General features: G+C 54.1%; 1 long non-coding RNA gene across 1 annotated transcript; it reads right to left on the bottom strand.

The window, feature by feature from the left end:
- Positions 1 to 21,582: 21,582 nt before the first annotated feature.
- Positions 21,583 to 43,107, bottom strand: LOC307103743. The gene is made up of 3 exons (XR_013813833.1): positions 43,042 to 43,107; positions 29,859 to 29,980; positions 21,583 to 21,747 (listed from the first exon to the last, which is right to left on the bottom strand). It is a non-coding gene; the product is annotated as an uncharacterized lncRNA (long non-coding RNA).
- Positions 43,108 to 71,710: the final 28,603 nt, after the last annotated feature.

Below are 71,710 nucleotides of genomic sequence, written 5' to 3' on the forward strand. Positions count from 1 at the left end.
TGAGGTCACACAGTCAGCTGGCGAGAAAGCAGGAACAGGAGACCACAGCAGTCTCATTCCAGGGTCAGCACTGTCCAGGGTCAGTGAAGGCCGTGACGGCAGGGATGGCGGGCCAGGTTGGCATTGCATTCTGTTCCCAGCCCCCAGCACAGACATGGCACACAGTGGGTGCTCCTGGCTTGGAGGGAGCGGGCAGAAGCTGCCCTGGAGCCGGGCTGCAGCTGCGCTGCCCTCCTTGGGGCCTAGGTGGCGATGTGCACACTCCGTCTCCCTAGCCCCAGCAGGCCTCCACCTTCAGCTAAGGACCCAGGGCCTGGGAAGATGCTGCTCTGTCCCCCAGCTTCCTCTGCATGCAGCCTCTTGGACCAGTCCAGCTCCTACCCTGCTGTACCCCTCGCTGAGGCTGATCACCATGGCGGGACCTCAGGCTGGGCCAGCTCTCCTTCCCCACCCTGTTGTGAAAGGGAGGGAGGGACTCACTGTGTCCTCGGTCAGACCAGGAAGCCCACGGGCTCAGGTGCCCAGGGTCAGGGGAGAGGGGATGGTGCCAGAGACCCATCCCTCCCTGCTCTCCCTTTCCCTGTGGTTCTAGGGCACCCTCCCCACCCCCACCCCCCACCCAAAAAAAAGGCCAGGAGTGGCCATTTACAAGCTCCAGAGACCAAGACAGAGCATCTCAGCCACTCTGTGCAGCCCAGGTGGGGGGGAGGGGGGGAGATTAAGAGAAGGACAGGGACAGGACCCTGTCCAAAGCACCTCACAAGGCAGGTGGGAGCTGAGGTAGAACCCAGATTTCCTGATGTGTGTCCTCAACCATTTCCAGCACCGTCTGGAGCCGTTTCTACAGGGCCCCAGGGGCAACTGGAGAAAAATGCAGTCCAACCAGTTATCTGATGTAGTAATAATAAAAATAACAACAACTCCCATTTCTGCCTCGTTTTCAGCCTTTCACCTGCATTACCTCATTTGTCCTTGCACCTGCCAGGGGGAGGTGGGTGCCACTTGCCCCTCGTTTTACCACTGCCCAGAGAGGAAGGGGCTCAGCCAGCTCCCAGGGTGTGCAACCAGGTCCTAGCTTCCCGTCCTGAAGACTCGCCAAAGGGAGGGATGGGAGTTGGCGTGGGGTGGGGAGGCATGAATGGAGGTGAGAGCAGGGAAGGCTGAGCTTTAGGGCGGGGTGAGGCAGCCAAGGTATGAAGTGCAGGCGTATTCCTCCTCCTCCAGACTGTTCCCCTCACCTCCCCACCCACCCCTGCAAGGAACCTTTTTCAAAGCAGCATCCCGGCTCTGCCCTGGGCCAGGCTACCTCCCCTGCTCCCTCCACGCCCTACCCTCAGCTCCCCCACAGCCAGCTGGGCCTCCACGGACTATCCATTCAGGTGTTCTCTGCCTGCCCTTAGGCAAGTCTCTTCTCCCTTCTTGGACTCAATTTCCCCATTTGTGCAACAAGTGAGTTGGGCTTTGAGCTTTGCCTTTCTGCTCTCATGATCTGACCCCTCTGGGGGAAAGGGTGAAGGCAAGGTCACCAGAAGGGATGGTGGGGGAGGGAATGTGTGGGCATCTACCAAGTGCCAGGCACCAAGGCCCAGCTTCTTTGCTGGTGGCACAGAGCAGCCAAAGGCAGATGCTGCCCAGAAGGCTCAGGGTCAGTGGGCACCATTTCCCCGCCTGCCTGCGCCCCCATCTCCTTATCTGTGTAGTAGGAATGGTAAATCCTCACAGGGCTGGAGGGAGAGCCCAATGAAAGAACGCATGCAAACTGCCTCACACAGCACCCACTACAGAAGCGCCCCAAAATGTTGTCATCACTGCTGTCGCCGTCCTCATCTATCCCCTCTCCTGGTCTGTTCCAGCCCATTCAGGACCCAACCTTCAAAGCTCCTGACTTGGCATCAAAATAGCCTGGGCTCTGCTCCCAGTTCTGCCATTAACCTGCTGAGTCACCCACGCCTCAGTTTCTTCACCTGCCAAATGGGCCCAATGAGATGTGTGTGGACCAGTATGATGAGCAGGCAGTGCCAGGTCCAAGGCGTGGCCAATAAAGTGCCTGGTGAGCATTTGTCTCCTTCCTTCTTTGTTGGATCAAAATGAGCTTTTATGACAGAGCAGAGCAAATACACAAAAATGCCACAGCTGATACTTAATGAGCACTTTCCACATGCCTGGCACTGGCCTCGGGATCTTGCTTACTTATCTCAATCCTCAGAAACAACACGGGGAGGCAGCGGAGACTGTGTCCATTTTACGGGGAGGGAAACTGAGCCACAGAGAAGCAAAATGCCATCTTCTCGAAGCCTCTGACGCTGCCTAAAGCCCATCAGCAGTCAGCACTCGCATTTATTGAGTAGCTACTATGTGCCAGGCAGTGTCCTAACCCCTTCCCCAAGTCAGCGCCTTCAGTCCTCCCAACAATGCTATGAAGTAGTTATTATCACTGTCCCCATTCGGCACATGAGAAACCGAGGCACGGAGAGAGGAAGCCATTCACCCACTGGGCACATGGCTGAGCCAGAGCTCGAGCCTAGGTCTGGGTAACTCGTCCACCTGGTTCTCATCACCCCGAGAGTCTGGCACTCCCGCGTAGCCTCAGCAGCACCCAGGGGTGCAGGCCAGAGCTCCAAGGCTCTGGGAGGTTATGGGGAGGTGAGCCCTCAGGGAGCTGGGGTCTCCGGTGGGGCAAAGCCACACTCTCTCAGGAGGGCAAACACCCCCCCTCCCCCAGCTCCACGCGTCCCAGACAGAGCAGGGAACAGGTGCACAGATCCCGGCCCCGGGCTAGGTGAGGGGGAGCGTTTGGCAGCTGGAGGCCTGCTGTGAACAAGGAGAAACCCAGCCTGCAGCCCCTTGGCCCTGGCAGGAGATTAACAAAACAAATACCCGAGCAATCTTGATTTCAACACGTGGGGAGGGGGCCGAGTGTCAGGGCGCAGGGGGAGGGAGGGAGACGTTTTACCACCTAAATAACTTTCCCTCTGTTTAGTTTCACACGAACGTACACTCAAGTGCTCACTCTCTCTCTCTCTCTTTTTTTTTTTTTACATTTTTATTTTATTTTTACAAATGCTCAAACTTTCCTGCCCCAAATTATTCTTGGCCAGGTGACAAGTAGAAAGGCCTTGTGTATCCTTTACTTGACAAAAAGAGAGGGGGCGGGCGGGTTCTTATGAAATATTTGGGTTGTGGGTTTGAGGTGGGATTTCTCTCTTAATGTTCCTGACTGTGCCTTCGCCTGGGAGCCCAGGAGTTCTTGCCTCCTCGCGCGCAAGCAGTTTCCGCGGGGTCTGCGTCCTGCCACCGCTGTGCCGCCCTAACGGGACGTCGGGACTTCGGGGCTTGGTGGTTCTGGTTTCACAGAGCTGGTTTGCAATAGCACCTGGAAACGGCAGATTGGAGCTGCCACTGGAGCAGCTCAACTTGCTGCGAGTCCCACACCTGGACCAGCTGGAGGGTGCTGTCTGGCAGCCTGGGGGCCGGGGCAGAGGCTCCCAAATCCCCCGATGGGCCCGGCCTGCTCTACCCAGGACCAAGGAAGGGACTGGCGCTGGAACCTCCCCAGTTGAGCAGGAGGAGATGAGCTGTCCAGTTGACCTCAACCCTGCCCCATCCTCCAGGCTCCCACTCCTATGGTGTGGCCCAGGCCCCCTCCCCAGCCTCATCTCACCACTCTTCCTTCCCTCATTTCACTCCAGCCACGTCATTTCTCAAACATATCAAGCTTTTCCCACCTCAGGGCCTTGGCCAGTGCTCTTTCCTCTTCCCGGAATTCCTGCCCCTCCGTTCTTCCCACGGCACCCTCCTGTTGGTCGCTCGGGTCTCAGTGGGATTGTCACCTCCTGACCTCGTCCAAAGTAGGGACCCTATGATTTGACATCTCAGCCCCTTGTTGGTTTTCTTCCTAACACTTAGGCCATTTGTTCTAGTTTTATTTGCCTATGATTTTGTTTTTGCTGGTCCTACCCAACAAAAGTGAATGAATGAATGAGTAAAGAAATGAATGAATGAATGAATGAGTGAGTGAATAAAGAAATGAATGAGTTCCTTATATTGACATTAACCCTGAGCTGTCTATGGCTGCCCTTCGTGAGGGCCACTCCTCCCCAGGCTGGTTAGAAGGAACACAGAGGTGCTAATGGTGTCTAATGGTGTTCCCCAGGCCGGGGGGACGGGGGGGGGGGGGGGGGGTCTCTGTCACCAGCAGGAAAGTCTAGGTGCTCTTGGGACCTGGCTGCATCACCAAGAACATTTCATAGCCGTTTCTTATAAAAGAGAAATCACACAGCCACAGCCACGCCCTTGCCCTTGTTATGTCTTCATGGGTTGCATGGTGGTTATGGGAGGGGAATAGATGGGCCTCTCGCTTCCCCCATCTCTACACCCCAGCTCTGAGCACTGCAATCGCCCAATAGCCTTTGTTAATGGAATCCGTTAGCATTCTTTCCTCCATCCCTAGTCAGAAAGGAGAGAGAGTAGGGAAGAGCTAGGGGAGTGTGTGGGCGAGAGGAGAGGGGGAAGAAGGGGCTCCAGGCAGGAGGGGGCTGTGCACTTTGAGCAGAGGCCCCTGGACAGAAACACACGGTGAGGGGGGCGGCGGGGGGGATTCTGTGGGGACAGACATGGTGGACAGTTTCTTGGCTAAACACTCTTAGTCTTGGAGTCTGAATACACATCCTGGTGCTTCACTCCACACAGGTGTAGTGCATACCTCCCAGGCACCAGGCACCTGCTGGGGGCTGGGACACGGCGGGGGACAAAACAGACAAGAATCCCTGTCCTCACAGGGCTTCTGTTCTAGTGGGCAGCGGTGGACAACGAGGAAACATAAACACCACGCGGCACTGGGTCAGGAACAGGCAAGAAGGTCAACGGCACAGAATGAAGAGAAGCCAGAGCCGGGACAGAAGCCTGTACGTACCAAGAGGAAATATTTTCGTGATCTTGGGTAGGGAAGCCTTCCCCCGCAAGTTACAAACCCCAAGCCAGAAAGAAGAAAACGGATGGATTTAAAAATGCAAACATTAAGCCTTGAGGAGCAAGGAGGCCTAGAGCAGGAGAAGGAGCGAAGGGCATGGGGCCGGGGGGAGCGATGGCCATCAGGACCACGGGTGCGCCTGGCCTGCACGCAGCCACACCCGTCAACCCCCTGCTCACTCCGTTCCTGCCCCTGCCACTGCTGCCCCCTTCCTAACCTGTCCTTTCCCACCACTGCCCAGGCCTGAGAGTGTCCCAGGGCAGCAGCTGAGGCCTTCTGGCCCGCCTTTCTCAGCCCACTGTGCCAGGCAGGGGACTCTGGGTTCTGTCCATCCTGACCTGGCCCGACCGAGGCAGCTGCTCAGCTCCCCTATTCAGTCCCCCACTAAGGGACCAGGTGAGCTTGTCACCTGGCATCTGAAGGAGGCACCTGTCCCTGCCCTGACCCAGATCTGCCCGGGGCACCTGAGCGGTGCTGAGGACTCCACCTCTGCCTCTCCCTGGCCCCACCTGGACGCCCTGCGGGCTGCCCCTCCCCTGCCCCAGAGCAGCCTGCCTCCTCACAGGCACGCCCAGGCGTCACGGCTTGGGCGTTCTTCCGGGACCGGACCGCCCAGAGGCCTTGCACAGCCTCCGCGCTGGCCCACCTGCAGCCACACAGCCGGGAGAAGCAGAGCCAGGCTTTGAACCCGGCTCTGGCTGGCTCTGCCCTCTCTTTGCCCTGCACCGGCCCACTGGTGACCAGACGGCAAGCCATGCCCAGACCCTGCCTAAAAGCTGGGCTTCTTCGGCCCTTGGGACCAGAGGAAAAAGTTGAAATCGTTGGGCCCCAGATCCTTGCAACACCTGGAGTGGGGTCTAGGCATGTCAGGCAGGGAGGAAGGAGGAGGAAGAAGCCCGTGAGTTGGGGCGGAAAGAGAAGGACAGGGAAACAGAGCTGACCCGGAGGACAGAGAGGCGAGTGTGCTCTGGACCCTGACCAGCAGGACAGGAAGCCCCGCAGCACCCACGGCACAGCGAGCCCGGGCACTCGGCGACACTGGCAGGGCACCAGGAGCCAGCGAGGCCATGAGGAGAAGGAGGCTTCCTGTGTCCCAGGCCAGCGGGCAGCCCCTGCCAGGCCTCCCGCCGCAGCCCCAGGTGTGGAGGAGGCAGTCTCTCCAGGGAAGCAGGGAGATCAAAAGGAGGAGAAGCCGATAAATCAGCAGCCTGTGCCTCCCTCCCTGTTATTCACGCACCAGGGAGCCTTCCCATAGCAGCTCCAATGTGGTTCAAGGACCCGGGAGATCCCAACCCACGTGGCTCCCTCCCAACCCAGCCCCCTCTGCCAGACACAGACCCCAACAACCACCCCCAACACACACACACACACACACACACACACACACACACACACGTGCACATAGACAGGTGGTGCACACGCACCACACAAGGGCCTGCCCACACCCTGTGGGCTGGGAGTCTGGGTTGGACCACCTCCAGCATCCCTGCCGAGCTAAGGCCATCTCCGAAGATGAGTGCCAGGCCTGTGCTTCTCAGGATGGTCCCCCCACCCCTGTTCCCGGAAGCCAGCCTTTGTTCTAGAGAAATCGGATTGAAATGAACACCCAGGGCCCTGTTGCAGGGGGAATGGCATGAGGCTGCCCCAGCTGGGCAGAGCTTCCTGGGCACATGGGTCAGACTTCAGATCTCGATCCCTTCCTTACGCTGACGCTGCCTGCTCGGTGGCAGTCTGAAGCCACAGACCGGGGCGGAGGGGTGGCAGAGGACACAGCGTGGAGTCTGTGGCGATGCCAGCTTCACCATTTCCATGTGGCCTTGGCAAGTCGACCTCTCTGAGCCTCAGAGGCCTCATTTATCAACTGTAGAGGAGCCAGGCATGTAGGAAATACCACTTTCCTAAACCCCACCCAGAGGAAGAAAGCGAATTGTCCAAAAGGACTCCCACCACAGCTTGGGGCTGATCAGAATAACAAGGGGCCAGGGACTGGTCTACGTTCTCTCCGTGCACCCGCTCATTCAGTCCTCGCAGCTCCCCTGTTATTATCTCCACTTTGCACATGGGATGACGCAGCTCACAGTGGTTGAGGTTGACCTTGGTTGCCCAAGGTCACACCAAGATGCACACCCGGGTCTGTCTAACACTAATACCCATGTGCCCTTAAGTAACCCCAGAACTGCCCACTTAGCTCATCTCTGCCTGCTTTCGCCTCCCCCTTCATGCTTCCCTGGGGGAAGCTGATGCTCTATCCACCGGGGGCCTCAGGCCTCAGTTCTTCAGCCACATCAGGGTGTGGGCACACGTGGACAGACCTAGCAAATGCTCGGCATGGTTCTCAGTGCTCTCTGAATGCGAATGGCTCCCTCATGCGTGTCTCCAGCCCCAGGCTTAGGTCATCACATCCCCAGAGAGGCCCAATAATGACACCAAACTCAACATCTCTGCAGTGAGGCTCCCCCACCTCCCCTGCTCTCCCCTCGCCAAGCCACTGTCGCCTCTCAATGGGCTCTTGCAACAGCCTCCTCACCGGTCTCCCTGCCTCCCCCTTACTGCCAAGTCCTGTTTGGAGTCTGCAATGACTCCCCTGTTGCTCCGAGCAAAAGCCGAAGCCCCGCATGTGGTCCTGTGGCCCCCCCCCCAGCTTTGCTGACTCCTGTCCTCCCACTCTCCCCCCGTTCACCCTACTCCAACCACACTGGCCTCTGCTGTCCTTGGAACAGCCCAAGCATGCTCCCACCTCAGGGCCTTTGCACTTGCTGTGCCCTTAGCCTGGGACATCCTTCCCCCAGAGAGCCGTATCATTTCCCTGCTTGTGTCCCTCAGGTCTCTGTTCAAACACCCTATCAGCAAGGCCCTCCCTGACCAGCCATGTAAAACAGCCCTCCCAGCCTTAGCTGGGTAGCTCAGTTGGTTAGAACATCGTCCTGATACACCAAGGTTGCGGGTTTGATCCCCAGTCAGGGCACATACAAAAATCAACCAATGAATGCATAAATAAGTGGAACAACAACTCGATGTTTCTCTCTCTCTCTCTCTAAAATCAATCGATAAAAATACATAGCCCTCCCAGCCTCACAGTCTCTCTTTAACTTTTTCCCTAACACTAGTCACCATCTGGCATGTTGTTAATTTGCTTGACTATGGCGGCTTGTCTAATGTCTCTCTCATCCCAGGGGGGATATGCACTCCGATGAGATCAGGAATCTCGTCTGTCTCATTTATCTCCCATTCATTCTCAAAGCCTAGAACAGTGCCTGGCACATAGGAGACCCTCAATAATAAACATTTTTGAATGAATGAGTGAATGAATGAATGCTAACAGAGAGGTGAAGTTGAGGATTAGAAAATGAGGGTGAGGAGAGGAAGGGAAAAGAGGAGAAAAGGGATATGAATAAGAATAGACATGAATTAGATACACAGATGTGTTTGTGCACACACAGAGATGGATGCATTAGATCTCCCCCACACACTCACACACGCATCTGCTCACAAACACATTCCCAAATCTACATGTACATGCACACACATATTTGCACACATGCACATGCACACAGCACTCCTTACCAGCACTCTGATCTAGCCCTGTGCCCCCCACTCTATACCCCTCCCCAGGCAGGAGAGGAGCTGTTCCAGGCCACCCCCACCCCCACCCTGAGTGGGCAGTAGAACTCTGACAGCTCTGTCTCCCTTTTATTTTATTTTTTAATATATACTTTTTTTTATTGATTTCAGAGAGGAATGGAGAGGGAGAGATAGATAGAAACATCAGTGATGAGAGAGAATCATTGATTGGCTGCCTCCTACACACCCCCTACTGGGGATCGAGCTCGCAACCGGGCATGTGCCCTTGACCAGAATCGAACCTGGGACCCTTCAGTCCCCAGGCTGATGCTCTATCCACTGAGCCAAACCAGCTAGGGTTCTGTCTCCCTTTTAATCTGCTCTCAGATCAGTGCTCACAGGGGCGCTGGCTCTGGCCGGAGGTCAGGACCTCTCACCTTCTCCCAGGAAGTTCCACTGAGTGCCCGCCCCCTCCCCCCCCCCCCCACCAGTCCCATACTCATCTGTGGCCCCTTCCCCTGACCAGTATAACCTGCTGAGCTGAATTCTTGCTAGGCACTTTCAAACAATTCCAGTTATTTGAGGGGAGGAGTGATACTGTGACTCTCAGGAGGGGCTTGATGGCGGGGGGGGCGGGGGGGGGCAGGGGGAGGGACAATGGGGGGCGTGGCGGGGGGAACCACCAGAGGAAACGCCCTTTGGGATAAGACTGTCTATAAGATGCTTTTACTACAACGGAGAGCCCACCCTGCCCCACCCCCAGCCCCAGTTCTCAGCTAACACTGCACTTCCTCAACCCTCCATCTACAGGCTTCCTGCCCCCACGGCCCCCCCTTCACTTCCCCAACTAGCGAACTCCTCCACCCCCTTCAAGGTGTCAGTCAGGTGACCCTGACACCTCCGGGCAGGGGCTCCCACCACCCACTCCCCGTCCTCTTCCCTCTGTCACCCTTGTCTCTTTAGGTTTCTGCCTCCCCAACTGGACGCAGGTCTTTGAGGTCAGGAAGCACGGTGACGCCTCGGGACCCACTTCAGACCCCAGCACAGGGCCTGGCACAGAGCACAGGCCCGGGACCTGCTTGGGGAGCGCGGGAGATGGGCGGGGAGGGCATGCAGAGGCAAGTCACCCACCCTCTCTGGTCTGCCATCCCTGAGAGCCTGGGCTCACTGCGGCCTGTGAGGGGCTGGGAGGTGACCCTGACCCTGAAGGGAGAGGGTGGTGCCCTGAGGGAGCCGCCATAGTCAAGTGTAAGCCAGGCGCCCTGAGTGGAGGGCGTATCGGGCAGAAGCAGAAGGGAGAGAGGAAGGGCTGGTGCTGCCGTGCACACGTCTCACTCTGTCGCCAGCACCATCCTCACTAGCACCATCACTGGGACCACCGTCACTACCTCCAAACCAGCTCCCTCACAAACACCACGTCTCCCCATTCCTGCTCCAGCACTATCAGCACCATCATGGTCATCAATACCATCGTGGTCATCAATACCATCTTCCCCACCATCCACACGTCCTGCTGCACGCACACACATGCATGCACACACGTGCATGCACAGATGATTTTGTTCTCCTCAAAGCAGAACTCTATCTTATTCCTCTCTGGACCTCACCACCCAGCAAAAAACCTGCCACTTTCCAGAAGCTCCATGCTGTGGACTGAAGGGAGTGCTCAGCAGATGAGGGTTTGTGGCCCCGTAGTTTGGCCCCACTCACCCAACCTGGCTAGCCAATAGAGAAAGCTGGAACAGGGCAGGACCCAAGGTCTAAGATGACCCAATGACCCTCCTGTGTCACTGCCCCTGCCCTGGCTGCCAGGACTGACAGGGCCCCCAAGTGAGCCCCCAAGTTGGTTTTGGGGAGCCTCTAGCCTGAATTCCCAGGACTCACAGAGTGTCTCAGGAAGCCTGAGACCCAATGCGAACTTAGAGAGGAAAGCCCCAGCCTCAGTTTCCCTGTCCATAAAATGGGAATCATGCTCCTGCCTTTCAGGGCTGTTAGAAGGATGAAGTGAGTGACAGCAGGGAAGGTGGCCAGCTCAGGGCCTGGCATCTGGCAGGGGGCACCCCCTCAGCACTGCATGGCTGCGGGATGTGGGGGTGTTAGGTTTCCCTAGGGTTGGGGCTCTGGAAGTAGAGGGAACTAAATCTTAAATGGCATTACCTTCGACCTAGACACATTCCCTAGATTATCTCATTGGCCCCACACACCATCCCAATGACATGCAAATGGTGACTCGCTCAAGGGTACCCAGCCAAGGGCAAAAACCCCAAGACCGTTAGCTCCTAGGCCCCCTCAGCTGGGCAGGGGGCACGAAGAGGTGGTGTGAAGCCCTGAGCACCAGGTCACACCTGAAACTGACTCCACCCCCTCCAAGAAGCAGGGGGCCGGAGCCTGGGAGCGTCCAGGTTGGAGGCTCCTAACAAGGGGTCTGCACAGCTCCTTGGACTGGTGGGCCTAGGCTGCCTGGGGAAGCTCCTCCTACCATCCGCCCTTAGTCAGAACGCAGGCCACTGTGTGGTTTGGGAGTCATCCCTGCTGTGCCCCACCCCCACACTCACTGAGGAGACAGGAGGATGGTGGCCCAAGCTAGGCCCTGCCCCCAGGACTACTTCCTCTAGAAGATTAAAGGGTCTGGGTCTCCCTCCCGCCTGCCTATCCCACCATCCGTGCAGGAGCAGCTTCCTGTTTGCAGGGCTGGGCACCCGTTGCTATGGAGACAGCAGGAGGTGCCCCCTCCAGGTGGCTGATACCAGGCCTGGCCCCCTCCCTGGGCTTGCTGCTATCACGGCAGCTGCTTCTCCAACAGCTGGGCTGGCAGAACCATCTGGTCTGTGATCAAAGGGGCCGTGGGCAGGCACTGCCCAGGGACCTGGGTAAGGCACCCCTTATCTCTCCCAGGCCCGGGAACTTTCCAGACTCAGCACACCCGGAGCCCAGTGGGGCAGGAGGGGCAGGCCCGAGGGCGTGGGAACAGACACTTCCTGGGAGTGGCGGAAGGGATTGAAACTAGCCAGGAACGAGGCCTGGGACCAGACGGACAGGAGGGGTAGTCCTTATGGCTCTCCATCCCGCCTTGTGCCTCAGCCTGCCGGGGCCTCGCCAGCGGTGGGCCCAGCACTCCACTCCTCTGAGCCTGGTCTCCTCCCTGCCCGGCGGGAATCAAATCAGTGGCTGTGAAGACCCAAACGCGCGAGGACCACTGGTGGGGGCTCGGTCGTCATAAGGAAGATGTGGCTACCACTTACTGAGGACGAGCCGTGCAAGTGCATAATTCTCATTGAACCCACTGGCAACCTGAGGTGTGGGCCTCCTAGCAGCCACATTTCACAGAAGACACCAAAATTCAAAGGGGTGAGGAAATGGCCCCAACGAGCACAGTTTGTAAGTGACTAGGAAGCATCAGCTGCTGTTACTGCTGTTTTCCTCCTGACATCTTTTGGCTGAGCTCCAAACAGCCCTGACAGGCCCCTGACTCCATCCTCTCCTCACACTCTGTCCAGCCAGGCCACCAGCATGAGCCTCGCCCACGGGTTCATTTTGTTCCACCTAATAATACTTACTATGAATAACAATTATTAGTGACTTGGATAAAAATTAGCAAGTACTGAGCGCAAGCTCTGAGCCAAGTGCTCCGTAACCTGTGGGGCAGCCCCAGAGGTCAGACCCGTCGTAGAAATGAGGAAACAGGCCCAGAGAGGGGCGCGCACACGCACTAGGCTCCGGTCGGACTGAACCTCTCCCTCCAGAACAGACTTGGCTCGCTGTCAAGTCTTGGTCGCGGCCACACCATCCTCCCCGCCTGGAACCGCTCACCCCGTACAGTCGGTGTCTAGGCTGGGGTGTGGGCTCCCGCAGGACCAGGGCAATGTCTTCACTGTTGAATTCCTCACCTAGAACCTTGGTAGAGGAGGCTTCGAGTCCAGAAACAATGCAGGACTTCATTAGTAAAGGAATAACTGCTCACACCTTATTCATAGAAGCTTACAAAGCCTCAGAGACTACCATTAAGCCCTCTGTTTCTCTCGATTCTCTCCAGATAAAAGCATCTCGGTTAATTTAGCATTTCCCTGAGCTTGTAGTAGAGGAATGAGTGAATGAGTGAATGAATAAGTGACTGGATGAATTCATTTTTGTTTTGTTGTTGTTTTTAAATATTGATTTCAGAGAGAAAGGGAGAGGGGGAGAGAGATAGAAACATCAATGATGAGAGGGAATCATTAATCAGTTGCCTCCTGCACACCCCACCCTGGAGATCGAGCCCGCAACCTCAGCATGTGCCCTGACTGGGAATCGAACCGTGACCTCCTGGTTCATAGGTTGATGCTCAAGCACTGAGCCATGCCGGCTGGGCACTAGATGAATTCTTAAGTGAGTGTGTAAGTGAGCAAACAAATTAATGAGCTGGAACATGAATTAGAGATTTGTTGAAACCATGAAGCAAATGGGCAAACAGATGGATGAGTAAATCAAGGGAAGGGAAGAAAGCTAGAAAGAAGAAATGAAAGAACCCATCCAGGTGGAGGGGCACCTTCCGCAGGGTCAAGGGCATGAGAGACCCTCCAACCCCCACCACAGGCCCCAGAGCCACAGGCTCCACAGGGGCCACATCTGATCCATCGCCTTGTAAAATAAAGTTTTATTGGAACACAGCCACACACATTCATTTATGTGTTGTCTACAGTAGCCGAGGAGTAGTTGCAACTGAACAATCGGACCTGCAAAGCCAAACCTCTTTTCTATCCGACCCTTTTCAGGCAGAGGTTGCCCTCTCTCCGGTAGAGCTCTTGCTGGGGGGACCTGAGCTGGCTCCTGCCTGGGACCCTCCCGATGCCGCCTGGAACCCTTCCTGCCTTCAGGGGGTCCCTGGGACCCCACTTGCACACCTCAGGACTGGGCCCTCACCACCTCTCCGGGCCGCCCCTCCTGCCTGCCCTGGGGCAGCATGGGCCTTCGAGAGCACTTCCTTCTGCTGAGCGGAAATGGTCTGTCCTCCGTCTTGTCCCCACCCTGATCCCGACCTCCTGCCTTGACCGCTGGTGTTTACCCTGACCTCTGCCCCGCATCTCGTTCCTCACCAGCCAGGACGGCTCAGGCCCGGCTGGATCCCTTTCTCAACCAGGGAGGCAAGTGAGTCACCGAGCCTGGAGAGGGGACATCTGCTGGGCTCGGCCCTCAGCTAATCTCTCTAATTCTGCGAGAGAGGCCCGAGCCACCCCTGCGGTCTCTTGTTTGTGCTCTGGCCTGGCGTGGAAGCCGGCGGGAGAGGAGATTCACTCACCCGGAACTGTGGGGTATGAGGATCCTGAGTGTTTAGATCAAGTTTGGTTTTGTCTTCAGCTGGGATGAGTTCCCAAAAGAGCTGGGAAATCTGGCCTCGACTAGGCCTGTGCACCGGAAGGCAGTGCTGTTCTCATTGACCCTCACGCAGATTCCTGTACCCACCTCACAAAACAACCCACATTGTCTGGTTACGGGTCCAGGGCACCTACTTTTCTGCCTCCTCTCTCTTCCTGGAATCTTCTACAATCATGTGAGAACCACATAAGCTTCCATGGATGCTTTGGACCCATTTCCACTGGGCTCCCTTGATGCCCTAGCCCTGTGGGTCGGCAAACCACGGCTCGTGAGCCACATGCGGCTCTTTAGCCCCTTGAGTGTGGCTCTTCCACAAAATACCACGGCCTGGGCGAGTCTATGTTGAAGAAGTGGCGTTAGAAGAAGTTTAAGTTTAAAAAATTTGGCTCTCAAAAGAAATGTCAATCGTTGTACTGCTGATATTTGGCTCTGTTGACTAACGAGTTTGCCGACCACTGGGCTAGCCCATTTCACAGATGGGAAGACTGACACACCTCCGAAGCGCTGGGACTCGGGACTCACATTCCAGTGAGCAAATCACTGAGAAGTGGGTGCCCGACAGAGCGGCAGGGTGTGGAGAGGCAAGCTGAGGGGTTTGAAGCTGGAGGCCCGAGTTCCTCAGCCCAGCGGAAGAAAGGAAAAGCATGCCAGGAAGGAGCAGCACGGGCAAAGCTGTGGAGTCTAGACGGCTTCTTCCCCACAGACTCTAAGCGCAATGTGCCCATTGCCTCTGTAACTGCAACTGCCAAGGGCCCACAGGTTTGGGGGCGAAGAGCAGAGAGAGAGAGAAGTGAGGAAAGCATAGCGGCTGTGAACACAGGCTCTGGAATCAGGCTGACGGGGTGAGGGCCTGGCACTGCCAGTCTGTAGCAGAGCCCGCTTCCCTCGTCTGTCCAATGGGGCTCATCGTGCGGAGCTCACCGTCATTTGGGGATGAAAGGAGGTAACCTGTGTCAAATGCCGGGCCCAGGGGCTGGCCAAGCAGGTGCTTGGCCAGGGGATGCCGGTCTCTCCGCGTGGGGGGAGCGTGCTTCTCATCACTCCCTATTTGAATGTAGAGCTTGAGCCCCAGAGTGAGGTGATGTCTGATCACCGTGGTGTGAACCCTCCGCCATCACCAGTCCAGCCCCGTGAGGTCGGGGAGGGGCCGCGCCACCGTGGGAGCGTACCTGGCCTGCGTCTGCCCCCGTGGCGTCACCTGCGCGCTTTAATGAAAAATTCACGGCCGGAGCAGAGCCAGGCCAGACCAGGAAATTGCAAAGTCGCGGGCGCCTTACCTCAGCACCACTGCACACTCTCTGCTTTTACAGCTCCACGTGTAATAACATAAAAGCATAATTTATTAAAGTATCACTTTAAGTGAGGATGGCAGGAGGGGGTCCATGCCCGGGGGGGTGAGGTGGGGGGGAGCTGTGAGTGCCATGTTGACCGGAGATGCCAAGAGAAGGGAGCGCACAGCCTCAGGGCTCACCCACCCGCCGGTCATGGCTCATGGCACAGTGGCTGGAGGGCCAGGGACATGCCCAGGATGCAGGAGACCAGGGCAGCGTCGCCTGGAGACGAGAGCCAGGCTGCGTGGGTTTGAATCTGGCTGTGTGGCTCTGGGTGGGCCGTCGCCCTCTCTGAGCTGCAGCTTCATCTGAAAGTGGGAAGAACTGCCGCGAGGCCTGGTTTCCCCACACTGAAAGAGACTTCCAGGCACTGAGCAGTGCCAGGAAATGGCCTGAAATCACCTCATTAAACACAGAGGGGTATTTACACTGGGAGAAACAAATATTTATCTCTGGACCAAGAAGGAGGAGGGTCTTTGGAACCCCAGGCTCCTATCTGGCTCAGCCTTGCCTGGAGAGAAGGGACGAGGCAGGGAAGGGAAGGAGGAAGGGGGTGGGAGGAAGGACGCAGGGACAGAGGCAGGGCCGGGAGTCAGGCAAACCCGGGTTCAAACCCCAGCTCTGCCACCACCCGCCGTTGTGGCCCTGAGCATGGGTCCTCGTGCCTCTGTGCCTCTGTCCCCACAGGAAACATGGCACTAAAAACACCACAACCTCTCGGGATGCAAGGAAGTGTTGGTGAGGTGGTGTGTGCCTGACACAGGTAGGTGTTCGGTAAGTACCGGCTCTATGCCAGGCATGGTACAAGTTCTCAAAATCCCACAGGCAAGCAGTAGGTAGTGCTATTAGGAAAAATGAGGGGGGGGGGTCTCACATGGTGACCCACTATGCGCTAAGGAGCTGGCAGCACCGGGGGAAGGGCCATGTGGCTCACGGCCTGCGCAGAGTTCAAGAAAATCCATAAATATCCCCAAATGACGCGGCACCCGCAGGCCTCCCCTGGCTTACTCCCAGGGGAATGATGGATGGGCCATCCCACAGGATGCAAGTTTTCAGACGCCAAACGCAAGGCCTTCGTCCGACCAAACAATTGTATTTCTCATGTTCCTGCATGGGCTCTGGTTGCTGAAACCGGAGAGTTCTTGGGATCCAGCTAGTTCTCTCCACCCGCACAGCTACCTGGTTCAGGCCATCATCCTCTCCTGCCTGGTGCATTTCCATAGCACCCTGGCTGGTTCCCCGGGCTCCGCCCTTGTCCCCAAGGCCTTGTCACAGCAGCGACGGTGTTCTCATGTCTGGGACGTGGTTGGGGGTGACTGGGGTTGGCTAAGGGGAAGCCCAGGAAAGGACGGAACTAAGAGAAATGAACACAAAGCAGTAGAGGAAGTGGTCAGATGCGGGAAGAACTTCCCGACCGCAGGGAAGAAGCCTCTTCAATGTGCCCTCAGGAGAAGCTGCAGAGGGTCCGAGCTTTAGTCCTGCTGAGGAGGTGATGTAGTTGCTTGATGGGGCCGAGGCCGGATCGGGCCCAGGAGACCCCAGAGAGCTGTGGACCCCGGAACACGGGCAGGCCGACCAGACCCAGGCCAGACGGGGCCCAGGAGCAAAGGCCTTCCCCAAAGCACAGGGATGAGCAGCTGCCCTCCTGCCCGACCTTATGTATTTAATGTTGTGGGGGTTGCATTTGGTGTTTGTTGAAATGACTCTAGGGCTCTCCATCCCACGAGCTTGAGCTCCAGGCCCCACGGAGAACTTGAAAGTGACATTCCCCAGCTAAGGGGAGGGCAGGAGCCCAGGCCAGAGGAGAGGGGAGACGGGGTCCCAGCAGGAAACAGACTCCCACAAAAGGGGTAACAGAAGAGGGATTTTCAGGGGGAGTGAAGAACAACCAATGAGGGGTGATGCTGCCCCCAGACTGGCATCAGTGGGGAGCTGTTAGCATCCCCTTCCCCAAGGGCCAGGAGGGAGCAGTTACTGGGCCCTAGATAGCTGGGGAGGAATGAGGCCCGCCAGGGCACTGAGAAGAGAGGAAGCAGGCTCTGGCACCTACCCTCCACTGGACAGAGCCAGGGGATGCAGAGAGAGATGGGTCCCAGAGCCCAGAGCAGATGGGGAGGGGGCCAAAGTGGGGGGCGGACAGTTCCTAGAAGCCCTGGGGCATCTCCTTCCCAAAGGCCCCTCGCCACATGTAGCTCTGCTTTGGGGAGATAAATTAAAGGGCCCCAAGCACCTCTCTTGCAGTCGATAAAAAGCACGGGTGCCTGGGGAAGAAGACCCTTCCCCAACTCCTTGCTTCTGCTCAACCCATGTCCTCGCTGGGTTTCCATCGCCCCTCTGCTCCCCCTGGAAATCCTGTTCCTCTTGTAAGACCCAGCTCTGGTGCCACTCGCTGTGCTTTGCTTTCCTAGCTGCTTACTCACAACCAGTATGTGCCAGGACCAAGCTTAATGGTGAAAACCACCCGAACCCAGTCCTGGCTCCGTCCTTCCAACCTGTGTGAGTTCAGGCCAATGGTCTACCCTCCGGAGCCTCCGTTTCTTTATCTAAAATAATCTCATGGCCCTGCGGGGTTGAGATGAAGATTAAATGAGGCCCTGTGCACTGGCCTCCTGTTGGCTCTTGTCATTGTACCTACCTTCTTCACGGGGAAGAAACTGGGCATACAAGACAAGGGACCACGCTGGGACCCCAACCTGGCCTCACCCCAAAGCTAGTCATCTCATCATTGCATCTGGCTGCCTCCTTCTGCAGGAAGCCTTCCTAGGTTGCTCAAGCTAGAAGAAATATCTCCATCTTGGATATGAGCCCTAGCATTCAAATAATAGCTATGAACCACATAGCCATACCATGCTAGGCAATCATGCTTGGATTCATTTAGTCCTCATAACAATTCTCCAAGACCGTTCCTGCTGCCACCCCCATTGATGAGGAATCTGGAGCCCAGAGAGGTTGAGTAGCATAGCCACTTGGGTCAGCATTTGAACCCAGCTCTGCCTCCTTTTCAGGCTTGCTCTGATGTACCCACCTTCCCTCTAGACCGGAAGGAGGTCAGGGCCGGCTGAGCATCAGCTCTCTTCCTCCAGACTCAAGTGCAGGGCCTCTCTTGGATACGGTTGGGCGAGGACCAGTTTGTCAGGGGAAAGTCGATGGGGAAAGTGGGGTGAGTGGTGAGAAAGGCCAGAGTTGGGGCCACCCCCACCTAGCAAACCTGTCTCACACCCCAGTAGACCCACTCTTCTTTCCCAGATGAGACACCAGTCTCCTTGGTGGTCAACTCCATGCCCACACAACAGAAGCCAGGTTCTCCTTCTGAAACACAAATCGTCACCTACCCCGCCAGCCCCAACCCTTCTAACCCCTCCCATGGCCTGAGGGGCAACCTGCTCCCTCGCCTGGCAGTCTGGACTCCCATGACGTGGCCCCGGCTGCTTCTCATTGCTGCCCCCAGGCGTAAACATCTCCCCTCTCTCAGGACACCCTCACTTACCCCTGCTTTTCTAGAAGCACCTCCAGGCCAGGGATAGTTTTTTTCGATGCAACCACCCTCCACCCCTGGGACACACGGCGTCTCACACTCTTCACCTGGTCCAATGCCTGGCCCTCAGCATGTGCTCAGCATCGTTATTGAATCGGAACTACTGGCCTGGGAGGTCGGAATTCTGGTCCCACTTTTGTAATTTGCTGAGACACATGCCTTCCCTACCTCTGAGCCTCAGTTTCTCCATCTGTACAAGGAAGGATGTGAACAGCTCTTTGGGGACTTGGACACTGTGGATCTCTCTCTCTCTCTCTCTCTCTCTCTCTCTCTCTCTCTCTCTCACACACACACACACACACATGCATGCACGCACACGCACGCACAGAGTGCCCATGCCAGCCTCTCCCCAGGACACTGCGCTTCTCGTGGATTGGATTACCAACATTTCATCAGTGGGAGGAAGAGAGGCGGGGCAGGGAAAGGAGCTATAAATTCCGCACACCAAGCCTGTCCCCGCAAGGCCTGGACCAAATGCCCACTTCCCGGGGTGGGGTTTGGGTGGGGGTGGATACAGGCAGGGAGGGGGTTCCCTAAAACTGAAATGTCAAAGAAAAGATACCCAAGAGAACTCACACAGACTCACACAAACGCTCTTTCCTCACAGACACGACGACATGCTCCTGTGTTCATAGATGACACATGCTGAAACATACATACATGTGTCCTACACACACATTTACACACATATATGATAGATACTCTCTTGTATTCAGTCAACAAACCTTCATTGAGCCAGTTTGCTAAGAAAGACTAGCTCTTCATTTCTCACTTTTTTGTGAAACACAGCCCCACATTTGGTCACATTCTTACACACACACACACACACACACACACACACACACACTCACACACACACACACACACACACACACACACCAGGCTTGAGCTGCAGGCTCCTTCCAAGGTCCTGTGAGGGGCCTGCAACACGTGCACGTGATGGCCAAAGCCAAGGGAGGCGGGGAAATCAGCAGTGGGAAAGTGTGCCAGGAAGTTAATTAATAAAAATATTATGATACTTTTATGAATTTAGTAACGTTTGTGGCATTTCTCAGTTTTAAAATTGGGCGATTGGTTTTGGTTTCTTTTCTCATTTTAAAGACTCTCCAGTATTTGTACGTTTGTATTCTTTTTCATAAAGAAGGACCCTAAAATTGGGTACATTTTCAGCCTCATCTGCCCTGCAAACACTCCGATGATCAAGCAAACAATCACACTCAGCCTCCCTCATAGTCACACTGCTGCACACATGTTCACATCCCCATATATTTTTAAAATATATTTTTATTGATTTCAGAGAGTAAGGGAGAGGGAGAGAGAGATAGAAACATCAATGATGAGAGAGAATCATCCATCAATTGGCCGCTTCCTGCACGCCCCACACTGGGGATCAAACCCGCAACCCAGGCATATGTCCTGACCGGGAATTGAACCGTGACCTCCTGTTCATAGGTCGACGCTCAACCACTGAGCTACGCTGGCCAGGCCTCCCCACATATTCTTATGAGTCAAAGACAGTGTCACACATGCCCGGGACACACAGTGTCCTACACCTGCCTTCCACTCTCACTTATGACAGGTGGGCAACCCATAGCAGATCCAGCTCACCGGGCCTCAGAGCAGAGCCCAGCACTCACACACCACACACGCCCCACGATGCCAGCCTCTCCCCGTCCCACTCCGTCCGCAGAACTGGACCCTCCATGCCGCACCCTGCCTTTGCCCACAGCATGACACCCACCGCCACCTCAGCAGGAAACGGCCCAAACCCACAGAACACCCTGGAATTTTTTCGGAGACCTCCTCATTGCCCAAAGGCAGCTGGCATTCATAAGAAGATATGAGAACTGGAATGATACAGTCATTCCCAGATTCTAATCCCGCCTTGATGTACCAGTCTGTGAAACGGGGGAATAATCCCACCTCATGGGCATGTTGTGAGGAATAACTGAGCAAACACAGCAGAGCACAGAGAGAAAACCCCGTACGTGGTAGTGGCCATTCTGCTTTCTCTCCGTGACTTCAGGAAGGAGGGCAGGAGCCCTACTCCCGCCTGGCCCCACCTCCAGCCCTCGCTGGTCCAGCCCCTCCCCGTTGCCTCAGCCACATCACCCTCTCAGGCCACCCGAGTGCTGGGATCACCAGCGCACCTGCTTCCAAGGGCTCTAATTTCCTGTAAGTGTAAGAATTCAGGTCAGACACCGCCCGAGGCCGAGCCCCCCTCCCGGCGGAAACCCATAAATAACCTGGCTCAGGCTGCCTGGCCCGGGCACGAGACTTTCTCTCTCACTCACCATGAGGCTGCGCCTCAGCACAGCTCTGCCAGGCAGGTACAGCGACTCCCACTGACACGGGGAAGATCCTGGCCTACGCACCAGAAGGAACTCCCTTTACGCTATGCCCTTCCCATCCCTCCCCTCCCCCAAACAAGTGCCCCTCCATCGGTCCCCAGGTGGCCAATGGCTGGCACCTGAAATCCATTCATTAGTGTGAACTTTCCCTGCAAAGGGCCAGATAGAAAATATTTTTGGAACTGAGGGCCAGGCCGTGTCGCAACTGCTCAACTCTGGATGCAGCCACAGACAGCATGTAAATGAATGGACATGAGTGTGTGCCAGTGACACCTTTTTACAAAATAGGCCCCGGGCCAGACTGGCCACGATCTGCCCATCCCTGCCTTGGTGTGCCAGACCCCTCCACCATGCTGTGCCGGAATCAAGTTGAAAATCCTAGCTGATGAGAGCTCAAAGGGCCCTGGGAGTCAGCGATTTCAGCCAGCACTGGCCAGAGGATGAACTGGGGTCCATGGAGGGGGTGCGGCCTGTCCAGGTCCCCCGGCGGCTCAGAGCTGGGGCTCACGAGGCTTGTCCAGCGCTCTGTCTGCAGCATCATGGATCCGTCCTCCAAGGTCAACGTTCATGGCCCTCTGGGTTCCCTTGCTCTGAGGTTGGGATGGGGCTGGGTCTTTGTCTGTCTCCCACACTGGACCAGGGGGTTCCCTAAGCACCAGGATTGAACATGGACCATCTCAGGGCCACCCAGTGTCCACCCAGTCCAGGGTCTACCCCAGCGAGACACTCAAGGAGAAAAATACAGAAGGGAGCACCACGCCCCTATTCCAGCCCAAGCCCTGGGTTTCTCAGCTGTGGGATCACTGACATTAGGGGCCAGGCAGTTCTCTGCTGTAGGGGGCTATCCTGTGCGTCATAGAAGGTTTAGCAACTTCCCTGGCCTCTACCCTTAGATGCCAATACAACAGCCTGCATGTGCGTGTGCATGCACACATACACACACACACACACACACACACACACACACACACACACACACTGCCAGTTGTGAAAACCAAAAATGTCTCCAGACATTGACAAATGTCCCCTGGGAGGCAAAATCAGCTCCCCCCGCCTCCTCCCCATAAGGAGTCTCTGCGGACGAGAGCACACGCTATGTAAGAAGAGCCCCCCCCCCCCCCCGCCCCATCCTCCCTAACTCTGCAGTGGCACAGCTGGGCAACCTGACCCAGCCCTCGGTAGCCTCAGTTTCCGCAGCCCGGGATGGGTCCGGTCCATTCGCGGCAGCTCGGGCCAGCGGGGGAGGGGAGGAGGAATGCGACCACAGCTGCAGGGTCCAAAAGTGCTGAGGAGACACGAAGACGTTCCCCTGTGAGTCAGGAGCCAGGAATGTGTCGCCCGGAGTGGCCATGAGCCAGAGCCCCCCACACGCCACCCCCGGCCACCCCCCAGAGCATCCGCCTTTTATTAGAACAGAAACGGCGGCAGGTGCCAGGTCTCCGAGAGCCTGTTAAGCCAATAAACTCCTCGAGTGCCAGGAGGGGGCCGCTGGGCAGGAAGCCACCCTGGGAAGGATCCCCGGGGCCGGGCCGGCCTGGGAGAAGGATCCGGGCGGAGATGGAAGCCCTGCGGCTGCAGCCCTGTCCACCCAGGTCCAGGCTTCGGGCGCCTGGCCTGCATTTCCTTCTCTATAAAATGTTTGCTTTTTGTCATCATTTGACTGGCTTTTATTTCAATGTTTCTTATAATGAAGCCAACACACCATAAGCTAAAGCTGCGTAAGGAAAGCGGCCCCCTCTACCCTCTCCCTCACCGTAACCGCAGTGCCTCAGAGCCCCGTGTGGGCCTGAGCTTTCACATCTGTAAAAATGGGGCTCACCCATGTGTCTCCCCACAGGGTTGGGGGGGATTTGAGAGAATGTGGGTGCTCTAAGACTGTGCATTCCCTTCCTCTCCCCTCCATCCTGCTTGTGGTTTTGGACAGACCCAGCAAGCCCATCCTCCTGGCCCCCCACATCACCTCCCTTCCTCCCAGCCCCAGGGCTCTGACAGCAACTCCTCAGAGGCCCCCCCTTTGGACCCCCCCTGCCCCATCTCCTTCTCCTGGTCCTGTTCCCAACCTAGATTTTAACTTAGAACAGCTTCAAAAGCCACACCTCCTCCGGGAAGCCTGCCTGGATGGTTCATTTCCGACACAAATTAAGCAGGAACTGCAAGAAGCATCTCCATAGACCCTGCCCTCCACTGGGGCATCGTCCCGCTGCCAGGTGCCAGGCCAGGCCCTTTGCAAACACTGTGTCCTTTAACCCCCATGTCACAGCTACAGCAGGAACTACTCTCCCCAACTTCCAGGTGTGGAAACTGAGGCTCAGAAAGGTGGGGCGACTTGCTCTCCGTCCATGCATTCCCCAAATTGCCAAGGAGGTCCAACCCAGATGTTTCCAGAAGTTCACAGGCACCATCGAAACTCCCGATTCCTCTTTATATTAATCCCTTAAATTACAACTACTTCTTCCAGCTGCATCAAGCCCTTTCCGGCCCAAAGTAGATTAAATATAAACGATTGATAGATGATGGATAGGAGTGACATAGAGTCAGTAAAAATACTAACACACACCTGAAATAATGTGGCCCCAGGATACGCCCGGGGCCCACCTCCATCGCCCCCACTCCTGGGTCCTCAGCATCACCGGAGAAAAGGCAGGTTCTCCCGACGCTGTCTCCCCCATACCTCGGGCCTAGAATTACATCCCAGTCCCCTTCTGACACCTGGGCCCAGGGCCAGCTTTTCACTGACTGGTAAGCGGGGATCTTTCATTTTCAAAAACTCAGGCCGAGGCAAAGTAGCGATGGGGGCTCTGGACCACGTCTGGGGCCAAAAGGCAGGAGCCCTGAGCCCTGGCCTGCGGCTGTGGGGGCACCGGGGTCTCCGTGCTAAGGCACCTCCCCTTCCTCCCACTGAGCACGCGTCCTGCTCCCTCCAGCTGCCTCCACCTCTAAATTTGCAGACGCTCACAAACACTGAGGCACTGCCCACTGCCGATGGCACTGAATGCAGGAGCGTCCCTGTCCCCGCTTCCTAGACGAAGAAGCAGGGGCTGCAGAAGGGCTATGCCATGTGTCAGGGGCGTCTCCCACCTGCCCTGCCCAGATCTTGCCCAGGCTGGAGCTAGTCTTGCCTTCTTCCCAGAAGCACTGGCTCAACAGGTCTCCGTGAGGGCATGTGCCCAAGGCAGCTTTTCCCCAGGGCCCAGGCCGTGCCAGGAAGATACTAGCCCGGGCCCCAGAGGCTCCAGGGAGGGGCCAGAGCCCAGTCGTCCTCAGGGGCTCCCATGTTCACGCTCACCCTTTCTGTGCCTCTGGCAGGCACTACCCCAAAACAGCATCCCAGCAGCCGGGTGGGTCCTGGCAGAAGAGCTAGGTCAGGCAGGGGTATCAGCTGCTCCCCTGGCCTCAGCTCAAGACCAGCACAGGCCAGCCCTGAGGGCCCACCTGTGCCCGTCGTGACTTCCAGGCACCAACCGGCCCCTGCTGACCCTCCTATCCCCGCTTCCCCCCCAGGCCCTCCCGCTCCACTCCCGTGGGCTGTGCCTGGGAGCAAACACGCTTGCTGGACCACCCTACCAACCAGTCATAACCTCAACACACGACAGCCGGGGCCTCAGGGAGCCTCCTTGTCGAATCTTAGCCACCTAACCATCCCTCCCTAAAAGCCAGAATGTTTAAATCCTTCTTCGAGTCCCAGAAAGTTAGAATTCTCCCTTTAGTCTTAGAATATATGAACCATCCCCTTTCTCCCCAGACGCACGAGGGTCTTTCCCCTTCGCTGTCCAGATGACGGACGCCTGTTGCTGAGTAGGGCCTGAGGTCTCCAAATGATACAAATGGAGAAACTGAACCCCAAAGGAGGAGAGCGACTGGCCCAAGGTCACACAGGGAGGTGGCTCAGGTGGGTAAGGATGCAGGTGTATGGCTCCTCAGTCTATGCCTGTGGCCTCCAGCCCCTTGAGCAAGGAAAACTTGCTCTGGGACCCTGAGCCTTCTGGCCAAGGCCTCCCACCAGTCCCAGGAGGAGGTTCCTCGCCCCACCCCTGACCCCTGCCCAGCCCCCTGGAATGGCTCACAGATCAGGGCCTGTGTCCCAAGCCTGCAGCAGGGGCGGGAGACACCCCTTCCCCCAGTCAGGGTGCCTGGGCCTCCGGTGCCACCCCCAAAATAGCCCAGCTCTCCGGCCCACAGATCAGGTTGCAGCCTCCCTGTCCAGATGGGGCGCCTGGCAGGGCGGGAAGCCCTTCTCCCTCGCACTGCCTCCACCTGCTCCCCCCTCACACGTCAGCGCTTGAGCCGGGACTTAAATCACAGCCTCCCTCTTGAGGACACAGCCTTTTCTGGAGGCTGTTGGATGGGAGCAATGGCAAGGGGGTGCTTGACTATCAGAAATCGGGAAGAAATGTGGAGGTGGTTCCAAGAGAGAGGAATGATTTGAGAGTTCTTTTCCCACCATGGAGCTGCTATGTGGTTTGGAAGAGTCGATTGCCCTCTCTGAACCTCAGTTCCGCGCCCCCCCCACCCCCCGCCCCGGCCCCGCCCCGTAAAATGCAGAAAGGGCTCGGTCCTGTCCGGGGTCTGTGATGTAGCAGTAAACAGACAGAAGTCCCTGCCTTCAAGGAGTCCACAGCCCAGGTCAGCAAACCCTAGCCGGGCCGTCGGGTTCCCGAGCCTGTGTTTGTCCCCCCACACACTGTCTGCCAGTGGCACGGAGCAGCCAGGAGTGCAAGGAGTTGAGCTATTTTATTTAGGGTGGTCTAGGAAGGACTCTCTGAGGATTTGGGCTGAGACCCCCTACCCTGGACCAGAGAGCAGGGGGTTATGGGTAAGACCAGAGGAACCTCCTCCCCTCCCCCAAACCAAGCCTATAGGAGTGAAAATGAGGTTTCTGTTGCAAACCCCCGCAGGACCCGGCCCAGTGGCCCTCATCCCCTGAGCCTCAGTGGTGCCCGGCCCTGCAATCCAGAGGAACCCATCGAGATGGGGGCTGGAGAGGCCGAGGTCCAAGGGCCTAGACCAGTGGTTGGCAAACTGCGGCTTGCGAGCCACATGCGGCTCTTTGACCCCTTGAGTGTGGCTCTTCCACAAAATACCACGGCCTGGGCGAGTCTATTTTGAAGAAGTGGCGTTAGAAGAAGTTTAAGTTTAAAAAATTTGGCTCTCAAAAGAAATTTCAATCGTTGTACTGTTGATATTTGGCTCTGTTGACTAATGAGTTTGCCATATTTATTTTCCCCTAAGACCATTGTCTTAGGGGAAAATAAATATGATTTCAATTTTTAAAATCTTATGCTTGGGGATTGCTGTTGTTGTTAAAGTAGCTGCTCACTTAACCTCTTTTTTATTTAAAGGTTTTCTTATTTGCTCTTTCAAATGCATTTAGAACCAGTGACCCAGTGTCCTACATGATGCATGAAGGCAGGTGAGTCTCCTCTTCCCCACCTGCTGTTAGCACCCACCTTGCACACCTTTCTCCAGGCCAAACACCCTCCTAACCCTCAGACTCCACCTGCCTTCCAGATGGTTCTTTCCGTCTTCAACAGGAAACCTTTCCTAAGGGCCTACCATGTGCCAAGTTTTGTCGTGAGCACTGGGCAGGCTCACGGCACCCCGCCCCCTTCCTAGAGGCCAGGATAAACGCATGAATAGGTAATCACTAGCCAGTCAGCCCGACAAGGCAGGAACTGGGGGTCTCTCTCTTTGCCGATGTACCCAAGCACTTGAAGCGAGATTTGCCACAGGTAGGTGCTCAATAAGTATTTGTCGAATGAATGAATTCGCTGAGATGGAAAACCCAGAGTATGAAGCCAGTTTAGGGGAAGTTGATATTGAACTTGAGGTACCCAAGGGCCACCTGAGGGAGGAGAGTGGTCAGGTATCCACAGTGTTGCATGTCAGAATGTGGAGCTTGGCAAAGAATTGGAGCAGAGAGCAGTGTCTGTTTGGCTCAAACTCAGCTGCCCCCCGCCCCCTCCAAGCTGTTCTCTCCCTCTTGCCCCCAAACTCCCTTCCCAGGGAACCAGGAGGGGGTCTGAGAGCTGCCCCTCCAGCCCCAGACTGGCCGGCCCTGCACCCTCCCTCTTCTAAGCTGCCCAACAAAAGCTGCCCTTGTAGGAGCCAGGACCATCGTAATTAAAAAGGAAACATAATAAAGCCTCACTCTCAAGCCAAATCCCCATCCCTACAGCGGACGCCCGGCCCGCCCCGCACTGCCCATGGAGGACACACGGCCCCTTTGTGAGCCCTGGGCGAGGGCCACGCCTGCCCTGCCCCGCCCAGCCGCTGGCCTCCCGCCCCTCCCTTCCCACACACCCGACCCCTGATGGCCTTCAAATCCGAGTGGAGAGAGCCCAGCCTCCTCTTTTCACAGGTAGGAAACTGAGGCCCAAAGAGGCAGGGCCTGCACCCAGGCCCCCTGCTCCTTCAGCCCAGCTTCTGTCCAGTGAGTGTCCTCTCTCCGGACTCCATGCCCCAGAGCCAAGGACCCAGATGGACAGTAAAAAGCTCTGTCATGGAGCTCTTCTCGCCCCGTCAAGCTGAGGGAGACCCCAACAACTAGGCGTCACCTACTCAGTGAGGCCCAGAGAGGTGTGATTTGCCTGAAGTCACAGAGTAGGGAGGAGGAAGACCAGGGATCAAATCCCAGTCCTCCTGGCCCAGCACACAGCTCTCAGCGTGGAGCGACCGGCTTGTCCTGGCACAGGTCAGAGTGACCTGGGTTCCAGGCCTCGGCATCAGGTCTCTGCGCTGTAGAAGGGGTGAGGGAGGGGCACCCCAGCCCTCCTCCCATGGCTGGAGTCAAGCCCCCTGCAGGGGAGGCAGGGTATGAGAACTCCAGGATGTTCCAGACCTTCAGGACAGGCCTCCCTCATCACAGCAAGGTTGACCTGGCCGTGAGCCTTCAGTGAGGACAATACCATTGTCATCCCTCTGAATTTCCAGACATTAGAGAGTTCCCCCTGAGGTCCAATTCAACATCTCCCAAATCTGCCCACCCCAGCCACCCTGGCCATCTGCGTGGCCTCGGCATCAGGTCTCTGCGCTTTCGCCTTTTGGCCTTATCCCAGGGACCTCTCCCATCACCCAGGGCTCCAGCTGGAACAGCCGAAGGTAAAATTGTGGTGCTGGCTGAGGTGGTTGGGGTCCTGCCCACCTGTCCTCTCTGGGGTCCTGTTCCTGACCCCCATCAGCCTTACCCTCCTACTACCACCCCCAACACCCATACTCACATTCTCCCCAGGCTGTCAGGGACCACACACACACACACACACACACACACACACACACACACACAGAGGTGGTCACAGCTGGCAAAGGCTTGGAGGGGGCCAGGGAGACATGACGAGCCTTCAAATGACCCGGCAATGGGACCCCTCCCAGTGGTGCAATGTTAGGGGCTCTAATGTTCGGCGCACCGCCACCGTGCCCGTATGCAGACATTCCGATGGGTGCCTGCTTAAGTCGTGGGTGTCCGTGGGCGTGCGGAGAGGCAGGCCTGTGTTTGGGATCCTTGCTTAAGTAACAAAAACAAACCCCACCACTTACTGAGCTTTCATGCCAGGAGCTCTATCTGTTTTGCATGTAAGCCTCCCTTCTTACAGAGCTCTGGGCGGGCGGGGGGGGGGGGGGTTGGCGGGCGGGGGGGAACTCTCTCATTCTTTTTATACCTCAGAAAAGGAAACTGCCCAAGGTCACTCCGCCAGCGGGTGGTAGAGCTTGAATTTAAAGTCGGGTCTGTCTGACCCCCACACCTGCAAGGGGGGTACAGAATGCTTGACAGCCCGCCCATCCATCCCCTGCTGGGGTCATCGATCCTGCGCTTCGTATGCTGACCCCTTCAGAACGAAGGCTGGGCAGAGACAGGGCTGCCAGTCACCACCCTTTCTTGTCACGTCAGCAAACTCCTAAAACTCCAAAAAGTGTGCACGTGTAAGAGTGAGTGTGAGTGCATGTACATGTGTGTACATGTGTGTGTGTTCAGGGAGGTGCTGACCAGGCCTGGCACATGGGGCCCAGCCACGGTCTGCCATGTCCACCTGCCCCCATGATGCAGCCCCCTGGGCCAGGACTGAGGAGGGGACACCCCTGGGCACCCAGGGCAGGGAGCAGCGGCCCCCCAGGAGCCAGCCGGAGCAGGCGGGGATTAGATAATGCCTCTTGTAAGAACAAGGGATTGTTGCAAAGGGGAAATGAGAGTGGGGGGCCAGGCGGCCAGTTCAGATTTCTCCCGGGGTGAAAACTGAGCCCCCCGGGGAGAGGAGCCCCACCTGCCAGGCCCTAATCCCCCTCGTTCTCACCAAAACCCCAAAGAAGAGGCTGTTCAGAGGCAGCAGATTCCTGGGATTCATTAATTCTGGATTTGCAGGAGGCACTGCCCGGGGCTCCTCCTGCAGGTGGCAGCCTGAGAGGGCAGGCGGGTGCTGGTGGGAGGCATGTGGGGCATGAGGGAAGGTGGTCCCGCCTCCAACGGGCCAAGCTGAGGCCTCCTGGGCTACAGGGGCCGAGGGATAGACCCTGGGCCTCCCCAGGGAGAAGCGTCCCCCCCAGTCCCGCCTCCCCCCACAGCGGTCTCTCTTTGGCCAGTTCTCAGCTGCTACATTTTATTTTCTTCTCTTTATGAGCTGTAATTTACACACAGTAAAATGCCCAGGTCTTACAGGATGAGTTTTAACAAGTAACCCAGGTAACCACTTGGAAGATAGGGCCATTTTCCTTCCCCGGAGGTTCCCTCACACCCCGTCTGCCGATCCCGGACCCAGGCACCCACTCACCTGCCGTCCGTCTCCACAGATGGGCTTTGTCTCTTCAAATCCCACTGTCTGTGCTCTGCTAGATGTCCGTAGATTCACCCACGTGGTCCTGTGAGATAGTGGGCTTCCGTGGAAGATTTCACCTGAACAGAGGGTTTCCTGGTTAAAATCAGTTGGCAAACCCCAGGATCTTCCCAGGCCCCAGGACTCTGAGCTACGATGTGTCCAATCCTGTGGCTTCGCCTCCAGGATGTTTTCAAATCTTCAACACCCTTCCTGTCCCCACCCAGTCTCCTGCCAACCCCTCCTTCCGCCACAGCCTCCTCTGACCTTCCTCCCCTCCCCCCCGCCCAGAATCCCCCTCACTGCTCACTCAGCCCCTGCCTCAACCCTCCCCCCTCTACTCCACAGCAGCTCTCCACATGCAAGTCACTCTCCCTGTAGACTGCTCACCGCCTCTGCATCACCCATAGGAGAAAGAGAGGGTTTCTTTGCCTGGTACCCTGGGCCTTCAGGGTCCAGCCCCTCTCCATCTCTCCATCTCCTCCATCAGCACCTGTCACACTGTGGGCTCCCACCCGCAAAACCAGTCCCGGTGGCAAGGTTGCTGTGTTCTGTCTCCCTCTTTCTCTTCTCTATGCTTCTGCTCCTGTTGTTCCCTCTGCTAGAAACACCCCACGCAGGTGCTGTCCAGATCCAGCCGACGTGTTGCCGAACCAGGAAGCCTGCCTTGCACTCCTTTGCCCGAACTGGGCCAGTTTCCCCTCCATCCCTGCCCTGCCACCGGGCCTGCCATGCCTCCCCTGCCTTGGTCTGCACCCTTCCCACACCTTGACTTCCAACTTCCAGGGACAGTGTCTTGTTCCGATCTGGACCCTGGGGCCTAAGCCAGGGCTGGCACATAATAAATCTCAGCCAGGTCCTGCCTCTGCATCTTCCCCTACCCTCCTCAGCTCTGACCTGGCAGGCATCTGAGCACAGAGAAGCTGGATTGAATTGCATTGAGTCAGCCATGTGGCTCTGGGACAGAACTGAGACCCAAGGGGGTGGGGAAAGCAGGAAGGAAGGGGTCACGTCCGGTCTTCCATGGACCAGGCAGATCTGGGTTCGAATCCTGCCCCAGCAGTTGCATGGCTTGACAAAGTCACTTCACCTCCCCGAGCCTCCATTTCCTCGCCTGTAAACTGGGCACACACACAATGTCCACTTCACTGTTTGGTGTGTGTGTGTGTGTGTTTGTTTGTGGATCCACTGACATTCTGTGTGCAACCGTCTTGGCATGATGTTGCCTCTGACGGCCACTATCAGGTGGGTGGAGGGAGAGAGAAGAGAGGGAAGGCAGGTACGTACCCAAATGATAACAGGCAGGGAAGGCAGTGGTCCCCACCGCCCCTAGGACCTGCGACCTCTTCCCACCAGCCTCCAGCATCCCATCAGATATCGAGTCCTTGCTTGTCTCCCTGGCCTCCCTGCCTCCCAACTTGGTGGAGAGGATAAGAGGCTAAAGTGGTCAAGTCGGGCGGAACCAAGTGGAGAGAAGGTGAGGCAGGAATGTTCACAGCGGCCCTGCTCATGACAGACAAAACACGGAAACACCCCAAATGCCCACCAGCAGATGGACAGACAGCCAAAATGTGGTGTATCCAGGTAATGGCCACAAAAAGGAACGAAGCACGGATACAGGCTACAACATGGATGAACCTAGAACACGCGATGCTGAGTGAAAGGAGCCAGGCACAGAAGACCACATAGTACAATTTTCGTTTGTACAGAACGTCCAGACTAGGCACATCTATAGAGACAAAAAGTAAACTGGCAGCTGCTCAGGGCTGCGGGGAGGGAGAGGCTCGGGGATGGGTAGCTAAAGGATATGGGGTTTCTCTTTGTGGTGACAGAAATGTCCCCAAATTGACTGTGGTGATGGGGGCACGATCTGTGAGTATACTAAAAGCCACTTTTCACAGGTGCATCATATGGTAAGTAAATTATAGCTCCATGAAGCTGTATTGAAAGAGACCAGGAGAGGGCAAGAGGGCAGGTGAGGGAAGAGGTGTCTAGCTCAGGGAGAAAAGGACGCGTATGAGAGGGGAGGAGGCACTGGGAGAGGGGGAAGTCGGTCTCAGCAGGAAAGCCAAGCCCGGGATTTCACAAGACCTTACTCTGTTCTCCCACCAACCATGCGGGGAAGGCTGTTTACAAAGGGGAAAGCCGAGGGTCAGGACATGCTGCCCGAGATCACACTGCCTGGGAACTGGGGTTTGCAATGAAAGAGACGGGCCTGGCCCGGGCCTGCCCGCCGTGCCCCTCCTTGGGCTTCCCCGACACTCCAGGAATGTGAGACTGGCATCCCCAGCCTGGCATGGGCTGCCCTCAATAAGCTGGAGGGTAGAGGGCGAGGCCATCGTGCTGGCACCAGCTCTACCCAGGCAGATCCACACAGGTGTGGGCATCCCGGCTCAGCCTACACAGCTGCTGCCCAGCCTTGCACCCCGGGCCAGGCCCTGTCCCCACCCCGGGCCAGTGCAGGCAGCTGGAAACACCTGCACCCACTGACAGGCGCCAGCCTGAGTGCCCAGGAGCCAGGGTCCTTTGGGCAGCATCTGAGGCTGCAGTGATGGCTGTCAGCAAGAGGGGTTCCGGGGGTGTGGCCCAAGAGGGGGCACAGGCCACGTGTGAGCATCAGGAGCGCACTTGTGGGAGCTCCCCATGTCACTCAGGGTGTGGGATGAGGGTGTGTGAGTGTGTGGGAGAGAGCACAGGCCTGGGTGAGGACAGGTGTGCCAGACGGAGAGGGGGGTGTATCTGGGTGTGTCCTGGGCCTTGAGAAAAGGAGAGGAGGGGATGGAAGTGAGCGCCCATGGGCGTGTAAGATGTGACGCGGGGACACCGAGTGTGAGACCGTGTCAGGGGTGTGAGACAGCCGTGTGCCTGGGAGACCTCAGAGTGCCCAGAGCACCAGGAGCGACAGAGGCCCAGGACTGAGCAAGTGTGTGAGTGGGTGTGAGTGTGACAACATGAGGCAAGGATGTGCGAGTGGGGTGTGCCCTCACCGATGCCTTGGGGCCTACCCGCTCCTGAGTGTCCCCTCCTCCCCAAGTGGCTCTCACCCTCCAGGGACTGCCAGGCCCTTCTCTATTTCTTTTCCTCTCCCTCTTGACTCCCCCTCAAGCAGTGAGCATTCAGAGGGCAGACAAGCCCCTCCGGGCACAACTGCCACCTCTTACAAGCTGGGAGAGCATGTGGCCTTTGAGCCTCAGTTTATACATCTGTACAATGGAGATAAAATAGCTCCTACCCTGGGAGGCTGGTGGGAGACATCCAGGAGAGCAAATAACAAAATTCAGGCAAAGAATTCAGCAGCCAAATGAATGAATGAATGAACAAATGAACAGAGGGCCTGGTCAGGAGCCCTCTTCCTGCCCTGCCTTTGCGCTGGCCACGCCCCCTCTAGCCAAAGCCCCAGAAAGCTCAGGGCTCCAACCCTCGCCTGGCCTGGGCGGCTCAGGGAGGAAGAAGGCATCTGGGGTAAAGACTCACCTTTCTGGATGGGCAAGGGCAGGCCTCGCAGAGCCGAGGTTCCTGGGGAGACAACGCCCAGAACCCCAGGTCTCTGCCCTGCCTGGGACAGGCGGAGACCAGAGGATAGGGGGTGGCTCATTACCGACGTGTATTCACTCAGCAAACCCCTTCCAGGCACCAACTCTGCCAGGGCCTGTGCCAGGCACTGAGATGTCAAAACCTCTCAGGCCTCCACCCTTGCCCTCCAGGGGTCTGGCAAGGGAGGGTGCATGTAACAGAGGTTTTAATCCAGCGCCCTGTGCGATAGCATCTCGGGAGCCCGGAGGAGGGCCCAGCCCCAGGCCGGGGTGGTCTAGGGGAGGGGTTTTGGAGGAGGCACGATTCCTGAGTAGCACTGAGCCAGATGTTTCGGGCTAAGGCAGTGGTCGGCAAACTCATTAGTCAACAGAGCCAAATATCAACAGTACAACGATTGAAATTTCTTTTGAGAGCCAAATTTTTTAAACTTAAACTTCTAACGCCACTTCTTCAAAATAGACTCGCCCAGGCCGTGGTATTTTGTGGAAGAGCCACACTCAAGGGGCCAAAGAGCCGCATATGGCTCGCGAGCCGCAGTTTGCCGACCACAGGGCTAAGGCAACAGCCTGAACAAATGCCCGGTGCCACCTGAGCATCTGTCACGGGGTGAGGAAATGACGGGAGACAAGGCTGGAGAGGCCTTCAGGTTTGCATATGGAGTGAAGGCCTGAGGTTGGGTCCCAGCTGTGAACTCAGACATGTCCACAGACACTGTTAATAATTGTCACTCTCACCCCGTCCTAACAGAGGTCTCATGATTTACAAAATACTTCCATATCCAAGATCTGGCTTGGTCCTTGTAGGAATCCTACGATGGAAGTGGGATAAAAGCCCATTCACCCCTTTTTACTTTGGCCACTCGGAAACTCAAAGGCGAACCTGAGCACTCCTTTGCAATACAGAGACAGCCTCTTCCCTTCCTACACCCTCTCGGGAAATCATCTGGGGAGGCAGGGAGTGAAGAAGGTGGCAAATCAATGGTTGCCTGGTGCTATATTGTGCTGGGGTCAGGGAAGAGTATGTGTGAGCCCAGGTACCTGTATGATCTTTCATATGGGCATGCGTGTGCAGGGGTCCATGCGGTGGTGTATATGCATGTGTGTGCACTCAAGCATGCCACGTGCAGGAGGGTGACTGTACACGGGTGCGAGTGTCTGTGGGTCCCCTGACCCCACCAGGCCCCAACCCCTCATGCTCTCTCCCACCATCCCCTCCAGCAGACCCTCTTTCAAATCCTTCCCTGGCACCTTGCTACCTCCAAAGGAAACTGGGGCCCAAGACAGGATGTCCCCTGCCCCAAATTCCTCAGCCAGGATCTGGGTCTTTGGACCCTTCACCTACAGGGCTAGCCTTTCCCTACTGTGTGATCAGGGGCATGTCTCTTAACCTCTCTGAGCTCCGGCTCTCAGCTGGCTTCCACGTGAGTTGGAAGCCATTTAAAGAGCGTAGAGGCGCTTGTTAAATGCTGGTTGATTTTAAACCAGGAAGACACCCTCCCTCCATCTTCAGCCCCACAGCGGTGAGTAAGGTGCCTGCAATCTAGCCTGGAATCAGCCCTGGCTAAAGGCTGCACCATCTTGGGCAGCGGCTTCCCCTCTCTGAGGCTCAGTTTCCTCGTCTGCAGAATGGGAAGGAGAGTGTGTTCCATGTGCATGCACTCTCCTTCCGGAACGTTGCACAGACCACCTGCGGTCCATCCTCCCGCAACGACAGAGAGCTGCTGCTGTGCCCGCTTTTCACAGATGAGGAAGCTGGCGCTCAGAGAGATGCAAGGACTAGGCCAGGCCACACAGCTCCCGGTCTGAGTGAACTCTCAGCCCACCACCCTACACCACCTCTCCGAGTGAAGTCTCCTGCGCACAGCAGGGGTGCCCTAAGGGTCTGAGACCACTGGGTCCCCACCCCCCAGGACCCCAGGGAGGGGGCACTGGCCTCAAAGGGGCTCAGGCGCCACCCTGGGAGCTGCTGGGTGGGGTGCCACGTCGGCAGGGCCCCATTAGGCCATGTCAGCCGCGTGTGGTTCAAAGCAATTACACAGCCTAATGGGGCGAAAGTGCCAAAAACACATGTATTTACAAACCAGCTACCACCCAGCCAAGCGGCAGCCCAGAACGGTTGCGAAATGCAGCCTGGCAGGCGGGCGCGGCGGTGGCTCCCAGGCCGGTGCTGGAGCCTGGACTGGCACCATCTGAGCCACGGAGGCCAAGAGCCAAGCAGGGTCACCAAAGCCAGGCAAGTGACCCTCCGAGGGCTGTCCCACAGGAGGGCTGGCAGAGCCAGGCCCACACTCTCGGGGTCCTTTGCCCCTTAGTTGCCCAGCCGGGAGGCCAGGGGGAGACCTTTGGACCACCTTTGAGGCTCCTTCTGCCTCCACCTCCTCAATATCAAGTCCGGCCTCCTTTGTGGGAAGAGGAGGACAGGGAAAGGTCACGACTTAGCATGCCCCCAGACACCCCTTGCACCAGGAGCGCTTCTGGTTCTGCCGCTTGCTCTATGACTTTGAGAAAATGACTTTGCCGCCCCCCACCTCAGTTTCCACAGCCATAAAATGGGGTCATAAGAGTACCAACCTCACAGAGTTGTTGTGAGGATGAGGTGACACGATGTGTGTGTGGCCTGACGACAGTATGACCCGGCACACAGTGAGCTGGGGAATGTCTGACAACGGGCTCTGGGCAGGAGGCGGCCCCGGGGTGTAGCACTGGCCGATTCCCACGGTGTCAATACTCTCCCCTCGACCCATTCCGAGCTACCAACATGACGGCCCGGACACAAAGCCGGGATGAGATGCAAAGTAGCACGCCGTTCCACAGCACTTCCACCATACAGGTAGAATAAAGTAAATAATAGCGCGATGGGTAATTCAGAGAATAGATCATAGTAAAATAGGACCAGATGAGCTTTGGGTATTTCTTTTCTTTGTAATAGAATTTGTTCAATTGTAAGCTTATGTAACTTAGTTTTTAGCGATGGCTTTCCTTAACAACCAGTTTGCAAATTCCTGCGAATTTCACCATCAGTTCTCGTGACCTGGTCCAAGCCACCGCCGGCTCAGCACCAGTTCTATTATTCGCATTGGGTCACACCTCCTTGCCTTTGTACAAGCCATTCCCCCTTGGCACGCCCCTACTGTTTCCTCGATAATCGAGAAAACGTCATTTTGTATATCCCTTCTCTGTAAAGACACCAGCTAAGGTTCGTTAGGATCTCACTGAATCCTCGGGACTCTGAGGTAGATGCTTGCAGTCCCATTCTTCAGATGAGAAAACTGAGGCTTGGCAAGGTCTGGCAGTTGAATGGGAACCTTCCTCGGTGGAGACAGACCATGCCCAGGAACTGCCTTCCACAGAGACCAGGTCGATGGATGCCTTCCTGCCACGGTTTGAATAACGTCCCACCTGCCCACTTGCATCTTCCCCTCTGTGCTCTTTATTCCGGCATTGGGCTTGCATTCTTCGGGGCTCAGCCCTTCGTGGGCAGCTTAGGTACAGAGGTACAGGCAGCTGTGGGGCGGCCCTGGCACGGGCCAGGAGCGTGGGACAGAAGCCGGCTAGGACTGAAGTTGCCTGTGGAGCCCTGGGACCCACTGGGAGCAGAGCAGGAGGGGAGGGCTGGGCTCAGGGAGGTACATTACCAGCCTGGGGAGAAGTTCCGGAGGAATGTGAGCTATGAGAGAGAAGGGCAGACAGGCCCAGGCAGTCTCCGCCTGGCCCCCTGGGGAGAGTGGGGGGGCGGGGAGGGAGGACAAAAGCCAGAGAAGACCCTGGAAGGGCCCTTGGCCTTCGTGGTCGCCCTGGAAGAAAACATTCCAGACCCATCCATCACGGGGGCTGGGAACCCTGGCGGTCCTAAGGGGAGAGGGGCAGCCAGTGGGCCCAGGGGTACCCAGCAAGGGTAGGTCTGCCTCCCAGGCTCTACTGAGGTGGGAGGCGGCCCCGGGAAGGCAATGGGGTGCGGCAAACGGAACTGGGTTCAAATGTAGCCTAGTCACTCCTGGATGGATGGATGATCTTGAGCATGGAGTCTGGCAGACAGCAGGGGCTCAGTGACTATGGGATGGACAGAAATGCCCTTAAATGTGATCCCTGGGGCCCCACATGATTAGGCCCCTGCCCCAGTGATCTTTAAGACGTGGGGCTGAGTTAGCTTGGGACTCCCACCCAGCAACCAGGCCTCCCTTTTCCAACACGGACCCAGCCTTTTGTCCTCAAACTCAGCCCCAGCACTGAGGTGCTGTGCAACCTCAAGCAGACTTTAGCCCTCTCTGGGCCTTGCCAGTGGGTGATGGGGTGGAGACACCAGACAGGTAGGAGCTCCAGGGAATGCAGCTGGAGAAGGAGCCAGAGGTGGAGAAAGGGACCTCCTGCCTGGCAGAGGCTCAGGCCTGAGCCGTGCATCAGTCCCACCACGACCTGGCAGTTTCTAAATCACAGCTACAAAACCCAGAGATGACCCATGGCTACCCCCACACACCCACCAGCCCTTGGGGGACAGGGGGACGCTGGCTGAGTAAAGACAGTCCATGGGAGGGGGAGGAAAAGACTGCAGGGAGCAGGAATGGCAGGGAGTGACAAGGCTGCCCCTTTGCCACCAGCCCAGCCCTATGTGCACAACACACACACTCACACACACTCACACACACTCACACACACACACACTCACACACACATACACACACACTCACACACACACACTCACTCACACACACTCACACACTCACACATACTCACACACTCTCACACACTCACACACACATACACTCACACACAACACACACACTCACACACACACTCACACACACTCACTCACACACCCACACACACACACACTCACACACACTCACACACTCACACACACTCACACACTCACACACACTCACACTCTCACACACACTCACACACACTCACACTCACACACACACTCACACACACTCACTCACACACACACACACACACACTCTCACACACACTCACACACACACTCACACACACACACACACACACACGCACACAGTCCAGCCTGGGGAGGCCATTCTAATGTCCACCAAGCCAATCCCTCCTTTCCACACTCCCTTCCAAGGGCTGGGCCCCAGGAGCCCTCACACTGTGCTTCTGGGGGCCTTGGGTGTCCTCACAAACGCCTAAGGGCTGCCAAGGGTGGGGCTCTGAGAGACAGGGCAGCCTCCCAGCTGTCCTGGGACCAAATCCACAGTTACCTGCTTTCGATGTTGAAATCCGAGGTGCGATTTCATTTGGAGAGAAAAATCTGTGCCCCAAACTCTGTGAAAGGCACCAGGCTCATAAGAGTCTCTCCGGGTATGTGGGGGAGGGGGGACATTGGGAGACCACTTTAGTGATGAAATAATACTGGCTTCTCATTAGCACCTCAGAATGTGGATTTTTATTCCTCCCACTTATTCATGGAGCATCAGTAAGCAGGGCACAAGGAGGAGAGCACATTGTCCATGTTGTCCCATTTCCCACTCTGCCCCATCCTCCCTGCAGGACAGGTGTGTATGTCCCCCCACCTGATGAGGAAACTAAGCAGCCCAGAAAGACGAGGTAACTTACCAGAGTCATACAGCATGGTAGGAACAAAGCTAAGACAGAACCCAGCTCTGCCCTGCTCCACACTTGGGCTCCATCTACCAGGGGACAGTCTGTGGCCTCTGGCAGTTACATATGCCCCCTGCACCCTCTGTCATATAGATACTAGAGGCCCAGGGCACGAACTCTGTGCATGGGTAGGGTCCCTAGCAGCTGCTGGCTGCCGGCCGGGGCCTCCCTTCCCCCAGTCACCAGCCACCTGCCACGGGCTGGCCCCGCCCCCTGGTCAAACTCCCAGTCGAACTCCCGGTTGAGGGGACAATTTACATATTAGGCTTTTATGATATAGGAAGGCAAAGGCTCTACAACCATGGCCCCTTGGAGGGAACGAGCGGTTCAGCCCATCTAGGTTTGTGTGATGGTGACGGTGGTGATGACAGGGGAGGGGAAATTCTTAGTGAAGCCAGGCCCGGAACAGCTGTGCCAGGGTGCTGTAACTGGGAAAGAAACTGCGACTCAAGTCAAGGGGACCTGGGCTCATGCCTGCACTAACATCCCCTGGCTGTGTGGCCTTAGGCAGGACACTTGCCCTCTCTGAGCCCCAGTTTCCTCAAATGTACAGGGCGTGGGATGAGAATGCCCACTTCTAGTGTCAACGTGAAGGTTCAGGGGGAACCACTATGCAGAGGGATTGGCACCTAGTAGATGCTCAATGATGACTTTCTGTCCTCACTTTCTCCCCAGGATGTGAGCTCAGCATCACCTTTACCTAAGCAAGAGACCTCTCTGGGCACCAAGATGACAGAGCAGGAACCTGGTGCCAGCAGCATCTGTGGCACTGTTCAGCCTCTGGCTGCCCAGCAAAGACCCAATAGACGTCCTCAGCCTGGACCATGCCCACATCCCCACCAGCTGGCCTGACAGGGGAGCCAGGCCGGAGCCCCCTCCGGCACTGGGACAGGGCAGCAGGGTTTCTAAGGTTACAAGCAGCCTGTCTGTTAATGGGGCTATGTTTACTCGGAGGGACTTCCTAGAATGACAGTGGCACCATCTCTGGAGTCTCCCAGGAGCTAAAGACTATGAGCCCAGACATCCCAGAGTGGGCAAGCAGGGTGCTGCTGGCCATAGGAGCCAGCCTGCCCACTCCCTCTCTGTCTGGTCACCTCACAGCAACTGCAAGAAATGCAGCCCCTTGGAGAAAGGTGGTGACTGGGTGAGCCTTGGCCATCATCTCTGGATCCCCAGGGTCTGGGACTGTGTCAAGCACCCAGGAGGACTCAGGGGATGGTGAATGAGTAAATGGATGGATGGGAGGATGATGAATGAATGATGATTGGATGGATGGATGATGAATAAATGATGATGGATGGATGATGAATGAATGAACAATGGATGGATGGATGGATGGATGGATGGATGGATGGATGGATGATGAATGAATGAATGATGGGTGGATGGATGGATGGATGGATAATGAATGATGGATGGATGGATGGATGGACGGATGGTCAATAGATGAATAATGGATGTGTGGATGGATAGATAAATGCATTTATGCGTGGACTAATAGACAGATGAATTTAGATTCTGAAAAGCCAAGTTGTGAACACTTCTGCAGCAGAGGCTGCCGGACCCCACCTGTGCTCCATCAGCATTCACCATCCCATGAGCTTCTCATACAAATACCTGTGACTCCACCTCTGAAGCCACAGCAACATGCTGGGCCAGAAGGGCCTGGAATTATATATATGTATATATATATATATATATATATATATATATATATATGCCTAAGCAACCGTTACAACCAGTCGACCGAACGACCGGTCAACTGGTCGCTATAAGACGCACTGACCACCAGGGGTCAGATGCTCAATGCAGTAGCTGCCCCCAGGTGATCAGGCTGCTCCCACAGCCAACCTCCCATGGCCAGCCAACCTCCCATGGTCCCTCCCCCAAGCCGGCTGGCCCAGATAGGCCCTGATCAGGACTGGGCAAGACAGCCCCCATTGGCCCTGATTGGCCCAGATCACCGCCCAAGCCGAGGGGACCCCCCCCCCCACCATGCACAAATTCATGCACCGGGCCTCTAGTGTATATATATTATTGATTTCAGAGAGGAAGGGAAATGGGGAAATGATATAGAAACATCAATGATGAGAGAGAATCATTGATTGGCTGCCTCCTGCATACCCCACACTGGGGATTGAGCCTACAACCCGGGCATGTGCCCTGAACAGTAATCAAACCATAACCTCCTGGTTCATAGGTCAATGCTCAACCACTCAGCCATGCCAGCTGGGTGGAACAGTCTTTAGCTGAACAGATGGAGGTGGAAGGACAAATACCCTAATCCCTACACCCCCTCCCCTTGCCCTTTGGAGACACAACTCTTGGGCCTTCTCTACACTCTCCCTGAGCCCCAATTGCCCACAGCACCCACCTGCTCTTTGACACATCCTCTGTCAGCTTCGTTCCCTTCCTCTCTCACTTCCCAGCTCATCCACCTGGACAGAAATCACCTCCCAGGCAAACTGCATTCAAATCCTTGATTCAGGGTCGGCCTTTGGGAGACTCAGCATAAGACAAGCACCTCTTCTGCTTATCTGTTCTAGGACCTTGGGCAAGTCATTTTATTTCCTGTGCCTCATCTTTAACATGGGAATAATTATTTAACATTCACGGCAGACCCATGTGGTCGGCACTGGGTAGGGTCTACCCTGTGTCCCACTCATACTGGGTGCTGAGGGCACAGAGAGCAGAGCAGCACAGTCCCTCCCTGGAGGAATTCATCAGAGACGGTGGAGACGGTGGGGACAAGTCTAGGCCATGGGGTTGGAAGACCCAGAATCAAATTCTAGCTCTACATGTATCCTCGCTGCGTGTTCCTAAGCAAGCTACATTTAAAAAATACATACACACCTTCTCTGTGCCTCCGTTTACCTTTCTGTCAAGTGGCAAGAGTAACAGAACCCACCTCACTGGGTTCTTGTGGAAAGAAAGTGAGATCATGCAAGAGCAGTGGCCAGCACAGAGCCTGACACAGAGCTGAACAAAGGGAAGGAGGTCATGGTCATTGTCATTGTCGGACAGAAGTACATAAAGCAATGCAAACTGGGAGACTGTGTACCTCACAGTTCAATCAGAAAACAGAGGGGTGGAGTTGGTGCCCTGGGAGTTCAAGGAAAGGTATCGGGAGGTCCAAGAATGAGGCTGAGATGAGGAATCAGGCCTTGAGCTGGTCCATCAAGGGGACGGCGTGAGCCCAGAGGAAGACAGGGCGTGGCCCTTCACTATTAGCCTGCACACATCTGTCCCGCCTCCTTTTCCACCAGCTTCCCCCCACAATCCATGCTCCCAGACTTTTCCAAAGGCCACTTGGCTTCCCTGGCCTTGCTTATGCTGTTCCCTTGGCAAGTGTGCCCTTCCCTCTACCTGGAGCTGAAAGGAGCCTTCATGAGCTGCAACCCACGAACAGGCAGAGGGCGCTGGACCAGCTGCGCCACGCTCCCCACGGGGTGTGGTAAAATGCAGATTCCCGGGCCCTGCCCCCTCCAATCCTGCTTCAGTAGGTCTGAAGGAGGCACAGCTGGGTTGGAGACTCACTCATTTCACTCACTGCACACTCTCCATTCCTATGGGGAAGCAGAGGCCCAAAGAGCTGACAGGTGGGGCTCAAGGTGCTACAGCCAAGTGCCCAGGCTTCCTAGTTCCCAGTCCTGTGCTCACTAGGGTCCTGTGGTCCCTGGAGAAGGCATCGGGGCAGCCCCTCTGGCGTCCTGCGTTGGGAGGCACATCTGCCAGCTCCCGCCCCAGTCACAGAGCTCCGCGAGGGGCTGCCAGGTGTGCGGCCCCAAGAAGCCGCCCAGAGGCTCTGCCAGCATTTGGCAGGTGGCAAGGCCAGGGTGCGGGGCGGAACGGGCCCAGCCTTGAGTATTTAAATATTTGCTTTCTTACAGAATGGCATTCTTTGGAATATAAGCCAATTTGTATAGAATTAGTCAGTGCCTGCACGCCCCTCCCCCGGTGCGGCAGGAGGAGCCCAGGGAGGGGGAATGTACCTGCAGCTTCGCCTGATGTGACTGCTCTGGCAAGTCCCAGCCCGGGATCCGCCGCCTGCCGTGCCGGGACAGGGAGGGAAGTGGCAGCTGGGTGGGCGGGGATCCCCGACGCACCTCTGGCAGCCTTTGCCCCACACAAATCACAGGCTGCAGCCACCAGGAACCACCTCTGGAGCAGCGGGGGGCGGGGGGGGGGAGCCACTGTGTTTTCCTTCTCACAAGCGCACACACCCTGGCTGAGCAAGCTCAGGGCCAGCCCTGCCCCTGGGCCCAGGCCCCCAGGGACCATCCCAGGGACTACTGGGGTGGGACACAGGGAAAGCTGTCACACCAGAGTTCTAGAAAAAGCCCCAGAGGTTACACATGAGCAAAATTCAAATCGCAACACTCCCTCTTCACTTGCTGTGCGGCCTTGGATGAGACCCTCACTTCCCTGGGCCTCACTTTCCCCACTTGTAACATGGATTGATATAGCACAATGGTAAAGCTAGTTTTGGTGTGGGTTTGTTTTTTTGTGTGTGTGCTTTTTTTGGGTTTTGTGTTTTATATATTTTATTGATTTTTTCACAGAGAGGAAGGGAGAGGGATAGTTAGAAACATCGATGAGAGAGAAACATCGATCAGCCACCTCCCGCACACCCTCCACTGGGGATGTGCCCGCAACCAAGGCACATGCCCTTGACCGGAATCGAACCCGGGACCCCTCAGTCCGCAGGCCGACGCTCCATCCACTGAGCCAAACCGGCCAGGGCTAAAGCTATTTTTGAATATGTGTCAATGCTGAGGTGACTGCTGACATGTACAGGACTCCAACGTATTAGCACATTAATAGCAGCATCCGGACAAGTGTGTTCTGAGCCCACTGACATATAAACCTTAGCTGCTGTTATATGGACAACGGCACACTGTTTTGATTGCCCATCTGCAATCATGCAAGTGAGTATGTCCTCGGACGTCATGAAGTGGTGCACGCGTGCTGGAAGTCAAGGCAGGATGGCCTGGAATTCGGCAAACAAGCCAGGCTCCCTCTGGCTAGAGTGTATGTGTTTATGCTGAGTCCATCGACAAGCACTTAGTGATCACCTGTTGGGTAACTCTAAGGAAGTTAATTCTTGCTTCCCGGACTTCAGTATCTCCACTTGTAAAATGAGCAGGTTCGAACACAGCTCCTGACATTCCTTCCATAGCTACCAGGCTCTGCATCCACACACTCATTCATGCAACGTTCTCTCGCTACTAAGAGAAAAGATGGAAAGAAAGGGGTCCTTGAGAAGGCAATGTTTAAGCAATAGGAATGCATGTCCAAGAGTGAAATTGCAGGTGCTAAGAATTTCAGTGTATGACTAACTGTGAAATCCAAAACCAGCAAGATTCTCTCCCTGGATGCCTACTCTCTATCACTGGATGGGATAAACCACTGCGAGGAGCTGCATGGCCTTGGTCAAGCTATTAAACCTCTACATCCCTGGTCTCCTTATCTATAAAACTAAGGTCAAAATCTTGATTATGGGGTAGTTATAAGTGTTAATGAATATATATATATATATGTTAGGGGCCCGGTGCATGAATTCGTGCATGGGTGGGGTCTGGCCAGCCTGGCCAGGGGGAGGGGACATGAGCAGTTGGCCGGCCTGCCTGCTGGTCAAACTCCTGTTCGAGGGGACAATTTGCATATTAGCCTTTTATTATATAGGATATACACTGAGTGGCCAGATGATTATGCGTTCAGAGATCATAATAATCTGGCCACTCAGTGCATCACATCTATATATATATATGATATTCAAATTGAGCAAGATCGCTCCCTTCCCAGGTATTTTTCCTCACTCCTCCTCAAGTAATGCTGCCCTTTCACATTCATTCATTCATTCACTCACTCAGTCAGCACATAGGCACTGTGAACCCACTCTGCACTGGGCATTACTCTGGGAGGGGGAAATAGGTAGGAGTGCATCAGATGAGGCCCTGCTCTCAAGGGTCTCACATTCCAGGAGGGGGAGACAGTCCAAGGAAAGACAACAAAGACCAAGACACAGGGTAACATGACAGTGTGACCATGAGGCCTCTGGAAAGGTTCCTTGGGAGGGGTGACATTTGAGCTGAGTCCTGAGTTACGAGCAAGAGCAGCCATGCAAGGATCACGGGAGAAACATTCCAAGCAGAGGGAAAGTCTGTGCAAAGGTCCTGAGGCACGAATCAGCTTGGTGAGTTTTAGGAACGGAAAGGCTCATATGGCCGGAGCTTGTTGAGTAGATGATAAAGTTAAAGAGGAAACTCCTGCCTGGCCGGTGTGGCTCAGTGGTGGAGCATGGACGCATGAACCAAGATGTCACCAATTCGATTTCCGGTCAGGGCACTTGCCCAGGTTGTGGGCTCGATCCCCAGTAGGGGGTGTGCAGGAGGCAGCCGATCAATGATGTTTCTCTCTCATCGATGTTTCTATCTCTCTATCCTTTTCCCTTCCTCTCTAAAAATCAATAAAAACATTTTTTTTTTAAAGAGGAAGCTCCCATCTGGCCTCAGAAGCCATTAAACCCCCAGGCAAGTCTCGGTTCTTTGCAGCATCCCTTCACCCATTCCTCTGATAGGACAACGAACGAGCCCAGGTCCCGGCGGGGGCGGGTGGGGCGAGTGGCGCAGAGACCACAAGCTCCATTGAGGAAGAAGACCAGACATTTTAATTTTTTCTGAATTTAGGGAAGCTGCCGAGACTTTTCGCCCTCAGAGGTGAGAAGCACCATCCCGGGAAGGGCAAGACCCTGACGAGTTTCCTCCTAGGAGCAGGCATGCTGTGGGCAGGAATGCAGCCCCTCTGGGAGCCTTTCAGGCCAAAGTCAGATCTTGAAAAGGCTCAGCCCCACGGGTGGGGATTAGACAGGCTACAGGGAAGGGCTGGGATTATGGCAAATCCCTCAGACACAAAGCCAGGCAGGACGCCCCCTGCCCTCAGTGCTGCCCCGGAAAGCCCCCTCAGCTGACCCCAATGCTGGGCGGGGGCTGAGACTTTGTCCTCTCCTGCCCATCAGCATAAAGGGCTGTGGGGGTGAACCTCTAGGCCAGAGCCCTGGGGAGTGGGAGGTCCCGACACGGCCACTCCCACCTTCCTTCTCCCCACCTCACAACCCAAATGCAGGCCTGCTCGCAGGTCTGTGGGCCTGTATCCTCTAAACCAGTGTGCATCACACAGCCAGATGTGATCCCCAGTGTGCACAGATCACCCCCACGTGTCCCATTCCAAGCGGTAGCATTTTGTGTGTGTTACTTTTTGTTGAGGTCTAATGCACAAAAATGCATGCAAATCATAACTGTACAGCTCATTGAGGTTTCACAAACTGAATGCATCCCAGATGGAGAAATCCAAGCAGCACCCAGGAAACCGCTCCCACCCCTGCCCAAGGGTAACCATTCTCTCGACGTCTATCACCATAGGTTAGTGTTGCCATGATTGTTCCGTATGGGAGTGGGTCACACAGTCTGTGCTCTCTTTGGTCTGGCTGCTCTCACTCGCCATGCCTGTGAGGTTCGTCCACGTTGATGCCTGTGGCTTAGTTCATTCCTTCTCATTGCTCTGTCATATTCCACCACGTGAATAACCTTAATCTATACTGTCCATGGGCAATGGAGCAGTTTCCACCCAAATGAATGGTGCTGTACCCCAAATGACTCCTAAACTCAGCAGCGCCAAACAACAATAATCACACATTATCCCCCAGTTTCTGAGGGTCAGAAATGCGAAAGCAGCTGAGCTGAGGGGTTTGGGCATAGGGTCACCCGCCCGGTTGCAGTCTGGATATTAGGGAGGGCTGCAGTCATCTGAAGGCTTGACTGGGGCTGGGATCCACTTCCAAGACGGCTCACTCACAGGACTGTTGGCAGGAGGCCTCCGTTCCTCGCCAGGTCCCCACAAGATTTCTCGAATGTCCTCAAGACATGGTAACCGGCTTCCTCTAGAGAGGGTGATGCAGAAGAGAGCCAGGAGGATGCTGCAATGCCTCTATAAGCTACCCTCGGAAGTCACACACTTCTGCCGTATTCTATTCATTAGAAGTGAGTCACTGTGCCCACACTCAAGAAGAGAATTAAATCACCTCCTCAAGGGAGAAATATCAAGAACTTACGAGAATCTCTGAAAACCACCACAATACGTGGTTTTTGCATCAGGTGCAATCTCCTGGAGACCAAGGCCACACTCCCCCTCCCTGTTCCCCACCCACCTCCCCGTCTCAGTCAGCACCGATGAGACACGGTCAGATCCAGCCTCTGGTCTCAGCTTCGTCAAGAGCCTCTCTGAACCCCAGTTCCTCCTATAAAAAATAGGGGAACAATAGTGCCCACTTTGGGGCTGTTCTAAAGATTGAATTCCACCCGGAGAAGTCCCTGATCCCTGAATGCCATCCCCTCGTGGCACTTATAGTTCTTGGTGTGGGATGGAGCCAAAGGCTTTTAGAAGACTCAGAATAAGTCAGGCAAATCTTAAAGAAACCCTGTTGCTTCCCTTCATCACCGGCAGCAGGGGTGTGGATGGAGATGCTCAATGAGTCCTCCCGGTATCGTGCGTCCTGTCCCCTGGCCGGCTGGGAGATGAGACCCCACACACAGGGCCCAAACTCCCTTTGGGACTCTGCTCGTGCCAAGATGCCAGCCTGCCCGTCCACCACTCAGTGTATTCTCAACCATCCGTGCCAGGCATGTGTAGATGCCGCCCACGTGGAGCAAAGCAAGAGCACAGCTTCTGTCCTCACAGCGCTTCCCTTCGGCAGAGAAGACAAACCGTAAACAAGTCAGTTTCACTTTACGCTGTGAGAGCTGAACTGCTGCAAGGGCTGTGCCAGCGTAAACCGGGCGCCTGGTCTTGCCCAGGTGGCTGGAGGCAGGGGAAGGCTCCCTGGGGCTGGACTCTGAGAGGCGGAGCCCAGGGAGGGGACAGGCCACCGGCACCGAGAAGAGGCCTCGCGGCTGGAACTCAGTGACTGTCATTGAAGTGCCGCCCTCCCTCCCTGGACACAGACCCACGGCTGTCAGGCCGGGCGCTTGTCTCCCCTGGCCCATCCTCAGAGGCTCCTGGGCATCACAATGGGTTACTCCTCCCCAACCACGCAAGAGGCTCACCCTCCCATCCTATTTGCTCCTCCTGTGTCACCATCCTCTTCACCCAACTCTCGGGGACTAACCATAAGAGGGTAGAATGTGAATTTCAGCCAGGCCGTGGAGGGAGACGTTACCATAAATAGAATCCTCACCCTGGCCCACTCTCTGGCCCACTTACTGCTGTTATTGTGGTGGGTGCCAGGCACATTTACTAATTATTATGTTATTTCCCATACAAACAACACTATATATACATTTATGTATACATATGTATATACTAGAGGCCCAGTGCATGAAATTCGTGCACTGGGGGGGTGGTCCCTCAGCCTGGCCTGCGCCCCTCTCGCTGCTGTGGAGGCAGGAGAGGCTCCTGCTACCACCACTGTGCTCGCCAGCCATGAGCCTGGCTTCTGGCTGAGTGGCGCTCCCCCTGTGGGAGCGCACTGACCACCAGGGGGCAGCTCCTGCACTGAGCATCTGCCCCCTAGTGGTCAGTGCATGTCATAGCGACCAGCTGTTCTGCTGTTCGGTCGATTTGCATATTAGCCTTTTATTGTATAGAATATATGTGTGTGTGTGTGTGTGTGTGTGTGTGTGTGTGTGTGTGTGTGTACATTTATCTTTAATTACCTTTAATTACCTTTAATCCTCACAATAGCCTGGAGATAAGGAGATGGGGGTATTATCTAACTCCATCTTTCAGATGAAGAAACCAAGGCTCAGGGAGACAAATCATTTGTTCAAGGTCACATCATGGAACTCAAGCCCAGGTTCATTTGCTTTGAAGCATCCATCTATCTCTCTCTCTCTCTCTCACACACACACACACACACACACACACACACACACACGAGTGCGCGCTCACTTGTGCGCCCACATATATCACTGCTGCCATCACTTTGACGGGCTGCTGTATTATCGAGCACTTACTATATGTACCTAGTCTCATTCACTCCTCACCACAGCCCTGTGAGGAAGACTGTGTCACTGCGGCTTTGCCAGTGGAGAAAATGAGGCCCCGGGGGGTTTCTCAGCGGAGCTGGTGTTTAAATGCAGGTCCTTCGGACGGTGCCGAGAGGCTGCATGTGAGGGGTCAGCCGCCTCAGCTGATGCCACACACCAGCAGCCTTCACACCCCACATCTACGCCACCTGGGGCGTGCAGCCCCCGAGTGGGGCCCAGCATTACCTCCCCTCCGCGTCTCGTGGTGGCTTGGCTGGGATCCCCGAGGCCCTTCACCTGTTGACCCAGCCTTACCATACCTGGCCTCTGGGGTTCTGTCTGCCCAGGAGTCCCCCACCCTCGGGTTCCCGGGCCCCAGGCTCTTCTTCTTTTCTTCTTTCACTCTGAGCCAAGCAGGTTAAAAACATGCCGAAAATGAGCCCCCTCTCGCTTTAGTGCACTCACATAATGTGTGGCAAAGAAGGCTGCATTAATCGCTCGGGACCCACATTTTTCAGTGACATTAATCTCTAGCCGGAAAAGCCTCTCTGGATGGTTCTTTTCAGTCTGAAGGCACTTAACGTTGGCCAGGGGAGCAGAAGGGGCCCGCCTGGAATTCCTCTCTCACTCCCAAACACCACACCCACCAACCCAGCCCAGCCAGCTACCCTGGTTATGGCTGGGTGGGTGAGATGCCTGCAGGGGATGCGGGGGGACAGAGGGAGGGCGGGTGGTGAGTGAGCCGTGGGTGTGCCTCGGTGTGTACGCATGAAGGTGAGAAAGGCTGAGTTTCAGCCGTTGCTTGTTCTAGGAGCAGAGCATCTACGTTCATGCCCCCACGTCTGCTCGCTCAGAGAAGTGCATCAGTGTCGTGTGAGTCAGGGCATGCCCACCAGCGACTGAGACGCCTGTGTGTGTGTGTGTGGTTGCAATTGAAAGTGTGCACCTGTGTTCATGAGCACCAGTCGAAGGTGAGCATGGTGCAATACACACCCATTAAAGAATGTGTGCGCAGCCCTAGCTGGTTTGGCTCAGTGGATAGAGCGTCGGCCTGCAGACCAAAGGGTCCTGGGTTCGATTCCAGTCAAGGGCACGTACCCTGGTTGCAGGATCCTCCCCGGCCCAGGCTCCGGTCAGGGCTTGTGTAAGAGGTAACCAATCGATGTGTTTCTCTCACATTGATGTTTCACTCTGTCGTTCCCTCTCTCTTCCACTCTCCCTAAAAATCAATGGGAAAATATCCTCGGGTGAGGATTAACAACAACAACAACAAAAAAGAATGTGTGTGCAGAAAAAGCTGCAACTCTGCCCATGAGGAGAACTTAAGGTGAAAGTGTGATTTCTGTGTGCACACATTGCAGTGAGCAGGATTGCAAGCACGTGTTTGCTGGAGCACACCAGTGAATGTGAGCTGGCACGGGTCCACCTGACTCTGAGTGCAAATAGTGTGGCTAAGGTCATGGTCAGGTCTGGGGTAAAGTCAGCGGGGGTCAGAGCCCCTCATAGATGCACACAAGGCATTTTGACAGACCTAGTTAAACACTAAATATGTGCTGGCCATTGTGTCAGGCACTAGGGAGACAGTGAGGACTAAGGGTATAGTGTCCTGGAGCCTGCTTGAACCCATTCACAGGAGATGATTGCACATCTCTTTCCAACTTCACATTGGTAGCTTGAAATTGACCATGGTGGAAGCATTTACACCATGGAAATTGGCAAATGCCAAATCAGGCCCTTCTTTATCCAGAGAGCCTGTTGTTAAACGTTACCACCACACCACCAAGTAAGACAGTCTATCCCCAATCTAATAGGATCCTACGCATGTTGATGTTCTTGTACATGAATGAACATGTTTGTGGGTGTACCTATGTACCCCAAAGTAGCTCTGAAGTTGTGCGTGACCAGCACACAAGATTAGCAAACAGATTCAGAGCAGCGGGAGAAAGAGGCGGATTGAGGAAGGCTGAAGGACACTGGTTTTGCAATACTCCAGGGGACAGAGCCCTTCCTATCCCAAGGGCTGTTTGTGAAATTAGTCAAAAGTAAAAACAACCCATAAAGGTTTTTTTCTTACCCAAAGAAAAAAACTTGAACCCATAAGCATGAAAACTGCCACGATCCTCTCAACATGGAGCAGTGTCAAACCAAATCGGCAGGGTCACATGGCTGCAAATGGTGGCGCTGGGTCCTGAACCCCGTTTTCTGGTTCCAGAACCCATACTCCTAGCTTTGCTGGCTAGAAGTGAGTACAGAAGACAGAGCAGGCATGGCCAGAGGGGGGAGAGGGAGACACGAAGGAGTGTACTGGGTCACGCAAGCCAAGAGGAAAAAGAGTTTTGAGAAGCAAATGACCTTCAACTTCAAGACCTACAAGAAAGGTGCCTTCCCCCCATTTTACACAGGAGGACCCAGAGACTCTGGGAATCGAGTGTCACATGGCTAGTCCAGAGTCAAATCCAAGAGGGTCTGATGTCAAACATCCAGAAGAGGGCTGGGGCAAGAAGGAAGACTCCAGACCCTTCTTCTTAGCTTCCCAAAGCTCCAACACAGGCCCCAGTCTTCTGACCTCCTCTGACCTCGGTTACCGGCTCAGCTGCCCAGTCACACTGACCGTCACCCCCACAGCCAGGCAGGACCCAGCCTAGGCAGGTCTCTTTGGGAACAGCAGCCCCAGCCGGCTCCCAGGAAGCGGAGCACCAAGGGAGCCAGTGGCACTGGGGAGAGGCCACCGAGACCCCATCTCCTGGCCGTCCCACTCGCCTCGGCCGCACTGATCTCCCCGGTGGGATGACATCAAGGGATGCTTTTCATAAGAGGGCAGGAGGCCTTGGGAGCTGCCCGGGCCGCGCCAGTGCCGGGTTATTAATCACCCGGTTGAGCAGCCACAGCCATGGCAACCAGATCCTGGAGAGCGTTAGGCACACCCGCCTTTCATCTCTGCCCATGGCCGCTCTGCGTGGGCTCTGCGTGCATCTTTATTAACTGCGGACCCCAGGGAACCAGGCGGGCGTGGGGGGCCCAGGTATCTGTGCATGGGCCCCTCAGAGTGTGCACAGTGTACAGGTGAATTGACACACACGTGTATGCATGCACAGGTGTGTGTGTGTGTGTGTGTGTGTGTGTGTGTGTGTGTGTGTCACTGCTCATGTGTCCACATATGTGTGAGCAGACAAAGCACTGGCTTTGGAATCAGACAGATCTGCACTCACGCTCAGACCCCACCTTTTTCTAACTGGGTCGTCATGGGTGAGTTAACCTCTAGAGCCTCCATTTCTACCCCCATAAACTGAGGATCACTGTAGTTTAGTAGCTACCACACATGCTAGTGGGGAGCAAGGAACACTACTCACATGGAAGTGTCTGGAACTTAGTGCGTGTTTAATAAGCATACATCCTTACTCCTACTGCACATTGGTGGGTGTGTACATTTGCGTGGTAGGCAGGACTCTAAGCATGACCCCCAATAACCCTGCATTATCCACCACCCTGTGAGTGTAGGCAGAGACAGAGAATATGATGAGATCTGATGCATCATATGGCCAAGGGAGATTATCCAAGTGGCCAAATCTAATCACATGAGTCCTTTGAAAGCAGAATTTTCTCCAGCTGCTGGGCAGACGTCAGAGCTATTGTTAAGTATAAGGGGGAGTGACCCAGAGGAGCAAACTGCTCTGTTGCTGAGTTGAAGGGGGGCACACATGTGTGGCTGCCAGGAGCTAAGAGAGCCCCCCACCAATAGCCAGCAAGAAGAGGGGGATCTCAGTCCCACAACTGCAAGGAACCGACTTCAGCCAACAACCTCATGAGCATGGAAGTGTATGCTCCCGAGAGCTTCTGGACAGCAGGCCAGCCCAACTGATGCCTTGATTTCAGCCTCATGAGTCTTAAGCAGAGAAGCCAGCCAAGCCCATCCTGACCTCTGACTGCTCAGGTGAAGGTACCAGTAGTAGGATTTTGCCAGCTCTGAGAACATCCAGGGAGACCCCCGGGGCCCTGGTAACTCACAGTGACACCCACATATCTGCTTTGGGCTCTGCGGGGTACCTACTCTGGTCTCCAGTCCAAAACTGTTTTAAACAGAGGGGACAAAAAGTGAGGACTAGAGCAGCCTGAGAGAGGTACCCTTGGAGAGTCTGGCTGAGATCTATGGGGACTCCTAGCAAGTCATTTACCTGCTCTAAGCCTCGGTTTGCTCATCTGAACAATGGGATACCAGCCTTAGCACCACCTTCATCTCAAAGATAATTCCATTAAATAATTAATCAAAAGAAAGAGAGGTGGTGGCCTGTCCTCTGAGTATCCGTCTCAGGCCTGCTGGCCAACTTCAACCTACACCAGGGCACCCATGGGAGAGGCCCTGGCCTCCCACTGGCCAGCCCCCCCTCCCCAGCCCACTTCATCCACTCAGCTCCATGGCCGTTAACTCACCTCCCCAAACCTTTTCAATCACCTCCTCCTCTCTAACCCCACGGCCCCTGCCTGCGGTCCAGCGCCTGCGTCTCGCCTGGATGACCACACAGCCTCCTCCTTGCATCCCTACCTCCAGCCTCACGCCCCTGCCCACAGCCTACCCAGGGCTCCTCTTGCCCTAGAGGTAAAATCTAAACTCTGCTCTGAAAATGTAGACTCATTTTCAGTTTTGCCAAAACAACAAAAATTATGCTCATTTTTATTTCCCTGAGACTAGTAAATTTGAGCAGTTTTGCATATTTATCCCCCTACTTTCTTCCTACCCAGATAATTCCTGCTCATCTTTAAATTTCTTAATTATTCCAGTTTTTAAAAGGTACCACATGAGCCCTAACCGGTTTGGCTCAGTGGATGGAGCGTCGGCCTGCGGACTGAAGGGTCCCAGGTTCGATTCTGGTCAAGGGCATGTACCTTGGTTGCGGGCACATCCCCAGTGGTGGGTGTGCAGGAGGCAGCTGATCGATGTTTCTCTCTCATCGAGGTTTCTAACTCTCTATCCCTCTCCCTTCCTCTCTGTAAAAAATCAATAAAATATATTAAAAAACGTACCACATGCACCTGGTACGAAATTCAAAAGGTATAAAAAGGCAGACACTAGCAGGTCAGTTCCCCTCCAGCCGCTATCCGCAGCCATCCATTCGCCACTCCAACGAAAGCCCCTCTTACTAGCTTTTGGGTGTGCACCCAGATTTCTTCTGGGTAAATACATACACCTGCTCTTTTTAAAGCAGGTAATAGAATATCACACTTCTTTTCTTTTTTTTTCCAGCTAACAATATATCATGGCAATTGTCAGTCTTGGTATGGAAAGAGCTGCTTCCTTTCTTGTTGATGGTTTTATAATGTTCCGCTAGAGCAGAATATATAACCCCCCCTACCCCCCCCTTCCCAGGAAACTCAGGCTGTTTCCCATCTCTTTCTATCACAAACCACATGTCACTGAAACATCATTTCACACGCATGTGAGTTTATTTCTGGGGAAAGCTCCTTGAAAAAAGATTGTTGGGTCAAAGGCAAAGATATTGCCAAATTGCTATCTATGGAGGTGGTAACAATTTGCATTTCTACCAGCATTTTATCAGCATTCCAGTATCCCTATACACTCATCAACCCAGTGATTTATCCGATTTTATGATTTTTATCTGCTGGGTGAAAATGGTACCACACTGTAGTTTTAATATGCAGTTTTCTTATTTTGAGTAGGGTTGTCGTCTTTTCATAGTTTTCCTTCTCCGAAAGTGGTCTGTTCATATACTTCATCTACTTCTCAATTGAGTTGTCAGCAGTTTGTTAGTGATTTACAAGAGCTCTTTTTATTTTTTTTATTTTTTTTTACAAGAGCTCTTTTTATATGAAGGAATTTATATGGACCAATTTAAACTATTTAAATCACTTAAATAATTATTTAAATACTTGGTAGAATCTCTTTGCAAAACCATCTGTGTCTACTAATTTTTTTAGGAGTAACTATTTCTATTTCTTCTATTGTTTATTGATGGATTTATAAATGTACCGTACTTCCAAATACATTTTTAACATTTTTTAAAATATTTTTTTATTGATTTCAGAGAGGAAGGGAGAGAGAGATAGAAACATTAAAGATAAGAGAGACTCACTGATAGGCTGCCTCCTGCACATCCCACACTGGGGATCGAGCCCACAACAGTGACAAGTGCCCTGACCAGGAATCAAACCGTGACCTCCTGGTTCATAGGTCAATGCTCAACCACTGAGCGATGCTGGCCTGGCTTGGTTATTTCTTCATAACCATTTCTTATTTTATGAATAAATGTCATTTCCATTTTACTGGGTTCGATTATTTAATATCTTATCTATTTTAGTTGGATTTTTTTAAAAAAATAATCCTTACTAGTTCTAGTATTTTTCTGTTTTCTCATTCATTAATATCCACTTTTATCTTTATAATGTGTTCCTTGTGATTTCTTCAGGTTTGTTGTATTGCCGCGTTTCTACCTTCTTGGATTGGACACCTAATTTACGAATTCCCAATCTTTATTATATATTAATAAAAGTAGTTAGAGGCATGAACTTCCCACTGAGCTCTGCTTTAGCAGTAGTCCATAGTTCTGACATAGAGTGTTATTACTATCTCAGGTCTCCAGATTGCTGCCATCTATTTTTCTTTTCTTTTTGACGCAAGATATGTTTAAGAGAGAGTGGTAAACTTTATCTTTTGTTGTTAATTTCTTGTCGTACTGAATTGCGAACTGTAACTGTTAAAAGTAATGGCAGAATTTATTTCTTCTTCCTCCCTTTCCCCCTCCATGACCCAAATTTATTAATTTATATTTATTTTCTTTTTAATATATTTTTCTTTATTTCAGAGAGAGAGAAAAAAAATCAATAATGAGAGAGAATCATTGATTGGCTGCCTCCTGCATGCCCCACACCCAGGCATGTGCCCTGGCCGGGAATCGAACCGTGACCTCCTGGTTCATAGATCAATGCTCAACTACTGAGCCATGCTGGCTGGGCTAGTTTATATTTCTTAATGTTTATCTCTACATCTATAATGTGATTAAATCTATTACTTTATTTTTCATATTTAAATTACACCTTTCACCCTCTGGCTATAAAAGTTAAGGAAATCTGTGTATTTACACTGACTTTGTACAGAACTTTTGTTCCCTGAGTTCTCACGTATTTAAAAAGTGGAACTGTTTCTCTAGAGCCCAGCTTGGGGAAGGTTGGTGCAGTGCCAACTGCCTTATCACACTTATGAGGAAACCGAGGTCGGAATAGGAACAATGGCCCAGGCCACGCCGGCCTGTGCCAGGCACTGAGCCCGGACAAGAACCCACGTGGCCGGCTGCCCTGGCCGGGGCTTCCCCCTCAACTGGCTCCCACCTCGGCCTTCCTGCTTTCTTGATCAGGGGTGGGAAGGTCGCGTGGGGCCTCTTGGGCTGGGAGACCTTCCCGCACGCTCACCTGGGATTCGGATGGGAGTGACCGGCGGGAGAATTCTCTCCCCTCCCCAGAGGACAGCAGCCGTGGCCCAGAGGCCTGGTGGCACATCCTCCGGAGAGGGGGGAAGTGTGAGCTCATCCGTGGGGCAGACGGGTGGGGCGAGGGGCTCCACCTGTTCCTGATAATCTCTCTAATCCAGCCCCATAATTATCCTTTATTAACGGAGGTCGCAGCCCTCGTTCCATGCTGAAAGGAAGGCGTCAGGAGTGAAGACACGGGGATCAAACACTGGTCACATTTTCCAGAGCGGTTTATCTGCCACAGCCAAAATAACCTCCCCGGGGAAGGCTGAGTTTCTGTCTCAGCCCATCCCAGTGCCCAGCATGGGAGCTCCAGGACCCCGATGCCCCGGCCAGGCCCAGCGACCCCTGCCAGACTCCCGCAGCCCACCCGCCTTCATTCATTCAAACATCTCCTAAGAGCACAGTTTACACAAGGCCTTATACTAGGCTTTGCAGATATACAAGCAAATAACACGGGGCCCTGCCCTCCCCGGGCTCAGCGCTCAGCATCTAAAAGGAAGGAGGACAGGCACCCCGGGGATTGCTACACGGACTGCTGAATGGTGACAGGTGGCCGGGAGAGCAGAGGTGGGTCCCAGACCAGCCTCGGGAGGGGGGGTTGTGGGAGCAGCCTTCATGGAGGGAGAGACATTAAAGCCCTGTCGTGAACTACAGCTAGAAGTCCCCCAGGGGACAAGGCGAGGAAAGGACATTCTGAAGAAGGAACGACCGTGACGTACGAGGGCAAAGTTGAAGGGAGGGTCAGTGTGGCCAGAGCAAAGGTTTGTGGTGGGACAGGGTTGGGTTGGGCCGCAGGGGTGGGCAGGCTGCACGGGGCCGGAGGGTACTGGGGAGTCCTTGAAGGGGTCGGTAGAGAGGTGACGGGGCAGATGGTGCTTTCGGAAGATCCTCTGGGCTGCAGAGCAGATTGGCTGTGGGGAGCTGGTGGGAGCAGAGAGGTGGGAGCAGGGAGTAGTGGGGGACACCTGTAAGGGCCCGGGTGAGAAATGGGGAGTTTGGGACCTGAGCAGGAACAACGGGTAGAGGAGAGCCAGAGCAGGGCATTAGGCAACGGTGACACCACCCCCTGACTTTCGTGACCAGATTGTCCCTCGGGCACATGGCCAGACAAGAAATCAGAATGGTCCTCAGGCCATTTGTGACCCTGACTCCATCACCACCCTCTGTTCAGCCTGGCACTAGATCTATGGGTAACCAGAGGACATCGGGCCACACTCCCCACCCAGAGGCCCTCATAACCCAGGGACATGAGGTGTAGGGACAGGAAATCTACGCTCAGGGCTCGCTGGCCTTCCCAGCCCACCCACCTACCCTGCCCTCTCCCCTCCTCCCATCTCAGCTCGACCCCCCCCCCCCCCAACAATCCCTGTTCACTGCTTCACTAGCTCTCTCTAACCAGCCTGTCCTTGCCCATTTCTTGTCCACGCCCAAGTCCTTCTGAACAGCCCCGCTGCCAGGAAGCCCGAGCCCCAGTGACAACGGCCCCATGTCTCCTCCCTCGGCCTCTCTGCCTCTCGGCAGGTCTCTGTGTCTGTCTGTCCATTTCTGCCTCCCCTGTCCACTGGGCTGTCCTCTGCGGTCCCTCCCTCTCAGTGTGAGTCTCAGCGTGGAGTCCCTCTCCTGGGTCTTCCCTCCCTGTCTCTGTGTGTGTCCCTCTCCACCTCTCCTCTCTCACTCTGCACCTAATCCCCTTCTCGGAACTCATATGTCGCAGGATCCCTTCATCTGAACAGCACTGTGCGCTGAGTCTCAGCCAGGCCGGGCGTGGCGCCGGGTTACACAGATGGAAATGAGAGGGCGCTGGCCCTCTCGTCCTTCCTCGTGGCTCACACTCCGGCCGACAAGGTGGGCAGCATGAGCCAGCGGAAGTGCCAGAAGGGGGATCAGAGAGGTGGAAGGGTGCAGGCAGGGCTCTGAGAGGTACCAATCACAGCTGAGCCCCAACACTTCATTCCCACATCCCCCAAAGGGGCAGGCACTGGGGCCCAGGGTCCGAGATAAGGGGGACTCTCTCCCTGCCCTCCAGGAGTTCACGCCTCGACGGGGAGGTGAGCAGTAAACTGGGTGGCCTGCGCTCTGAGTGGCCATTCACCTGGGGGCTAGAGGTGCTGAAGGCTGCAGGAGGTGCTCTGAGCTCAGGCAGGCACGGCTTGACCCGCCAGCTGGCCTTAGCAAGTCCCTCCACTTCTCTGATCCTCAGCTTCAGCATCTGTATAATGGGTATCTCAGAACATAATTCCCTTGAGATTCATAAATGTGAAATATACAATATAGGAGCCAATGTATGTAAAAGTGGCTTAGCAAAGAGTCTGCTGTGGCGTACGTGTTCAATAGGTTGCACATGTTTTAATTTTTTATTGTTATTATTCCATTTTAGCTGTGGAGTCGTAGTAAGAGCAGTGGGCTAGGCTTTATGAGACCCATTTCTGGTCTCAGTCTTGCCACTGCCTGGATCTGTTACCCTGAGCGATTCCCTTTCTCTCCCTGGCACGTTTTCCGGAACTATGAAGCAAGGAGTTAAGACCAAGCTTCCTTTCTGCCTTGACCCCTACGATTTGAAGGGAAGCCTGCCCTCTCACTCCCCCATCTTCTCTCTCCTCCTCTGCCCCTCACACCCTACACTCCAGCACTATGACCTCCTTGCTCTTCCTCCAACTCCCCAGCCACGCTCTGGTCTCGAAGCTTTTGCATTCGCTGGTCCCTCTTCCCAGAATCTCCTCCTGTCGGCTTCCCATATCCACACACTCCCTCTCTCACTTCATCCAGGCCTCCATGCAAATGGCCCCTCCTCTTCTCCGGCCTTTCCTGACCACCCTCATCTCTGACTTCCTCCTTATCCTACTTTCCTTTCCTTTGTAGTGCTATCAACACCTGGCGTGTTGTATACGGCACGGTGATTTGTTGGCATTCCATCTCAACTCACTAGATGCCAACTCCATGGACAGGACAGAGTCTGTTTGGCCTACAGCTGTGCCCCATGACCCTACACAGTGCCCAGCCACTGTCAATACACACGAGCCAATCACACAATACGCACAGTCAGCCCACAGTCAGTGCAGGCATGAGGACTAGGTGTACAATACACACGAGAGAACCACGGAGAAGTGATGTGGGTGGGGCCGGCGGGGGGAGAGACGTCTACAGAACCCCCTCAATGCCAACTCCTGGCAGCACAGCACTCTGGGACTCACCCGCCGAGACCTCTCGCGGCCTGGAAAAGCACAAAGCTTTCCTCCATCCCTGCTGGGCACATGCCCCCTGCCCTTGGGGTCGTGGACCTGAGACGGCCACCCCCGGCCCCAAAGCCCTCAGATGTTTCCAGGTCGGAGCCATGGAGGAGGGGATGGTAGTCTGGGGCTTCGTCCTTTGTCCCAGGCCCCAGCAGAATTTAATTCCAAGGTTCAAAGCGCCTTTGCCCCTTCCCAGATAAAAGGCTGCTCAGCCAGAGAGATGAGCTGGTTAATAAAGGGCAGGAGGGGGGCCCTGGACAGGCAGGCCGACCACCGCTCTCTGCCCACACCCTCTGCCAGTGAATGCTCTCAGACCTCTGCCGCCGTTCCGGCCCGCTGCCCCACAAGAAAAGCCCATTAATTTAACACTAATAGGATTTTCAATTTGTCACAATCCATGGAGAACCTGGGGAGGCGGGGAGGGGGAGGGCAGGATCATAAGAAGTCTGTATTAAAGGAAATCTCTGCAGAGAAACTGGCCTGGACCCTACACACTCCCCTACCACTCTCGGGCCTTCAGGTGAACCACAGCCCCTCCTGGCCTCAGTTTCCTCAACATTAATAAGATTAATTTCAAAAGGTGGCTGACTATAGGAATCAAATGAGGTTATGAAAGACTAGCACCCAGCAATGCTGCCTGGCTGGTAGTTGGTGCTCGGTAACTATTCCCCCTTCTGTCTCGGCCTCTCTCCCAGATCTGCCCCAGGCAGCACTGGCCACAGGGGCTGGATATCTGCCCCCTTGTCCTCCCACCGCTGTGTCTCCAGCTCTGACGATAGTTTCAGCCAAACACCTGGGGGGTTGGGGGGGACAGGGTGTCTGGGAACCCGGGGCCTTTTCATCCTCATTGGGATCAGCGTCCTGAATTCCTCGTTGTTCAAGGAGAGCCAAAGATTTGGAGCTTCCAAACACAGCGGCCCAATGGGAAGGCCCCAGCCCGTGCCAACCAGCTGCGTCTCCGTTACAGCTAAGAACACAGCACACCAGCTGCCTGAGCCCTGTTCTCCAGGCGAATTCCTCCCGGATCAGGAGGTGGCCAGACAGCGCGGCCCACGTCTGTGCCGCCCCCCTGGCCATGGGCTCAGCTTGGCGCTTCTCCACGGTCTGAAAGTGAGGGGCACCCTGGGTCTGGGGGCAGGGGCTAGAGGGGCAGTTGACAAGAGACTGAGGCCAGCACGGTGGAAGCACTGCCTCCAGGGAGGCCAGAGCCAGCGGACAAGCACACCTGGCCAGCCCCCATGCCTGGCTCGGAGCCACGCACCCTGGGTTTGCTGCTGCTGCTGCTGTTGCTGCCACCATCCAGGAGAGAGAGGTGGGAAAGGAGGCCTCGGGGTCCAACATCCACCCCAACAACCCCCGCCCCCCCGAGTCTGGCTCTGGACAGCTGCTTCCTTAGCAAAGCCCTGATTACAGACTGGGCAGGCTGGGGCAGGGTGCTCCAGCCAGCACTGCCTGTGGTCCCTGTTAGCTTTGCCTCCATCCAGGCCCCAACCATAACTTACAGCATCTCGAGTCCTCCGCATCACGTGGTCCCAAACCAGACAGAGGTGAAAGGAGACAGCAGGGAGACAAAAATGAGGGTGACGTCAGTTACTCTATATTTCAGTCACCACAGACCTACTCAGGTGCAAAGAGAATCCTGTATCTTGTGAATAAAGGAAAGTGGAGAAGCAAATTGGCATTTGCTCATTTGAATGGTTGCGGGAGAAAGCTTGATGGGGATCCCACAAGGGGGAATGGTCGTGAGCCTTCATGAACCAGTGTGAATGAACCCAAAGATGCTGGGATGCATGAATGTGGGTTCTCAGGCCTGGAATGCTGGGAGTGGGGAGGGGGGTGCCAGAGGTAAGATTCTAGAAGGAAACGCTGTCCGAGAGCCACAGTGTAGACTGTGGGATGTCACCGTGGGCTTCGGTGGAATTCCAGAGGAAGCTGAGAGAACAGGCGGCCTGCCTGAGGTAGAGATGGCGCAATGGATGAGTAAGGCAGGGAAAGGACCCCTCACCCATGCACCCAGTTGGCCCATGAACTTTTCAGGACATCTTTGCTTGGACCTGAGTTGAATCCTTGGCTCAAACAGCGAGTGTCCAGTTCTGCTCACAAGCAGGATATGGGGCCCCAGGGAGGCAGTGGCAGCATGTGCCCAGGCAGGAAAGGAACCTTGTCACCATACCCAAGAGTCCCTGGAGGCATCCCCCCAATGCAGCACTCAGAGTGCCTGTCACTCCTCCACTGGGGCTCCCTGAATTGCCAGCTCTCACATCAAGAATGCTCCTCAGGCCCGGCCAGCATGGCTCAGTGGTTGAGCATCACCGTTTGATTCTCGGTCAGGACACATACTTGGGCTGTGGGCTCGATCCCCAGTAGGGAGTGTACAGGAGGCAGCCGATCAATGATTCTGTCTCATCATTGATGTTTTTTTCTCTCTCTCCCTCTCCCTTCCTCTCTGAAATCAATAAAAATATTTTAAAGAAAGAAGAAAAAAAAAAGCATGCTCCTTAGGCTCCACCCTGCTTCCAGCCACACTTGAGGCTGGCTGTGTGAGCGGAGGTGAGATGCTCGCTCTTTTGCTTTCAGTTCACTGGGTAAAAGGTGAAGGAGGAGGAGAAGAGTTAAGACGGGTTCTGCCCTATGGAGGGTGAATGTCCCCTAGAAAAGAGCTTGGTGAGCCAGACTCAGGATGAAGAGAGCAGTCTGTCCCTGTAATGAGGAAATGGTGCCATTTATTTCACTAGAAAACATTTTAAGAAGGGATGGAAGCTATGAATCGGGAGTGTGAGATCTGTCATTCATTCATTCATTCATTCATATAAACACTGTTTACTGAGCTCTGGCCTTAAGTCAGACCCCACTCCAGGCCACAGTGGAGAACCAGAAGCAGGCCTTTCCTCGAGGATCCGACAAGCAAACAGGAGCCTTCCACAGTGACAGAGGCCCCGCCAGAGGCCACACAGGGGCCTGGAAGGCACACAAAAGTGGGCCAGTCTAGTAGACGTGGAACCTTCTAGTAAATGTGGCCTCTAAGGAACCTTCTAGTAGGCATGGCCTCTAAGCTATAGCTTGAAAGTTGAGACAGAGGCAGCCAAGGAGAGTGAAGGTAGACAGAGGGATCAAGGTGGGGGGGTGACATTTGCAAAGGCACCGGGCATCTTCCTCCTTGCCTCCCTCACTTCTTAACCACCATGCAATGCCAAGACGAATGAATGAATGAATGAATGAACAAGTAAATAAATAAAGCAGAGGGGATACCGACATACGTATTACACCCAAAAAAAATCCAAATGCCTAAAAAAGAAAATCCTTGCAGCCAGTGAGCACTTCCTATAAGGTGGAGCCGAGCGTCTGGTTATCTCTGCACCGAATGGAATGGCCCAGGACGCTGGCTTCTGATCGCTTCAGCCAACCCTGGGGAGGAGATGGTGGTTCTGCCCCCTCATCTGCTAAGGGGACCTCCGTTCCCACATGCACTTCCCTTCCACTCGAAGGCTGGGCACCGTCCCATTCATTTGCTCATTCAACAACATCTCTTGATCTCCAACCACGTGCCAGGCCCATGGAGTGATCACTGACATAAAAGCCAGCCTTGGTGCTGCCCCCTGGACATGCCCACCCACCTCTGCTGGCCTCCGCCATCACAGCAGGGACCTGGAGGTCCCTGGGTGGGTGTCAGGCTCTCGGAGCCTTCCCAATAAGTCACCAGTCAAGGGCAGGACCGGGCCTGCGGAGGAACATTCCTCCTCTGCTCTCCCGCCCAAACTCGTGGCCAAAGGCAAGGCACACGCATGGCTGAAATCCCATCAATGGAACCGGGCCAACTGGCTGCCACTTGCTTATTTGGCTTGGAACAGGAAATACATTTTTCTACTATTTATACTGCTGACCTCAGGAATAAACTAATTACGGCTGCGAAGCTGCATTCCCACAGTGTCAGGCTCACATCTGTAACTCCCGATTGGGACCAAAGCAGAAGGTGCCAGATGGCTGGGAGGTCTGGGGGCTCTGGCCAAGTGGACACTCCTGCCCTGCTCCCTACGTCTTCAGGGGATACTCTTCTACTGGATACTCAGCTCCAACCAAGAAGAGGTTTGCCTGCTTGAGCTAATCACTCCCCTTGGCCTTGAGCTAATCACTTCTCTAGGTCTCGGTTTCTTGACATGCATAGTGGAGGTATAGTGATGTTGAGCTCAAGGGACTGTCATTTAGAGAAAATGACACCATATCTAAGAAAAGCTTTGTGTAAATGTGATTACCCCAGAAGACCCGTAAGCCTGAACCGCCCAGCCCAGAGGCCAGTTTGGCTCAGACAGGCCCCACATCTGGACCAGCAGCGGCAGCATCCAGATGTGCTGAGGATCCCACTGCAATCTGCATGTCCTCATGCGTGAAAGCAGGCATCTGCCTCTGAGACCACTGCCCACAGCAACCAGATCAACCGTGCAAACCAGTTATTTGGACACAGGCAGGCAGGCCAAGCACCAGGAAACAGAAGATGAAAGAATGAATGGATGGATAGATAATGATGCCTAGATCATAATATCATTTTAACTGATTTTTTAATACATTTATTTATTTCAGAGGGGAAGAGAAAGGGGGAGAGAGAGAGAAACATCAATGATGAGAGTATCATTGATCAGCTGCCTCCTGCACTATCGGCGGGTGGGGGGGGAGGGGCGGGCGTGATCGAGCCCACAACGCGGGCATGTGCCCTGACCGGGAATCAAACTGTGACTTCCTGGTTCACAGGTTGACACTCAACCACTGAGCCACACCAGCAGGGCTAACTGATTTTTTAAAGAATTTACTGAAATGAATGACTGGTTGGCTAGAGGTCAGCAAATTTATCTGTAAAGGCCTGGATAATAAATATTTTGGGCCATAAAATTTCTGTCACAACTACTCAACTGCTATTGTAATGTAATACTAGCCACAGATAATATATAAATAAAGGGTGTTAGCTGTATTTCAATGAAACTTTATTTACACAACAGGTAGTTTGTAGATTTGGCCAACAAGCCAACAATAGTTACTATGTAACCTCAACAGTGTCCTTGATTCTTCCTTACCCCATCATCTGATGGGTCACTGGGTGCTATCAATTCCTCCTTTCAATAGCATCCCCCTCCTTCTCATACCAGAGCTATTGTCCTGGTCCAGCTCCATTGCCCTCCACCTAGACACCCCAGCAACTTGCCACATTACCCTCTTTCCCCCCATCTTCTACCCAGAAGCAAGACAGAGCTATCCACTGAGCCAAACCGGTTTCGGCTATGACAGAGCTATCTAAATCACCAATCTGACCATGTTATTCCCTTCCCTGGCTCCCACTGTTCTGACCACACAGTCGTTCATGCCCTGGGTCCCACTGTCCAACCTCATCCCTCACTGCCCTCCTCAACGCCCAGTCTCAGCTCTAGCAGACAGACACACCATGCCCAATCTTTTCTATGCAAAGAAAACTTCTCCCTCCTCTTCCCCTGGCCAATTCCTGTTCACCCTCCAGGTCTCAGGTCAGATGTCACCTGCCCTAAGAGCCTTCCTGAGGTGCTCCAGCTCACCCCGGACATAAAGCGATCACAGTTGTATCACAGCCATGTGCTCAAAACCCCATCTCCCTTGCGTCCTAGACACACAGCTAGACTGATATTGGCAAAATATGCAAATAGGTCAGTGGAACAAAATAGAGAACCACAAAAATGGACCCACATACATGTAGTTAACTGATCTTTGACAAACGACCATAGGCAATTCAATGGAGAAAGGATAGTTTTTTTCAACAAATGGTGCTAGAACAACTGGACATCTATATCCAAAAAAAAAAGAAGAAGAAAGAATCTAGACAAAGAACTTATACATTAAAAAAATTAACACAAAATGAATCATAGACCTAAATATAAAAAGCAAAACTAAAATACTTCTAGAAGATAACATAAGAGAAAATCAGGTGACCTTGGGTTAAGAGAATAAAAAGCCAAGCCACAGACATGAAGAAAATATTTGCAAACACATGTCTGATAGAAGACTTATATCCAAAACATACAAAGAACTATAAATAGATAGATAGATAGATAGATAGATAGATAGATAGATAGATAGATAGAAAGATAGATAGATAGATAACAAGAAAACAAAAAATCCAGTTCAAAAGGTGGGCGAAAGATCTGAACAGACACCTCACCAAGGAAATATGCAGATGGCAAATATGCATATGAAAAGATGTTCACATCATATGACAATAGGGAATTGTAAGTTAAAACAACAATAATACATCACTACACACTTATTAAAAGGGCTAAAATCCAAAACACTGATAATGCCAAATTCTGGTGAGGATGTGGAGCAACTAGATCCTTCAACACTGGTGGGAATGCAAAATGGTACAACCCCTTTGGAAGACAGTGTGGCAGTTTCTTACAAAGCTCAACATAGTCTATCATACAAGCCAGCAATCATGCTCCTAGATATTTACCAAAATGAGCTGTAAGCTTTTGCCTCCACAAAAACCTGCACACAGATGATTTTAGCAACTTTATTCATGACTGCCCCAAATTGGAAGCAACCAAGAAGTTTCCTCGAAAGGTGAATGGGTAAACAAAATGTGCTACATCCATATAACGAAATGTTATTTAACAATAAAAAGAAATAAGCATCAAGTCATGAAAAGACATGGAGTAGCCCTAGCTGGTTTGGCTCAGTGGATAGTGTTGGCCTGTGGACTGAAGAGTCTGGGTTCAATTCCAGGATACGGGCACAATCCCCAGTGGGGGGGCGTGCAGGAGGCAGCCCATCAATGATTCTCTCTCATCATTGATGTTTCTATCTCTCCCTCGCCTTCCTCTCTGAAATCAATAAAAAAATATATTAAAAAAGAAAAGACATGTAGAAAACTTAAATGCATATTGCTAAGAGAAAGAAACCAGTCTGAATGAATGTATGACTTTCTGGAAAAAGGCAAAATCATGGAGACAGTGAAAAGATCAGTGGTTGCCAGGGGTTCTTATGGCTGGGGAAGGGGGAGTGAAGGGTAATGAGTAGGTGAGGCACAGGGGGTTTTTAGGGCAGTGAAATTATTCTGTGTTATACTGTAATGTTGGATACATGACATCATGCATTGGTCAAAACCCATAGAACTGTCAAGAGTGAACCCTAATGAAAACTATACACATTAGTTAATAATAGCATATTAATAATATATCAATTATAACAAATGTATCACACTAAAGCAATACGTTAATTTTAAAAAAGTGTGTGTGTGTGTGTGTGTGTGTGTGTGTGTGTGTGTGTGTGTTGAGGACTGTGTGTGGGAACTCTCTACTATTGCTCAATTTTTATGTAAACCTACAACTGTTCTAATGATGATTAATCTAAAAGAAAAGCCCTATATGGACAGGTTATTGTTACTCCTATTTTATAGAGATTATTATCATCTCATTTTAAGGAGGTATATTATATTTACCCTCTTTTACAGAAGAGGACATTAAAGCTTAAGGAAGTTGCATGCATCACTCAAAATCACACAGCAGACAAGGGGCAGGGTCAAGTTTTGATTAATAGATAGATGGCCAGAAACCCTTCAGGGTGTGGTGCCCAGACCCACCAGTGCTTAGAACAGACACACTAACATTTGAGTCCCTGCTCAGCTACCTCCCACCCACATCCCTGCATCATGGCCCCTCTAGTAGACCAGAGTATAGACCTGCAGCCCCCACACTGAACCTGCTCTGTGTGCAGCCATCACTCAGATCTTTCTGCTCACCATTCCTCACCTTCTACAAGCAGGAAACCCATGCCGAAACCGGTTTGGCTCAGTGGATAGAGCGTCAGCCTGCGGACTGAAAGGTCCCAGGTTCGATTCCGGTCAAGGGCATGTACCTTGGTTGTGGGCACATCCCCAGTAGGGGGTGTGCAGGAGGCAGCTGATCGATGATTCTAACTCTCTATCTCTCTCCCTTCCTCTCTGTAAAAAATCAATAAAATATATAATTAATTAATTAATTAATTAATAAAATTAACAAGCAGGAAACCCAGGAGGTGTCTGGGAAAGTCATCCCAGTCAAGCTGATTCAGTACCAAGTGGGAAGTTGATGTGCAGAACAGAAAGGTAGCTTAGGGTGGAGATTTGACCCTTGCCTTCAGTTGCCATGGCACCAAATAGACTAGAAATACAGGGTGTGGGGACAAGCTTGTGCTGCCACCACTACTTCTTCTAGCCTAAGAATCCCATGATTGAATACGATCTCCAATGGCATTGGTTCCAACCAGCACCTTCCATCATGATCAGGACCAAAGGGCCCCAGTTCATGGAGAGGTGACATCTGCCAGGGAACTGCCAAGATCACCCTTGGATGGGAACGAGGAGTGGAGCCGAGGGTAGTTGTCCCGAGTGATGACTATGAAGCTAATCTTGGACAAGTGGGAAGTGCCTACGACAACTGGCAAACCCCACCAAGCTGCTACCCTGGGAAGCCCTGCTATAAACTGAATGTTTATTACACACACGCACGCGCACACCCTGAATTGATACGTTGAAGCCCTAATCCCAAAGCGATGGTATTTTGGAGGTGGGGCCTTTGGGAGATAATTAGGTCATGAGGGTGGAACCCTCATGAGTGGGATTAGTGCCCTTATAAAAAGTGACACAGAGACATAGACACAGACAATAGGGTGGTGAAGGCCTGGAAGAGGGGGTCGGAGAGGTCCATGGGAGGAAAAGGGGACATACAAAATACTTTCAACAATAAGGATTTTTTTTTAAGAAATAAAAGTGAAACAGAGAGATTTCTCTCTCCTCCACACGAAGACACAGCAAAAAGATAGCCCTCTGCAAACCAGGAAGCAACCAAACCAGCACCCTGATCTCCGACTTCTCACCCTCCAGGACTGTGAGAGATAAACGTCTGCTGAACTAAGACGGGCCTTAGATTCTTGCCAAGAGTCTGAGAACCACCAGGGATGGAGGAAGCAAGTACATCTGATGCCTGGGCAGAGAACCACAGCGCAGCCTGGGAGCAGGAAGAACTGTGACCACCGACCCTGGGCTAGCCCAGGGATGGTCTTCTGACTGAGAATAAAAAAACAAGGAAGAATCTGAGAACATGATAAAAGACTCTTATTTGGCTCTAAGAAGGCTTTTCATTCTGAATCCCTGACCTGAGCTCCTTGCCCGATCCGTTTACAAAAGCCTTTCTTCCACATAATCTTGTTTAAACTCTCAGCAGCCCGACGACACGGGTGTTTTTGTCCCCATTTGACAGAAGGGGCGACCAAGGCTCAGAGAACTGAAACCACCTTGTGCTCGCAGTCACACGGAAACTGGTGACCCCGAACTCCTCCTCCGACCTTCTGACCCCACCCCTTGCCTCTTCTACTACAGCCACACATAGAAATTGTACAGGAAACCTTGGCCAATTTTCCCCTAAAGGAATGTTGTCCTTCAGCTCCACTCCCACAGGGGCCCAGCAAGGGCTGTCTCTTCCCAACATCACCATGATTGATGAGGGAGGGTGGCTCCATCTACCACCCTGAGTCACAGTTACCCTCAGCGGAACAGCCCAGGCAACCCTGGGGCGGGGCCGCTAAGAATGACCCAAGGCCGAAGGAAGAAGGCAGTGTCTCCTCCACTGCCTGTAGGTCCTAAGGCCAGTGGCCCTTCAAGGAGCAAACTGGGTGGGGGAGGGCTGTGGCTTAGAGTCCCAGCTCTAATGAGAATCAAGAGCCTTAAAATGTTCCTATCTTTGACTCAATAATTCCATTTCTGGATTACAGATGAGATAGCTAACTTATGGAATATCAACTCATAAGTGACTTTCTAGTCATTGAAATGTATGTCTATAAACTTTTTGAAATAACATGAAAACTTATATTCTGGCATTAAGTATTAAAAGGAATACTTAATTGTCCACTAAGTATAAACCCAACTATGTAAACTAAATGTGTAGAGAACAGACCATGGAGTTAGCACTGGTGGGTATGGGCATAAAATAAACATAAAATAAAATAACTGTTGTCTACATGTCCAACTTTTCTGCTTTATCGCTTCTATGAAAGAAAATATAAAATCAACTTTATTTTTAAACAAAATATGATGGGTCAGACGATTCAGTATCAATTCTCCTCAAATTGGTGTGGAAATTCAACAAAATCACAATAAAAGTCTTAGCGGGGTACTCTGTGTATATATGTGTGTGAAAGGTGACAAGATGATCCTAAAATTTGCTTGGAAATGCAAAGAACCAAGAATTGCCAAGTCAAATGTGAAGAACAAGCGAGAGGACTTGAACTACATGCTATAGAATAGATGTCTGTGTCCCCCCAAAATTCATATGTTGAAATCTAATGCCCATGTGATGGTGTTAGGAGGCAGGACCTTTGGAGGTTGATCAGATGAGAGTGTAGCCCTCATGAATGGGATTAGTGCCTTATAAAAGAGACCCGAGAGAGCACCCCGTCCCGTCCACCACCTGAGGACACAGTGACGAGACAGCCATCTGTGGACCAGAAAGTCAGCCTGTGCCTTGACCTTGGACTTCCCAGCCTCCAGACTGGTGAGGGGAAATCTCTGTTTTATAAGCTATCCAATCTATGGCAATTTTGTTCCAGTAGCCTGAAAGGATAAGACACTGGCACATATCGTGACTATTGTTAACCTACAGCAATTGAGACAGGGTGGTATTGGTACCAGGACAGACAAACCGATAGGATAAAGTCCAAACAGACCCACACATGCGGTCCAGCTGGGCGGGGCAGTGGAGGACGCAGTGGTCTGAGATCAAGTGCTTTTAGTGCTCCCATTACTCACTCCGATTACCCAGCTCTGTGGCCTCATGGGACTCCAATTACTCTCGAACCAAGCTCAGCACCCTAGGGGCCAACCGGCATACCCACCATCCAGTGCAAACCTCAAGAAGCACCCGCTATGTCCCCAGCACCCCAGGGGAGAGAGGCCAAGAGACCACACATGTGATCCTACCTTGGAGAAAACCCTCTGGACTCCGCATCCCTCCTGCCTCCTCCCCGCAAGACAACGGGAGCTCGGTAACGTGAATGAAAGCACCAGGCCAGTGCTTGGCACTCAGTAGGCACTTTGTGAGCACTCACCCCTTCATGGTGGGGAACACCTCACCTGACAAGTGCGAAGACGTGGCTGCATCTCTCCAGGGGGAAACAGGCCCAGGATATGATGGGGCCGGAGGATGAGTCCGTGTCCCAAGCCCTGTTTCATCTGTGCCTCTCCTCTCCCTGGCCATGTGCTCCGATGGGACCAACTCTGAAATGGAATCCAGGCGCTTGGGGCTGAGTCCTGGCTCTGCCGCCAATTCCATTTGAGACTTGGGGCCTCTGTGCCCCCAGTGGTAGACAAAGAGATCTGGACTAGGTGTGTGTGAGCTCTTACAGCACTTTGGCCCCTAGTCAAGGCACATTCCCTGGTGCCTTACTCTGTGCAGGCTCTGAGCTTGAGGATCCCACGATGCTGGAGGGGATCCTCTAGCAATGTGTGCTGGGGCCACACACTTGGTCAGTCTTGGAGGACTTCCTGGAGGAGGTGGTGCCTGCGCTGATTCTCACAGGATGAGAAGGGGTTGGGCAGGTAAAAGATTGAGGATTCCAGCTTGTGGCACGGAGCAGTCACAATCGGACTAGTGTAATTTAGAGAAAGCACCATGGCAACCCCCTGCAGGAAGGACCAGAGGGGATGCCTGGAGTCCACAGAACAGTTAGGGGCAGGTGGTGGGATCCAGGTGACCTGTGGACATCCCAGGCTGGAGCTCATTCCAGAATGACCTAGACTGGGGCTGGGGACTCCTCAGGCTGCGGCTGGGGTCCGAAGCCCTGGGAGCCGATAAGACTACCAAGAAAGCACGTGCAGAGGGGAGCAGCCAGCAGAAGAGTGAGTGGGAGGACACCAGCATTCCCCAGCCAAGAGCAGTAGAA

The sequence above is a fragment of the Cnephaeus nilssonii genome, assembly GCF_951640355.1.
Source record: "Cnephaeus nilssonii genome assembly, chromosome: 7".
NCBI classification, from domain to species: domain Eukaryota; kingdom Metazoa; phylum Chordata; class Mammalia; order Chiroptera; family Vespertilionidae; genus Cnephaeus; species Cnephaeus nilssonii.